At 50.3% G+C, this 52926-nt stretch overlaps 1 pseudogene; it reads left to right on the forward strand.

The window, feature by feature from the left end:
• Positions 1-22655: 22655 nt before the first annotated feature.
• LOC118975286 (spliceosome-associated protein CWC15 homolog) lies at positions 22656-28435 on the forward strand (annotated as a pseudogene).
• Positions 28436-52926: the final 24491 nt, after the last annotated feature.

The raw sequence follows: 52926 nt of genomic DNA on the forward strand, positions 1-52926 counted from the left end.
TTTACCATCCCCCACCCAGCAGCCCCCCTGCCCCACCACCCCAAATCCTTTTCAGCCACAGAGGCTGCTGGTCTGCAGTGGGAAGGAGGAAGGGGTGTTTGTGTGGGGAGCCCTCTTTCTGTCCCTCTTCAGGAGGTCCGGAGACCTCCTCTTCCTCAGAGAGCGTGTGGGTGATTTACTGCTCCAGACACTGGGACAAGGGGTGGGGGCGCCCGGAGACGGGTCGGGGCTGGCAGCCCGCCTGACCAAACACAGCAGCCACCTGGGCCCTCAAGGAGCCACAGGCTTCAAAGATGCATGAACTCTATGCAGAGAGAGATGGGCTGTGTTGTGCTTTTTTGACAAGTGAGGCTTGTTCCAGGCACTGGAAGCATATGTCGCCCAGCTTGTTCTGACCCGGCTGCACCTGCTGGTTCTGTTCTCAACACCGAACACCCCCCCGGTCTGTCCCCACCCCTGTGTTGCCTGCCCTTGCCTCTACCCTCCTTTCTTCACAGCACCATCCGCTTCTGGAGTTTCAGGAAAGCAAGCCTGGGCTGGAGCCAGGCCTGCAGGTGGGTGGATGACCACGCAGAAGAGCAGGGCTGGGCCAGAGGTTGAGAGACAGAGGTCCAGAGCAGCCCCGCGTCCACTGGGGTCCTGGCCGTGGGGTGAGGCCAGCAGGGAACTCTCCCCTCATGAGGGCCACTCAAAACTGGGTGCTGTGGCGAAGGGGCAAAGCGCAGCCAGGTGGGAAGGGAGAGCTGGCAGGTGAGAAGGGGGCCTTAAAATTTTTAAACTGTTAATTATATTTGACATTCAGTATTATATTATAGTTGACATTCAATATTATATTAATTTTAGGTGTGCAGCATAGTGTTTAGACATTTATATAACTTACAGGGTGATGCCCCAGTAAATCTAGTACCCAGCTGGCACCTACATAGTTATTACAGTATCATTGACTGTATTCTCTATGCTGTGCTTTACATCCCTGTGACTATTTTGTAATGCCAATTTGTACTTTTAATCAAAGGGGCATTTTTGATATATTTTATTGATTATGCTATTACAGTTGTCCCATTCCCCCCCTTTAATCCACTCCACTCTGCACACACCCCCACCCACATTCCCCCCACTTTAGTTTATGTCCATGGGCCAAACATATAAGTTCTTTGGCTTCTACATTTCTTATACTAAATATTCTTAACCTCCCCCTGTCTATTTTCCACCTACCATTTATGCTACTTATTCTCTGTACCTTCTCTCCCCTTCTCCTCCTCCCACTCCCCTGTTGCTAACTCTCCATGTGATCTCCATTTCTATGGTTCTGCTCCTGATCTAGCTGTCCTCTTAGATTGCTTATTTTTTAGGTGTGGTTGTTAATAACTGTGAGTTTGCTGTTCTTTCACTGTTCATATTTTTTATCTTCTTTTTCTTAGATAAATCCCTTTAACATTTCATATAATAAGGGCTGGGTGATGATGAACTCCTTGAACTTGACCTTATCTGAGAAGCACTTTATCTGCCCTTCCATTCTAAATGAAAGCTTTGCTGGATGGAGCCATCTTGGATGTTGGTCCTTGCCTTTCGTGACTTGGAGTACTTCTTTGTATTAGAGACGTCTTCTCAACTCTGTCACTCCTGAAAGAGAAGGACTACCTCTCGCTTTCTCTGAAGCATCTTGCGGGGACTGGGAACAGCATCAGGAATAGAGAAAAGAACAGCAGCTGAATAGAGGAAAGGATGGGTAGAGAGTAAACGATGAGGACTTCTGATTCCAACATTACGGCAAACTAGAAATTTGAAAAGGTCTTCGTGTTAAAGAACTAGATAGCGTAAATGGCAATACAATTTTAAATACATTTCTGTGCTTGCAGAATGTCAGGAAAATGTTCAAGGGAGGAAAACAGTTCACAGGGAGCTAAAACCCAAAGGGGATATTGACTTGAGGGTAAATGCATTTCTTGGCAACACCACAGAGAGCCACCGAAAGCTGGAGGAGCTGAGACTAAGCCTGGGGCCCTTGAATGGGCTCACAGGAGCTCCAGGCCAGGAGCACCTCTCTGCTCCCAGCCAAACACAGACTCCACCTGGGGGATGGTGTTCCCAGCTGTGGCCTTCAAGATGCCGCACGATTAACAACTGTGAGCTCACAATCAAAAAGTACCAAACAAGGATACATGTCACCACAGATTTAAATTCCTGAGGACTACAAGTGTTGTAATCAGCAAATAGAGATTATTAAACAATTACTTTCAGACATTGGACAATAGGCCACTCAGGGCTGAGAGAAGCGAAACAAATAAGATCAAACCTTACCCCGATTTTCTGTATAGAAAGAATTTCTGGAATGCAAAGCTGGGTGGAGAATACAACAGAGTTCCGAAGTCTCACCTCTACCCCAGGAGAAGTAGATGTTAGAGTTTGGGGAGACCAAGGCACCTAGAATTTGCAGGACAGAATATAGGGTAGAAGGGAGTTATGCAGAAAAAGGGCTTCTAAAATCTGCGTAGAATCCCCTTACATCTTTGGCTGAATCTCAGCCTGGGCAGCATAAAGTAAATACCCAAGGCTGAGCAAAGAGCAACATCCGGGAGAAGAGCAATTATCAGGGGGCTGTAAGCTGAAAAAACCCAGGGCCCGCACAGGGCTGGGAGTCACTAGGGCGGTTTGTTTTTCATACCACTGTCCAGCTGTTGCAGTTGGGTTTTCATACCACTGCTGCAGCATCTTTTATGGAAAAAGAGGTCTCCTGTCATTGTGTCTATTCAAGATTTTCCTGGGGGTCCTCGCCACAGCTATACGTTAAGAAGACACAAACTTATCCAATTGGAAAAGGAGTACAGCTGTCTTTATTTCTAGGCAATACAATCATATACACAAAAAATCTTCAAAAATCTGTAAAGAAGTTTGTAGAATGGTAAGTGAACAGTGTTGCAGGATATAAGGTCAATATATAAAATTCAATTATGTTTCTATATGCTAATATGAACAAGTAGACATTGAAGTGGAAAAATACCATTTACAATAGTGTCCCCAAATACTCAGAAATAAATTTAATAAAATGTGTGCAAGACATGTGCACTGAAAACTACCAAACAAATGAAGAATATGTCATGCTCATAGGTTAGAAGACTCAATATTGTAATTATGTTGATTATCTCACATTAATCTACAGATTTAATACAAATCTAATAAAAATCCCCAAAGCCTTTTTTTTCTGGTGGAGGGAGGGGTTAGGAACTAACAAGCCAATTCTAAAATTTATGTGGAACTGCAAAGAACTAGAGTAGCCAAAACAGTTTTGAAAAGAAGGTCAGAATTAGAAACTTATACTACCTGATCTCCAAGACATTATTAAGTTATAGTCATCAAACCATGTCGTTACTGGCATAAGGAGAGACATATTTATAGATCACTGGAACAGAATAGGAAGTCCAGAAGTCAATCCATGCGTATACGGTAGGAAATTGATTTGACAAAGATACTAAAGTACTTTAGTGTTGAAAGACTAATCTTTTCAACAAATCATTCTGAAACCATTGGAGAGCCATACGAAAAAAAAACCAAAAACCTCTTCCTAATACTATGTACAAAAGGACTTCAAATGTTCAGAGACCTAAACATAAAAACTAAAACTTCAAGAAGAATATATAGGAAACAGGTGACCTGAGATAGGAAACAAAGAGCATGAACAATTTAAAAATTTCATAAATTGGGCTTAATTAAAATTGAAATTTTCTACTCTTGAGAAAATACCACTAAGAATATGAAAAGGCAAACCACAGGCTGGGAGAAAATATTCATAGTACATACGACTGACAAAGGGTTTGTGTCCTGGATGTATAAAGAACGACCTAAACTCACGAAAAGGCAAGTAATCCAATAAAATAGGCATTTTTAAAAAGCCAAGTAAATGTTTCATCAAAGAAACTGTGCAATGGTCAACTAGCACACAAAAAGACGTTTAACTTTATTAGTCACTAGAAAAACGCAAACTAAAACCACAAGTTACCTCTCCAGACTTAGTCAGGTGGTTAGAATTCAAAGTGTGATGATACGGAGCACCGAGGAGGGTGTGACGCACCTGGAGCCCCCGGGGTCCGCACAGGAATGTCGGAAACAGCTTCGCTCCTGTCAGCCCCAAACTGAAAATGATTCACGTCTGCAGCACGAGAAAGGACAGACAGATGCTGTCATAGGATATGCTGCACTATCCATACTCGAACACTTCATTAAGAAGCACAATACTTACACACGTGCCAGCACGAATGAATTTTATGTTGTTGTGGCTGAATGTGTTGGGTTGAATTGATCCTCCGAAAAGATCCATGAAAGTCCTAAGCACTGGTACCTCTGAGTGTGACCTTACTTAGAAATAGGGTCTTTGTAGATGTCATCAAGGAAGTATGAGGTCCCTACTGGATTGTGTGACCTAATCCGACATGACCGTTGTCTTGATGAGCAGAGAGGAGACACAGAAAGACAGAGACATGAGGGAGGCAGAGCTCAGAGTTACTCTGCAGCAAACCTAGGAACTCCGAGGACTGCCGCGGGCCACCAGGAACCAGGAGAGGCAGGGCTCAGCTCCTCGCCCAGAGCCTGCGGAGGGAGCCGGCCTTGCGAACACCTTAATTTCACACTTCTGTCCTCCTGAACTGGGAGCAAGTACCTTTCTGTTGTTTGAAGGCACCCGGTTGGTAGTGCTTTGTTACGGCAGTTCTAGGAAGCGAATTCAACAAGCCAAAGAAGCCGGGTACACAGGGATGTATACTCTGCAATCCCCATTTTCATGGAACCCTGAGGAAGACCAATCTAATCTTTAGCGACAGAAAGCAGAGCAGTGCTTGTCTGCAGCTGGGGTCGGGGTTTATTGGAAAAAGCCATAAAGGAACCTTCAGGGTGACGGGAATGTTCTCTGTCTTGATTGTTGTGGTGGTTACACGAGTGTGTACACATTCGTTAAAACTCAACAAATGGTACGCTTGAACCAGGTAATGGCTTTACAAATGAACCAGGTTGAAAGTGTAGAAACAAAAAAACTATATATAATTGTGCAAATTCAAAACTCAACATGTGGACTGTGATGTGCTGGGTTGGAGTATGAGATATTGGTATAAATATTTACCTTTAGATAAATAGGTAGACAGACAGATACACAGACTGATGCGTGTAAGCATGGGTTAATATACAAACGTACATTTCCCAGCTCTGTCCATCGAGAGGATCTAGAAGCAGTGATGCCCAGGAGCAATGAGACACTTTGTGTCCAGATCTTGGTTTCTAAATACCAGTGTCTAACCAGACTCCTTGACTAAATGCCTGATTCTGTGTTGGAGGCAGGGAAAATACAAGATGAGCCTAAAGCATCTCCTATGTTGGAAAGGAAGGAAGTGCTTTTTTAAAAAGTTGAAAGGCAGAAGAGCCCAGCTGAAAGGACTTCCAGTGGCCAAACTTGCAGCAATTTAAGCAGTAAAACAAATCCTCTTGAAGCCACAATGATACAAATAAATGATTTAATAACAAATAAGTGGTGGGAAAGAGAGAACTCTTCCCTACAGGAGAATTCTAGTTAATAAATGAGGGAGGACTGAGGAAAATTGAAAACCACTGTCAGGACATCACAGTAATAATTGCTGCAGGCACGACCCACTGATGGATCTAAGATCAGTGGGCAAGACTCTGGGCAGAAACAGGATATTGGCACAGCCTCAAAGCACCTCCCCCCAAATGCTTAACAATTACTACGGGGTTTTTAATACATGCCCACGGATTCTTTGATATTATTCTCTCCAGGAGGTTAGCTGAATCCCCCTCTCTATGAAAGTGGGCTAGGTTTATGTCTCACTTATCATAAATAATGAGAGAAAGGGGAAAATGGTAGCATTTATAATGGAGATACCACCTTCACCAAGTTCATCAAAGTTAACATGATGAGTAATAAAAAATACTGATATCAGTGCATTCTGACATGATGCTATATGAAGGGCACATTACCTCTGTGATATTCTTCTCCTAATTCCACAAGCCGAGTCTAATCATGAGAAAACAGGCAAATCCAAATGAAGGGACATTTTACAAAATACCTGACTGGTGCTCTTCAAAAGTATCAAGATCATGAAAGACATAGAAAGACTGATAAACAGCCATAGACTGGGGACCTAAGGAGACGTGGTAACTAAATACCATGTGATGCTCAGTTGGTCAAAGCATCACCCCATACACCAGAAGTTTGGATGGTCTGGTCCCCAGTCAGGGCACAAACAAGAGGCAACTGATCAATGTTTCTCTCTCTCATTCTCTCTCTCTCTCTCAGTCAATCAATAAACATATCCTCAGGTGAAGATTAAAAAAATCAAAGCCACATGGTGTCATGGACTGAATCCCCAAACAGAAAAAAGACATTAGTGGGAAAGCTGAGAAGGTACAAATAAAATCTACGGTTTAGTGAGTAGCGTTGCACTGAGGCTGGGTTCTTGGTCTGGGGAAGTGTGCTGTGGCTTTGTGTGGTGTCAACATCAGTGGAAGCTGGAGAAAGGGTACAGGAAACTCTGTACTGTCTCTGCAACTCTTCTGTGAGTCTAAAAATATTTCAAAATAATTTTTTTTTATAAATTAGGTATAATTCTGTCCTGGCTGGTGTAGCTCAGTGGGTTGAGCACGGGCTGCAAACCAAAGGGTTGCCAGTTTGATTCCCAGTTAGGGCACATGCCTGGGTTGTGGGCCAGGTCCCCAGTAGGGAGCGTGTGAGAGGCAACCACACAATGGTGTTGTTCCCTCTCTTTCCCCTGCTCTTCCCCTAGCTCTAAAAATAAATGAATAAAATCTCAAAAAAAAAAAAAGAAATTAGGTATAGTTCTTTAAATACACATGTAAATGAGACATCAGCATAAGATCATGCACCAGGTAGTCATACCCAGGAAAAGGTGGATGATCACATACATTCCTAGTGTTCTGTGTCAGCTCTCGGTGTAAGGGGAGAGAGGATACATGGAGAGAAAGGCAGTAGCTTACACCTCAGTGATGTTAAGGAAGCTGCTACTACTTCACCCTAAGCTAGAGGGCTGGCTCTGTGGCATTCATTCCACACATATCTCCAAATGTCCTTTCATCTTTCACTTTTCAAAGCTTCAGATTTTTATATTGTTTTCCCAAATCAATTTTAAACTCCTTGATACCTGGAGATTTTTCTAACTTTGGTCCCCCTAGGGGATTCATAATTTTTCATGTTCCATGTACTGAAAATCTTATTTTAATTTGCATTGTTTTATGCAAATTGTACCATCCCCAAATCTGATGTTGAATCCCTAATCCCTAATGTGACTGTGTTTAAAGACAGAGCTTTTAGAGGGTAATTACGATTAAATGAGGTTATAAGAATGTGACCCTAATCCCACAGGACTCATGCCTTGTAGTAAGAGTGAGAGTGAGAGTGAGAGAGAGAGAGAGAGAGATGGGAGGATGCAGGGGACCTGTCCCAGCCTGGAAGGAAGTAGACGCAAGAAGGTGACCTGGTGCTGAGATTGCAACCTTTCTTTGCATCTCCTTCACTCTGCCTCCACCTTGGCCTCCACCTCGGCCTCCAGCATCAGCTGTCCAGTGCATAAACTGGAGTACCTCTGAGCATTCCCAGAGGCCCTCTGAGCTGCCATTTCTTCATGAGTAAAACAGGTTAGCACAAGACGCTACCCTGGGAGGCCCAGCAAAGGACAGCGTGGCTCAGTTGCCCAGTTTTCTCAGAGAGGCAGGCGTGCACACACATGACCACACACAGAAACACAGCCCCGTCTTTCTTTCTGTACATTTACTGGGGCAGCTGGAGTGGCAGGCGACTCAATCCATGTGGCTGCAAGGACAGGTATGGCATCAACAGGAGGGGCATGATGTTTGAGAGTCACCACAATCACTGTCAAGCAGGAGACTTAAAACCAGCTGCTGGTCTCCTGCTGCCTGCCTGGTTGCTTAGCACCGAGGAAGTCTTTCTGAGTGTTATTTTCTGGGGGATTCCTGGAGCCTGTCTCTCCCATCTCTGCCAACAAGGGAGCCAGCCAGTGGAGTGGAGAATGGTCTTCCTCCAGGGAAAGGGGGGATGTGAGAGTGGTGGGGAATCTCTGGTGCAGGGGTGTTTCCCAGGGAAGCTGGCTGAGGTGGGGGTGGGGGAGTGTGAGTGGTTGGGAGCCTTGCCGCTGTAATATCTGCAGCTTCCCAGCTTACAAACTCTTCCCTTCCATCACTTCATTCAACTTCCCTGAGGGTCTTGGGATTTTTAAAAATATAAATCTTTTTTTTTCCACTCTGACTTCTTCTTTTTTTTTTTTAGGGATTTTTCTGGTGGTGAAATGCACATGACATGGCTGTTGCCATTAGTAACATTTAGTACATTCATGATGTTGGGCAACCACACCTCTGTCTGGTTCTGGTCTCTTTCAAGTGTTATATGTTCATTATTAAGGAGATTTAGAAAGAGTGTGAAGAAAGAAGTAAAAATTATCACAAATTCCACTCCCTGGCGATAACCATGATTCATACTTAGGCGGTAGCTCCCGAGCAGAGCACCGGGGGCATAGGGCATGAGGGCTTGTCCACAGAGACGGGGCGCGATGTGGTGCCAGTTTTGAGGGGAGCACAGTGACATCTGTCGGGTGCTCTGCAAACTGCTAGCTAAGTCCACAGTTTCAACATTGGATCATGTGACATTACTTTCAAGGATGTCCTAGCTCAGAGAAGCTCTTTTTCGGGTGTTGCTGTGATAAAAAGCAAACGCCATGTGAAGATCACAGTGGCACAGGAAATGGGCGCCCGGCATGCAGCTGGGGTCTCACAAGTCACACAATGCCCAGCCACATGTGCCAGGAGTAAACAACTGGTTATTCAAGAATGAAATATGAATGGTTTCTTTCTTCCACTTTTTGTGTATTTTCTAGATGGTTAAAAAGTAAGCTTTGTGTTATTTAGATCTAACTACTTAATCGAAGGACCCCTTTGGCATTTCTTTGGGCTCAGGGGCACCGTCAAAGTCCCTGACCCTGAGGAGGCAGCGAACAGAAAAGGCTTGGGAACCTCTGTTCCAGGGCATGTGCTTCTAGCTTCTTGGTGCATAAAACAAAGATGATTGTCTTCTCCATAGCTGAGCTTACATGTATTGCAGCTTTGCGATGGCTACTGTGATTCATCCTTTCATAGTTGAAGAAGTTCAACTCCAAACGGTAGTCACACCGATAATCAGACCCTCTGGCCCATGCCCTGCAGCGTCCCTCTCAGACCCCAGGATGTCGGACCTCTGTGCTTCTGACAAGTACCAGGCCCTCCAGCCCACATCTGTGGGGTCTTAAGATGACTCTGCCTTACTCGAGGTTGCCAGCACAGTGTGGTTCCTGATTCGCTGATAAGTCAGAAATGCCTCGAGTGGATAATCTTCCTTCATTACCCTCTTTGCTGATGTTTAAGAATTCATCTGTCTTTCAACACATGACTCATAAATAGCAGATGACTCTCGAAAAGGAACCCCACTGAGCTATGATCAAACATTGGTAACTCCATGCGAAGGAGCTTGGCGGAGCCTTTCCTGAGAGCAGTTTTGGGGTCCCTGAGAGAAGCGGGTGAAGTGGGTGTCTCAGATGGGGCTGGATGGAAACCCACTGATTCACAGAGCCGTGTGCAGAAGCGTGTACAGGCGTGCCTGCAGGAGGTACAGCAGGCCCCCTTATCCTCCAGGATTATGTTCCAAGACCCCCAGTGGATGCCTGAAATCACGGGTGGCCCCAAATGCTATGTGCACTGTGTTTCTTATACACACATACCCACGATAAAGTCTACCTCATAAATTAGACATGGTAAGAGATCAACAGCAATAATTGATAATAAAATAGAATAATGATAACCATGCACTGCAATAAAAGTTATGTGAATATAGTCTCTCTCTCTCTGTGATAACCAACTTGATAATGCAGATAGCTACAAGGTGACTGACGGGCAAGCAGCGCACCCAGTGTGGATACGATGCCTGAAGGAGTACTTCATGTCCCGAGTGGGATGGAGCAGGACTGAACAGGATTTCATCACGCTACTCAGAACGGTGTGCAGTTTAAAACCTGTAAATCGTGTATTTGTGGAATTTTCTGTTTAACATTTTCAGACTGTGGTTGATCGCAGGTAACTGAGACCATGGGTAGCAGAAGAGTGGATGAGAGGGACAAGTAACTGAGGAAGGCAAGACTGGGCAAGGAAGGAGCTGGCCTGCAGTGTGGTCGTAACTTAGTCCTCACTTATCCTACAGGATGCTCTAGAGCTGAGATAGCCCCTTAGAGTTGTCTCAGATTGAGGCGAGGGGCCAGGTCTTTGCACCCCGGCACTAGCCAGTCACTGTCTGTGGGTGACTGGCTAGTGCCGGGGTCACCCGATATGCAACCTCGTGGAGTGGAACACCATGACATGCAACATGCAACATTGCTAGACTCCCCACCACTCACATCCCTTCTTTCCCTGGAGGAAGACCATCGTATCCACGAGGTTGCATGTCCCTCACCCATGGAAGGAGATGGAACCTGGAGTAAAGCAGCTCCCTGCAGACCAGGCAGGTTACAGGGAGGGATGCAGCTATCAGTCATCAGCAGCTAAGAGTCCCAGCAGATGCACTCTGGAGAAAAAGTTAGTTTCAACTGTGCTGAGAGCCCTGAAAAGGAAACCTGAAGAGATTGCGTGCATGTATTAAGGGGTAGAGCAAATATCCTAACCTAATCTGGCAAGGTGCTGGGGGTAGGAGGCAGGGTGCACAACTTGGAGGAAGACTCCCTGGAAGAGTGAGATTCAGACTGAGGCTTTTACCTTGAGGAGGGCTTGCACAGGTAAAGAGATGAGGAAAACAAGAGTGGTTAGCATGTGCAAAGGTACTGAGGCAGAAGGATCTGCCTTTAGCTGAGCCTGGGGGATGGGGGATCATCACAAATTGAGGTTGGCATGCAGCCTGGGTCAGCCAAGACAGGGGTGCAGGGAGGGCTTGAGGACCTTATCCTCAATGGAAGCCACTGAGCAGGGAGGTTAAGTAACACGATCAGATCTCTCACTTCCTGTCTGGGGTCCTTTCCCTCCCCTCAGGCTGCTTCTGATGGTGACCCTAACCAATTTCTCCTGGATGTAAATGTGATTTGCACTAAATTTTCACTGTGCCTCTGCAGAGAGGGCCTGACTCCAAACAACCCAGGGTCTCCACAGCAACCAGCAACCTCTCTCCTGGAACCACCCGAGGCTCTGGGTAACCCCCCACACATCTGAGGGCTCTCAGGAAAAGAAAAGCAGAGCCTGGAAAGAAATGGTTATTCTTGTCCTCCTCCCAACGCCCCTTCCTGCCCAGAGCATAGCTGCCCCCTCTATAAAGGTCCTAGTGAGGGAATCGGGGAGGGAAGTAAATAATCTCTTTGTTGAGCTCCCCCAGAGGAAACAGGGTGGAATGAATTAGCAGAGCTCAAAGGTCCCATCTGGGAAACCACTCAAGATTTCCAGGATCTGACCCGATGGCAACTCTGAGGGCACCTGAGCAATCAGGGAAACACTGGCGGCAAGTCCTCCATCTGATGTCTGTCTGCTTTCATGGGGACTTCTCCCGGAAGCCTGGGGCGGAGGGGCGGGGAAGGGGGGCAGAGGTGGGGGCAGGGGCAGGGAGGCTGAAGCAGACCTGCTCACCTCCCCACTCCTACCCTCCCTGGCCAGGCTACCAGTGTCCCCAGAGGTGGCTGGTCACCGTGCAAAACAACAGCATCCTCCATAATCTGTTGGGTATTTTTAAAAACACCCCAAACAGTTCAATGAAATCTACCAATGACTTTGACTGCTTTTCTTTCTGACTTATTAGGATGATGTCATTTAATCATTCCTTTAACCAAGGCAACCATTTAGATCAGCTAAGCATGGTGCAGGCCTCAGAAAATGATCAGGTGAGACAGGGTGGCCCAGAGAATGACATTTATTTATTTAGCACTTCCATGTGCCAGGCGTTGTTCTCTGTGCTTAGCAGACATTTACCCATTTCTGGAGGCATTGCTCCCATTGTTCAGGTGAGAAAACTGAGGCACAAAGCAGCTAAGTAACGTTGTGGGACCACAGTTGGTAGGTGGCAGGCCTGGGGTTTCTATGAGAATGTGGTTCATGGTTTTTAACTTGGACCCAGAGGCACCCTCAGGCTCTGTGGAACTCCCTCAGGGCAGCAAGGTGGCCACCTACCTGCTCAAATCAGAGGGTCTGTTTCATTGGTTTTTGTCTCCAGAATACAGATTTTTAGAACAAAAGGTTAAGTCTTCAAATGAATTTGCAAATTACTGGCAAGAGAGCTTTGTCAGAAGAGGCAGGACTCCTGCCCTCCCTCCTCCAAAATTCCGATTCAAAGTTCTAAATTAGAGCCCAGGAATCAGTAAACACGGCAGGTGATTCTCATCTTCAGGCAAATTCGGAGAAAAAGGAGGGACCCGCCTTTGGGTCCCAGCTCCTCCCCATCTTCTATGTAGCCGGGGTCAAGCCCGGAGCCTCAGGTCTTCACTGGTAAAATGATCATACTTCCCTCCCACCTGCCTCCTAGAGCCACAGCGAGCCGCAGCAAGGGTAGCACTGAGCTGCAGCAGGTTAAGGGGCTGTCATGACACCTACCAGAAGGCGTTCCTTCCCAGCCCCAGCTGTGGGTGGGCGTGCTCCTGAGCTCGTGATAAAGGCAAACCACAAAGGTAGATGCGGAGGGACCCCTGGGCTTGGGTCTCCGGAGCATCCACGCTTTGGCATAGAGAAAACAGAGGCCGGAGCAGAATTTTTTGACAAAAGCACAGGTAGATCCCTGGCTAAATATCAATACCATGGCTAAGAGGATTAAACACACCTCTTGTCCCCTGAGGTGGGGCTGTCCGAGGAGGGGAAGTGAGACACACTTGGCAGAAGCCCTGCCACCAACCAACTCTGAGACCTTGGGCACGTCACCCTCACCTGTAAAGTAGGAGGAATCACGTGCCCGAGGACCTGTGAGGATCGAAGACCCTGCCCGGACCTGTGCAGGCACCACCAGGCTGCAGCTCCGCCGTTCAGGGCAGAGCAACCCGTCTTTCCAGAGCAGTTTATTCTTGGGCTTGGACTCTCTACTCTGCTGTGCAGATAGACGCAATTTCAGTGAGTTTGAGGCAACCCTCCATTCGCCCCCAGGAAGAGTTTGAGTTATGGGAGCTTATGCAACTCCAGGGACTGGGGGGTTCCTGTGTCCCTGAAGCTTTTGCCTCCCAGGGGTTCTTGGGGACAGCTCACGGAGGGGCCCTCACAGTACAGGCAGTCCATTAAGCTCCTCACCAAGATGACCCTCCCTCCTGCCTTTTCTGCTTCTTGCCTACTAGGCGCCAGAGCCCAGGGCCCATTTCTCAGGTCGGGGCTTCCCCCGGCCACGGAGGCCAGGCAGTTCCAGCCCATGACTAGCCCTTCCCTCCTGGGGTCTTTCACTGCCTCCCAAAGCTCTTCCCAGGGAAGCCTCCTCCCCAGTGACCAAAGCCTGCTCTCCCTCCAGACCTTGCTCCCCCATTTCTGCCAGGCCCCTGCCTCCTCTCACCCCTTCTAAGGTCCCGAGCTTGTGGGTGTCCAAAGCCCAGCAGGCCCCTTTCTTTCCGCTCACCTCTACCCCATCCCTCTTCCTAATCACACAGGCTGGGTGTGTTTTGAACGGAGAGTGCAGAGTGAACTCCCAGAAGAAAAATAACATCTCAGACGAGAGCATCCCACCAACATCCACCGGAACTACGAGGGTAAGGCTCTAGCAGAGGAATGCAAGGCAGTGGGAAAATGGCGTGTAGGTCAGTGAGGCCAGAGGGATGACCAAAACCCCCAGCAGAGTGTGAGCAGGACTGGAAGGAGGGGATGTCCCTGGGAAGGCATCTCAGAAGAAGAAATAGCTGAGCAGGGCCCAAGTGCAGGAAGACGGAATGAGAGCTGAGGGGACTCCGAGTTGCCCACTGCGATTACCTGACACATCTGGGTGCAGACTTGTGGAAAGGGCTTCCAGAGGCTTTGTCAGGGAGGCTGGGCTGGACAGGGCAGACAGCGGGAAGTCAGAGCAGGTGCACAGCCCCCCTTACACACACACACTCACTCCCTCCCTCAAAGGGTTCAGGCCTCGGCTGGCTGGTCCTTCCTCAGCCCCAGACTTCCAAAACAGCACCCCAAAAGAAGAAACAAAATAAGCTTGCATTCTCTCCCTGTACATAGACAGCTTTAATGGCTACAGAGAGGGTGGGAGGAAGGGAATAAAAGGACAAAAAAGTGGGGTTGATTGTGGGTCTGCCCGGACAGCACGATGTCCCGGTGGCCTGCAATAGACTAAGAAAAATGACAGAAGGTGTGGGTGAGAACAGGACCACAAGGCCATTAGCCATCTGTCTCCACGGAGGACTTTCTGACCTAGCTTGTCCTGGAGAAGGGAAGCCTGGTGTGACTGGGTTTCCTCTGCCACTCTCTCCCTTTGCCCATGAGGATGCTGCTGGGGGAATTCCAGGGGCTGTGAAGCCCTGAGTTCTAGTCCCAGCTCAGCCACCAACTCATGTCCCTTTTCTCTGAGTCTCCATGTGAAAAATGAGACTGCCAGGATGGAGTGCTGAGGCCCTTCCAGGGCTGAGGTTCTAAATCACCACCTGCTACAGCCAGATGTCATCACTGCAAGCAGACAGGGAGACTGCTTTGATCTTTCCAGGGGGCAGGATGGGCTCCCAGAACTAGGCCAAGGGTGTGGCTGGCTGGGGCAGGAGGACAGACTGGTGAAAAGACCTTTCAAATGGGCACTTTCCAAATGCTCTGTGCCCCAGACATTCAGGCCAGGCCCGGGGCCTGGGCCTGACAGGATGGAGCGGAGCTAAGTGTTCAGAGCCCCAGGACATGCTTCAGCCAGGGGCTCAGACGTGGATCAGCGATGCCTCTGTGCCTGGATGAGCCTCTGGCCTGGACCTGGTGGGGCTGGACAAGGTGCAAGAGCAGGCCGAGGGCCAGGGTGGGCATGTGCCCGTGGATGTCCCGGGTACCTACAAGCACTGGGTGTCCAGAAGGCCCACACAGACACACATACCTCTACGTGTGTGCGTATCTTCAGGTTTCACAGTCAACAGAAGCCTTTCCAGGGATGAAGGCAGAGCCAGGGTGGAGATGGGCTCCGACCCAAGGTGAAGGTTGAGCTGGGACCACTGGGATTACACAGCAGGCTGTTAAATTATTAAAATACTTCACTCCCCGGGTAAACAGCTTCAGTCCAAAGCTCCTGGAGCAGCCCCCACTCCCACCCCAGGGCTCCAGGCCCAGGGCCCACGTCTTCCCCACAGGCCTCCAACCAAAGGCTGAGCCCCAGGCTCAGCAGGGATGGACGCTGGGACCACTCCAGTGCCGTGTCCCACATCTCCACTGACTGATGCAGCCCACAGATCACTGGTAGTTACATGCGGGGATTGGCCTCCCCGGCCCCACCGATGCTCCCTCCCACCTTAGCGGTCCCTTTCTTGTCTTTCATCACATTCCTCTTCACCGCAGCAGGAACTGTGGGTGCAGAAGAGAATCCGAGTGACCCAGATCAATGCACCTTCCCATTTTGAGACTTGGGGTCCCAGTGCCAAGGCCAGATACTTGGGAACTGCTCCAGAGGTGGCAGCTGGGTGGAGGGGGCAGACAGAGTTCTCTCTCATGCTCTCGTCAAGTGCCCCCCCACCCCCTCACCCAGCAGTGCAGGAGCTGTGTCCCCACCCCCCCAGCCAGCCTTCTGATGAGTATTCCACACCGGCTCTGTCCCCAAAACCAGCGAGGCAGCCCCTCCCTGTGGCTGTTTGCTGACAACCAGGAAAGGCTTTTAATCTCAGAAACAGTCAAGGTGGGGAAGGGGAACGAGGGGCAGCCGGGAGGGCCATATGGAACCTGTTTGAGGAGCTGGGTCAGAGCCCAGCTACACCTCCATGGGCTGGGGCGCCTGGCCAGTCCTTGGCTCTGCTGGCTCAGCTCCGGCCAGGGAGGGGAAAAAGCGTGGGAGAACAGACCGGCGGGCTGCGTGTGGACAGGGCGTGCAGTGTGGGCTCACGGGGCTGCTGTCCTTTAGGTGAGAACTCCCTGGCTGGCTGCCCTGTGGCTGGATGGCAGGCCGGCCCGATGGCTGGGTGATAGATATGCCAGATTCACAGAGGTCAACAGAATGGCATTTCTAGTCTCCTCCAGGCAGTCCCAGGGGCTTGCCCAGGAATGCCACTCCTGCTCAGCCCTGCCACTTCCTTGGCCTGGCTCCTGACGGAGATGGTTCTGGAAACCCCTGGACAGTGCCATTTCATCTCCACTTTGGCTCTCCACTTTGGCTCCCCACTAGCACACACGGCCAATCTTCTCCGTCTTTGTCTACTGGTCACAAACCTGGTCCCACACCCAGAAGTCGGGCCTACACGACGCCAGTGGGTCGGGGTTGGGAGGGGGTGCAGGGGTTGACATTGTGTTAATTTGACTACCCTGTGCGGGCGTTGGCCTCATCGCACTGAACTTGAGACTGATGTGGATTTTGGATTGACCTTGCTGGATTTTGGACCCACCTCACCAAATTCCAGCTCACCGCCCCAGTCCCCATGAAGCCTGCCTGAACTTCTGTCTAGACTCCCAGGACTCAGATGAACTGACCAAGTTCCTGATTGATTCTGCAGAAGTTTTGACAAAACTTGACTGAAAGTAGCATGGTCTGAGTTTCCCAAATTTTTAACCAACCTGACTAGATCTCTATTGGTTTTACCAATTTTACTGGTTATTATTTTAAAATCTAAACTTCTGGAATATTTGAGCTCTCCAGATTCTCTCACTAAATAACAGGAAATTGTTCCTGGAGCCTTGACTGGCTGGCCCCGACCTAGGGCTGAGCCAGCAGCAGCGCCCGCTCCCCCACCACCTCCCACTCAAGTCTTGCCCACAGCCAGCCGGTTTCACCTGAAGAGGGGGTGAGGCAAGAGCTGCCCATCAGTCCCTTATCCCCCTTCTGGAATCTTCTAACATTCCAGTGCCCGATTCTTCATGGACACTTCCATCAACCACTCTCTTCCTACTTTCTGCTTGTTTCTGGCCTCGTCCCAGCTCTTGGACTTCTGAGTCCATTTGATTGGAGCCCCATTTCCTGCTGGAAGTCATATAAAACAGAGCTCAAAAGCCAGGGCTCCTGGGTCAGCCTGCCTGGGCTCCAGGCTCTCAGCTCTGCTGGTTCCAGCTGTGTGATCTTGGCCCACGATAATGAACTTTTCTGAACTCTGGTTTATTCATTTCCAAAATGAGGGTGATTCTCCTGCTTATCTCCTGGATTTGTTTTGAGATTTTTAGCAAGAATACTAGCGATAGTGAAATCTTGTTGCGCAGTTACTCTGAGCCAGGCTCTGTTCCAGGGCTGTGTGCGGCCTTAGGGTCCTCACCTAATCCTCACCAAAGCTCCGGAGTCAAGCACGTTGGCAGAGCCAGAGTCCAAGCTAGCAGAGCGCGCCCTCAGCACTCTGAACCCCTGCCTCTTGGGCTTGCCTTACACTGATAGAGGCCAGTGAGCAAGGGCTAGTGCAATCTTTCTCATCGCCCTAAGTACTGTTATCAGTGACCCGTTTCTTCCAGGGGAGGAGTAGGCTGCTGTTTGTGTCCCGGTGAGGGTGAGGCATTTGCAATTTGACGGTGTGACTTTGTATTCTTTGGGGAACGTGGAAGAGCAAGAGTCCTCCCAGCGACCCCTACCCACACCCACACCCAGGGAGGGAGCCCTGGGGATGTTCAAACCTTCAGGCACGTCAGAGCCATCAGGCTTGCTCCATTGTTTGAGACCTTTGTCAATCTATTCACACCTGGCCTGGCTTTACCATGCGAATCTCCTCAATTTCTTGACTGGCACCTTAATGGGAACCACCTTGGCAAAGTGTTCCCCAGTCCACGGTGTGTGCCGGTGTGTGCCAGGCTCTGGGCTGCAAGCTGCAGGCAGTGACAGTGGAGAAACGGGGCACGGTGCCTGACCTTGAGCAATTGCTCCGCAGACACTGGTCGTCTTATCTCCTCCGGGGCGGGAGACCGGACAGGCATTTGGGAGGATGTGCGAACAATAGCTATTCATCACTCAGTCTAAGGATAGTTCTTTGATAGCGAGAGTGCGTGACAGGTACTGTTTTCAGTAGTGTCTGTCCTGTCCCTGTGTGTCTCTATGTGGGTTCTGTCCAGACAAATGCCTCAACTCCGCTTCGTTTCCACTCTTCCTTGCCTTTGTACCTGCTGGTCTCTGCCCCGTATGTCTTCTCCTCCTTTATGTACTACTTACTCAGCTTTTATTGAAAATATTCTATGTGTTAGACATGATACAGGAACAAAGACACAACCCCGGCCTTTGGTGGCTCACGGTGGCAGAAACATGCAAAGTACCCAGGGATCATAGACCTGGGACACTTGGGCCAACCAGGGCAGGGGTGGCGGCAAGGGCGGGGGAAAGAATCAGTGCGTGAGGAAGCATCTAACTAGACTTCTGTGTTGCCCACCTGGAAAACTCTTACTCATCCTCCAACACCCTCCACTTCAAGTACCAGCTCTTATGTGAAGCACTCCCAGGTCCTACACGCTGAATAAACGTCTCTCTCTCCAGAACTCCCGTGGCTTTGTGCACAGAAGAGAGAGCACTGACCACCACATTGTTTAAGTTAATTCTCCCCAATTTGCCCTGAACTGTGAACTCCCTGAGGACAGAACTGGATTCAATTTTCCCTTCCCAGGCCCCTGTAGAAGTTTAATAAATATTTGTTCAAAGTAAGTCCGTGGATCTGTGTGTATCCTATCCATAAACATATGCGTGTATGTATATGGCCTGGAGAAAGGTAGTCATTGAGAACGGTTAGTTCTTGGGACTCATTATTCAACATATTTGCCTCTTTAAGTTCTCTCAGCTCCTCCCCCTGACTCCGTCCTCTCCCTATAGACAAGCCTGGTATTTGGAAGTTGAAGAGCTTGGTCTTGGGGCAGTGGAAAGGGGAACAGGACTGGGAGGCACTGCGGTACAAGCTCCATCTGTGCCTCCCTCACAGCCAGCTCAGCCTGGCAGCCAGGGCTTGGGGAACACACCAAGAGACAGCCAGCCCACCTTAGCCAAAGGGACCCTCCTCCTGATTCCTGAACTTCTGTTCCCAGAGAAATCATTCCACTCTTGAAGAAGCCCTCCACTCTCCCGGCTGGATGGCTCGGTTGGTTGGAGTGTTATCTCATGCACTGAAAGGTTGCAGGTTCAATTCCTGGTAGAGGTGTCAATGGGAGGCAGCCAACTGATGTTTTCCCCTCACATCGATGTTTCTCTTTCTCTCTCTCTCCCTTCCTCTCTCTCTAAAATCAATTAAAAAACATACCCTCAGGTAAGGAAGAGAGAAAGAAAGAGAGAGACAGAAAAGAGAAGAGAGGAGAAGAAAAAAGAAAAGGGAAAAAAAGAGCCTTCTGCTGCTCCAACCCACAGCTAGTTTTGTGGAAGGGCATCAAGAAGCCGTAGTGTCCTGACCATGGAACACTCTGGACAGAAACCTAAGGATGGATCACAGTTACTTTCTGCCTAGAAACTCATATCCCAGCTGGGCCCTTCCCACTCTTGGGGGAAGTCAATTGCATGGATCGTCTAGTCCAAGCTGAGCCCCAATCTGAGATGCTAAAAAGGCAAAGAGAAGGTCTCCCAGGTGCAGAAACCCTTCATGCTCCCCAAAGGGCCCCACTGCCTGGTCTAGGATGGTAATTGTCCGGCCTCTATGTGGGCCTGTGTAATTCCCAAGGAACCTTTCATACATTGTCCATTCAACTACCCTCTGATGAGCTCTTGCTTTGTGCCTGGCATTGTGTCTTGCTGGTGTTGACACGAACAGGTGCTGTGCTGTCCTTCACATGCGTCACTGTTTGGTCCACACAGTGACCCTTTTGTAAAGATGAAGACAATGAAACTGAGGTTTTCAATTTCTCAAGGGCACACAGTGCTCAGTGGTAGAAACAGGACTTGAATTCACCTCTCTCGGGTGACTCAGACCACCACCCTTTCCATGGCCCTATCTCCGGTCTTTTCGCCTTCCCCCAATAACTCTGAGGAGGTTGGAGCAAGGATTAATGTCCTCTCTTAAAGATGAGGAAAAGTGACCCTTGGCAGTTTAGGAGACTTTCCAGAGATCTCAGAGGCCAGGCGAGAGGTCCAACATCCATGCTGCCCCCAGATCCAAGGCCACCTCCATGTTCTCTCTGCCTGGACTCGACCCACATCACCAGTCTCCCTCCCAGACCCTGCCACACGGGTGCCGCGACAGGGGGAGTCAAGCTCCGAGAAATGAGAGTGTCGTGCACCACAACTGGTTTGTGAGTCATCGGTGCTAGTGGCCAAAGGGGCTTCATAACAGGCCGCACCCACGTGCTGGCCCCATGGGGCTCCCCCAAGAGTCCCGCCACAAGGACAGGAATGACCCCCACGGTCCTGGTGGCTGAGGCACAAGAGCACTCTTTCTGAAATGTTCTTGCTTAATCTTGCCCCCCCCAGCTCAGGGCTCTGGGCTCCACGATAAGGTCAATAGTTGCCCAAATGACATCAGATCAGATCTGTTTTCAGTTTTCCGACTGGTCTGTTTCATCGACTGTTTCTTTCATCAACTCTACGTCAGCCTGTCCCTAAAATGCCAGCGTTTGGGGATTTACTCAGAGGGTAAGCCGTTCTCCAGAGCAAGATGTGAAGTTCCAGGAGACAAATGTGAGGCAGGGTTTGTAGACCCTTGAATCCCACCCCAAATCATAAGAAGGTCCGGTGAGTCCCAGGGAACCCCAGGGCGTGGGTCCTTGCCCCTCCTCCACTGGGGGATCCTATTTGCCACGCTGTTCCCTTGGGAGTCGCCTTCCTTGGGGCTTAGAAGTTCTAAAACTGTAACTATTCAGAAACTTGACAGTCATAGAAGGAGAACAGTTGGAATAAGAAAGCTTCATTCAAGCCCATCTCTGGTCACTCACTATGTGGCCTTGGGCAAGTCACCCAGCGGCTCCGGGCATTAGTTTGCCCATCGTTTTAATGACAGGGCTGGACATGAATCTAGCTTTGGAAACGGTTACATTCTCTTGCATGGCCAATGTAAACCAAATCATTCTAATGAGGAAGTTTTTAAGGCTTGATTCTATCATTGCATCTGTTCTCATAGTGTCTCTGGCAGCACATGGAATTAATTATCCATGTGCTACTTACAGTGACAATAAGATGAGGAAGAGAAGAGATCTGACATTTATGAAGCACTTGCTATGTGCCAGACCCCCTTCTAAGTGTGTTCTCTATGTACTAATTCATGTAATCCTCCAAAAAGCCTATAAGACAGGTGTTACGGTTCCCACCCCCTCCATTTTATGATGAGCGATGTGAGACTCGGAGAAGTAACATAATGTACCAACTTCCTGTGGCTAAAAAGCAGCAGAGCCGGGCTTTGAAGCTGCGCGGCTGTCTCCAGAACACACACGTTTCCTAATCAGGCCGCAGAGTCAAAGCAAGATGGACGAGACCCAGCCCAGAAGGGAAGATGAGGCTCTGCATAAACTATTCTAATACAAGTTGGGGAAGTGATAAGTGACCAAGAGAGAAACAGATAACATCGCTGGGGATTTGAGATGAGGTGAAGACTGCTTCCAGCGGGAATGAGAGGGGTTTTGGGGAGGTGACATTTTAGCTGAGCCTTCAAGGACAGGTAGGATGTGGAGCCATGGAGATCTGGCAATGTGGAGTGGCTGGCTCTGTCAGGGATGGTAGGCAACAGAGCAAAGAGGCAGATCATAGGAGAGAACATTGGCCAAGTGGTGGAGGATTGGAAACCCCTTTACACTGAATGAAGATGACGGAGAGGCAAGCATAATCGGGATGGGAGAGACACAGACATCAGCTTCGGGAACCCAGAATCATGTGCAGTCAACAGAAGCGGGTAAGGGGAGAGTCTGGAAGCAGGAACAGCATGTGCGCTGAGGATTCTGGCAGGAGACCGTGCAACTCTGGGAGCTCAGTTGATGAGTGAATGAACAAGCCCATTGCCTGGGGAGGGGAGGGTGGGACCAGTGGGAGATGAAGAGACCCCAGGCATAGCCAGCAGTGGGAAGCTGTCATCATCATTGGCCTGCAGGGCCAGGGCAGGCAATTACGTCATTAGACCCCGTGAGAGCAGGAAGTGCAGGCCTTTGGAGATCACCGACAGGACATGACCCAGAGCAGGAATGGAGCAAGAAGAACCCCTGTCACATTTCCTGGGGCTTTCCAAGGGCAGTGGGCGGAGCTTCTGGCAAGAAAGTCCCCATGGAAGAGACAGCAGAGGTCAGTTTCAGGGGACATGGAGCAGGACAGGGAAAGATGGAGAGAGGATGTGGGATGGGGATGCAAAGATGAAGACAGAAGACTCACCCACCCATGCCAGAGTTGGAAGCTGTTGTAATGGTTTCGGGAAGAAACACGGAGAGACTGAACCAGGGCAGTTGCAGAGGAAAAGGAAGCGCTGGGGAGAGATGTGCGGGAACTTCAGGAAGGAAAGATGGCAGATTTGGCAAGGGCAAAGAAGAGTTTGCACACCTGCTGAGTGCCAGGCGTGTGTGTGCACTACAACCCCAGAGTTGCAATGGTGTCCTTGTGATCGCCGGAGGTTGCTGCATCGGACCTCGGCCAACCGTACAAGATGACCACAGCAGCTTGGTCAGCTTTGAAACCTGCAAAAAGGTGGAGAAGAAAAGGAGCAGGAAATTTGGGCCAATTCTCAAAGCAACACACAGGTAGAGACTGCTCTCTCAAACAAAGATAATACAAGACAGACCACACAGGGTGCCCTGAAGAGGTTCAGACACACGGCTTCCGGAAGAGAGTGGAAGAGAGAGCTGTTGCAGGAGGGAAAAAATAGAGACCATGCAGTCCCAGAACACACCACCTCCTCTTCATGTCAGAGAAACCTTGGTCAGACCAGGTTCCCGCTGCCAACCTTCATGCAGGTGATCCTCTCGAACAGGTGAGGAAGACGAAGATTTTGAAGAGGACAGCGACAACGGTGATGCTGCGACTCCTGCAGAATTGGAAAAAATTAAAAAAGAAAGAGCTGAAGAGCAGGCCAGGAAGGGACGAGGACATAAAGCTGAAGTAGGAAGGATTCATGTGGAAAACATTCTGAGTGGAAACCCTCTCCTTAATCCTGCTGGCCCATCCCAGCCCCGGGCCAACTTCGAAGTTCAACAGTGGGACGGGGATGTTGTCTTGAAGAATTGTACAAAAGGTGCAGATGATCAGAAAGAAGGCAAAAGATTTGTCAGTGATACGCTGTGATCTGAATGCCACAAAAGTTCATGGGAAAATAAATTAAATAGTACTGTTTTATGTGCTTAATAAGAGATTGTAAAATGTAAATGATCATTCTGACTTTATTTCAGTCGATGTGGGTTTCTTTCTCTTTCCCCACCATTGAAATTGTGTATAGCCTTCCCTAATTTTGAGTTCCAAAATATCTTTTCCTTGAATGGTACCTTATTTTGATAAGGACTTAAGAATTGGCTTAATCCAGTTTCCAGTCTCTAAATATTTCCAGCCACATGTTTTCCTTTTAATATGAGAAAAGCAATCTGCTTGTAATAAATATTTTTAGTAATCTAAGTGACCAAATCTGTGCCCCTCCAACTTTGTTGCTGAAATGCATGCAGCTTATAAAACCTTGTACATTTTTTAAAAACACAAGGATCTATTCCGGCATGCTTTTCATGAAAAACCTGAAACCAACCTGTGGTGATAAATGACATGCTAGATGGGTCATCATGAAAGGGCCAGGAGGGCAAGATCTTTCCCACACTGTCATCACCAGTCACCTGGCACGTGTCGCTCTGCATAGGTGTCTTGGATGAATCGCATTCCCCATCCTGCGGAGGAGGGAACCGAGGCCCGGAAATTCCAGTGGTTTAGGGAAGGTCGCAAAGCAAAATGCCAGCAGAGCCAAAACTAGAAGCTGCCACCGTCCAGCTGGTGGGCCCAGCTGGTGTGTTACAGAAGGTGACAGTGCAGCCCAGCCCAGCTGGGGAATTAGGGGACTCACTCCCGTCACCCTCTGCCTCGGATGGGCCTCATCCCCTCCACACCCACTCCTCTGTCCAGTTCCTTCGCTGCCAGGACCTCAAGATGCATATATCCGTGCCTTGGAAAGGACACAGGAATTACTCAAGGATGGTGCCCAGCCAGGCGTGCCCCCAAGTGAACCCCAGCTCTGAGTCTCCACAGCAAGCTCTCCATTCAGCAGGTTACCAGAGCAGGCGATCACAGTGACGGGTTGTGAAAGAAATGATACCACTCAAGGCCTTGTAAAGCAGTTTCATTATCCTGCCACAGATTTTTGGCAATTCCTCAAGTCTGGCTTGTTTTATGTCTAATTACATATCGTCGTACCTCCCCCCGTATGCTATGTTTCACATAATAAATACATGGAAAATCTGTCTCTTTTTCCATTAGCCCTGCCCAGAAATGAGCAGATTTCTGGTGTGTGCTTACGCAATAAAGAAGCAGTTGTCTCAGACACCATGACACTTCATAACTGAACTTTATGGGCCCCCACTTCTCTGGTTCGGAGGGCTCGGGAGAGGGACCTGGGTTTTCTGCATGTTATTTCTGCTCTGGAGGCAAAGGGTGCCTGTCAGGAGCAGTGTTCTGGGGGGGCTGGAAACCCAGCCAGCTCCACAGTCTGGGAGACAGAGGAGCTGTCGGGCTCTTGGAGGGTGACATGCTGGCTCCTGTGGGTGAGGTCTGGCTGCAAAAGCCTTCCTGTGCTGTGGTGCTAATAGAAACCCCAGAGTCTCGTGAGCATTGATCGTTCACACGTACCTCGTCTAACAACCAACCTATATACATTTATTAAGCACCTTCTAGGTGCCCAGATCTGCTCTAGATGCTCAGTGGGGAAGGAAAGATGTAGATAGTAGGAAGGGAAAAGCCAAAAGGTAGAGACACAGAGATAGCTCATAATGGGGTTATGAGAGCAGGCGGGAACCAGACGGCCTGGGTTCGAGGCCAGGCTCCACTGCTTACCAGCTGTGGGGGTTTGACCAGTCACTGACAGGCTCTCTGAACCTGTTTACATGTCCATTAAATGAGAATGCCATGCTACGGCCTCATGGGGTTGTTGGGAAAATTTAATGGTAATCCAAGTCAAGGGACTCTGCGTGTCCCTGGTCAGAGTGTGTGCTCAGAGACTGCCTGTTAATGCTGTTGTCACTATTTTCACGTCACCTAATACAGGGCTGGGCAGTGGCTGGTTGGGAACACGGAGGAGATATAAGATAGGGCCCTGAAACTCACTCCTGGATTTGAAGTCCAGCTCACAGCTGACCGAGGAGGTGGCCCCTGTGGTACACACAAAGGACAACTGTGAGGCCATCATCAGGACAGAAGGCCGGGGCTGCTGTGCACTGGAGACCATGAGGGTGTCCCGGGGGACGTGGGACTTGGGCCAAAGGCACAGCAAGTTTTGGGGGGAAAGGTAAATAGGAAGCACAAACAAAGTAGAAAGAAAGAGCATATGTTTCATGAGAGCTAAAACCACTGATCATTCACGCCTGAAACGCCGATCAAGAACCTGTTGCTGCAAGGGCTCTCTGAGCGCAAGGCAGCCTTCCAGTTGTGGGGCCCCAGAGCTCCTTGCTCCTGCACTAGGGGTCAGGGCCCAGACCCAGGAGACGACAGTCATGCAGCACATAAGGACACCTCATCGGCGACGGCCTGTACATGTGACAGTAGTCCCATAAGACTATAATGGAGCTGAGAAGTGCCTATCGCCTAGTGACACCATCAACCTCGTAAGTTCATGCAACACATTACTCATAGCTGCTGATATGGAATAAGAGTATAAAAAATATTTTTGTACAGCTGTACACTGTGTTTATATTTTAAGCTAAATGTTATCACAAAAGGGTCAAAAAGTTAAAAACCACTTAAAAGTTTATAAAGTAAAAAGGTTACAATAAACTAAGGCCAATTTATTATTGAAGAAAAAAATTTAAATAAATTTGGTGCAGCGTAAGTATACAGTGCTCATGAAGCCAACAGCAGCGTACCACACGGCAGTGCCCTGGGTCTTCACAGTCCCTCGCCTTCGCTCACTGACTCGCCCAGCATGCCTTCTGGCCCTGCAAGCTCCATTCATGATTCGTGCCTGGTACAGGCATGCTGTTCTGTATCATTTATGCCATATTTTTACTGTGCCTTTTCTATGTTTGGATATACAGATACCCTCGTGTTACAGTTGTCTACAGTATTCAGTACAGAAACGAGCTGTACAGGCCTAAAAGCCATCCATAGACTGTACCTCAGATAGAGCCCGGGTGTGCAGTGGGCTTTACCCACTCTCTCACGATGGCACGATGATGCAGTCACCTAACGACCCATTTCTCAGAATGCAGGCCTGTCTTTACGGGTGGCGTGAGTTTCTCAAATAAAGCCCTGCGGTGCAGGGGAGTGGGTGTTCCCTGGTCAGAAGTAGGAAAAGGGGCACAGGTGTGGCAACCTTGGCCCCGGCCCACTTGACCACGTGATGAGATGCACACTGAGGGCGGAGGGAGGTCAGGCTGAGCAGCTACTCCGAACCCAACGGCCCTCCCAAGGTTGGGCCCAGTAGCCCTGATGTCACACCCAACCCCTTAGCCTACTGAATGTTCCATGAGGACATGACCTTGTCTGCCGTGTTCAGACACAGCTGGCACATCACAGATGTTCAGAAACGTGCATTGAATGGAGGAATTGGCCGTAATTGAATCACGTATTGGCTGGTGTCTCCTGTTTGCCCTGCCAGGTCCATTCTTCTCCTGACTTCGTTTTACTTTGTGCCCAGGAGACCACTCAGCACAAACCACCTTGGTGTGCTCCCAGGTTGTGCTCGGGAGACACACACACACACACACACACACACACACACAAAACGTCCACTTTAAAATGGAGTCAGAGCTGCCATCCCAGAGGAACTGCCTAGCACATCGTATGCTCTAACCTTTGGAATGTTAAAACAGGGCAAAATAACCTTTGGACTAGTCCTAAAGCAACACTGTGTCCCAAAGAACTATTTGCAAGGATAACAAAAAAGTGGATATTGTGATTGTGGGACTGATTACCAGACTGAAATTTTAAAAAGCATTCTTATTGAGAAGTACAGATTGGCAGTTATAAAATAGTCGTAGGGATGTAAAGTCCAGCACAGGAAACACAATCAGTGATACTGTAATAACTCCGTGTGGTGCCAGGTGGGTACTGGACGTATCAGGGCAACCCTTTGCAAAGCCTGCGATTGTCTAACCACTGTGCTGCACACCCAAAACTAATACAAAATGATATTGAATATAAACTGTAGTTGAAAAACCGTCCTAAACCTTCTTCGGGATCAGCATCACTGCGCTGGGTTTCCACAGCGACGGGAACGCCTTCCTCCTGCAGCTGCTGTGACTGCTCCCTCCCCTCTTCTCGCCGCGACCCGCTGCCTCTGCGTCCTAACTGGAACATCGTTTGGGTTTCTACTGGAATCAGCACTTCCTGGATAGCTTGTACTTTTTAATTTCAGACAAATGCTTGCTGCCTCTCCCTTTGAAAGGCCTTTCGTGTTTAGGTTAACAGCTTGGACAATGGGGAGTGCGTGTAGGAGGCTGGAGAGATGGGGGAGAGTGAGGTCGGAGGACCTGGCCCCTCCCCTACAGAGTCTCCTCTGCCAGCTGCGATGCTCCCCAGCAGCCCCTCTCACGCCGGCTCCCCGCACATGCAGAGTCCCTCCTGGGCGCTGGCCACCTCTCCCTCCCGCAAGCAGGCCGGGGATGGTGACCCATGTTACCAGCCCAGGTTTCTTCACCATCCATTATGTACCCCCTCCACCCCGGCCACACCTCCACAAACATCCCTTTGTAAATTAAACCTCTAATTATCCCAATGTGAGTGTGCCATTTGTTCCTTTTTGAGACCCGTGGCAAAGTTCTTACACAGTGCTGTTCCTTCCATCTCAATTCTGGGAGTCTGGTAGAAGAGGTGGCTGTCTGATGGACTCTGACCAATCATGCGCCCCCAATTCAACCTTTTTTCCTACTCCACAAATACAGTAGAACAGGAGAGGCTCTCACAAGGCAAATGTAAAACTTACAAAGAGAATTATAGTGAGTGAAGGCACTCGACAACGCTAGCTCTTAATCTCTTCCTTTCTCCTGTTCCACGGGTAGCCTCGGTGCACAACCATTGCCCACACAAACGGCAGCAGAAATCAAAGAGCACAGAAGAGCAGATCTGAAAGGAACCCGAGACCATCTACAGAAATCCCTCCCTCACCACCACTCCTCCTGACACCTCCCCCTACCACCTCCGCCCTCACCCCCACGATCACTGTCACCAGGCCCAACACCACCTCCACCACCACCACACCACGATGCCCAAACTAACAGCGGCACCACCACCATCATCACCTAACACAAGTGCCCCCCCACCTCCACACTCAGCCCCACCGCACCACCCCCAGAACACCAAACCCCATTGTGTGTAGAAAGAAAGAAAGAGGGCTTAAATGAGCTGGAACTCAATTCACTTCACTTTCAGTCAGAGAGAACAAGTCTCAAGTAACAGTGACTTCAACCACAGTTTGTAAAATGTAAAAGAGGAGGTCTTCAGAAGGGCAGCAGGATATTGAAAGGCAATGTTTGTCTCGTGTTGATTTTTTTACACTGTTGGCTTTACTTTTTAGAGCAGTTTCAGGTTCATAGCAAAACTGAGTAGACGGCGCGGACAAAACTGAGTAGACCCCGTGCCCCCGGCGGCCCCCACGTGTGCACAGCCCCCCCCACCCGTCCGCATTGCACCGCAGTGGTGTGTCTGTTGTAATCGACAACCCCCCCGCCCTGACATGTCATTAGTGTCCAGCGGTCACAGTTTACATTAGGGCTCACTCTTGGCGTTGTGCACTCTGTGGGTTTTGACAAATGCTTAATGACGTGTATCACCATTAAGTATAGAGAATAGTTTCACTGCCCTAAAAATCTGTGTTCCCACCATTCATTCTTCCCTCCCCGCAACCCCTGGCAACTACTGACCTTCTTACTGTCCCCACAGTTTTGCTAATCTCAGACAACCCAACTTTCACACCCTCTCCCCAGGGGGTGTCTGAACTCTCACGAGTGGGAGGAGGAGGGCTGCCAGGAGAGACAGGGTTTCAGTGAGAGTCCCACGTCATGAGTCTACTCGGCCACGGTGGAGGAAGCCTGTGGTCCTGTCTTCGTGGTCCCACCAGGCTGGGAGGGCTGGGGAGCCTCTCCAGGTGTCTGGGCTACTCTCATACCAGGGACCCATCTGCTGCTTCCACAGCCCAGTGGGGCAGAACTCACAATGGGGCCACTGAAGAATGTGACCTTGTCACCCTGCAAACACTTTTCTTCTGTGACCTTTTCTGCAAACACGCAGCAAGGCCCTCCCCAAGGTTCTCCCCAGAAGGAGAGGTTCCCGCTGCTCCCAGACTCCAGATCTCAAGTGGAACGTGGCCTTTCCCCGGGACCCAGCCGTGACACTGTGCCTCTGCCGTTCTCTCCAGGGGCGTTTTTCTGTCTGGGGCGTGGGGTTCTTACCCAGGATGCTTACCCTCAGCCCCGGTGCCTTTGCAGTGTCCCTTGTGGTCGAGGCTTTCATACATAAATCTCGGGGACAGTCTCCTTCTATGTCCCTTTGCCCCTTTCTGTCACATCCTTTCCCTGAGGCAGCGAGCACAGCAGGGCCTGGGGCATGGACAGAGAAGAATGGAAAAGGAAGGAAATACAGTGGGGAAAAACACCAGCTGCTCTTTTAAAACGTTGTCTGGCAGATGGCATCTCATTGACCCACACACCGCAGTGCGGGGACTTACGCACTGCCATTGTGCTCACTGGAGATGAGAAAGGTGCGGTTTAGAAGAGTGAGCAATGGGATTTCCGGCCAAGATAGAGGTGTAGGTGGAAACACTGTGCCCCTCCCACAACTAAATTTAAAGACAGCTAAGTTTTAGAAACTAAAACGCAGCCAAAACAGGGAAAATTGAACTGTATGGAAGTCCGACAACGAACCACTCAGTCAGACCTGTAAGAGGGGCTGAGTCAGAGGCTGAGTGGGGTCGGCCTGGAAAGACCGTTCGGTCCGACCGACCCAGGAGCAGAGGCGGTTGGTGGATCCCAGGTGTGGGGTGGTGACAGGCAGACCCAGTGAGGGCGTAGGGTGGCTGGCTGACTGCGGTCACACATTCACATGCAGATAAACCAAGCGAAGGAGCGAACAGTGAGACAGACCGCTCAGGCTAGGGCCTTAGCGATGGGGATTAGAGCCTAAAAGCACCAATTGAAAAGACTTTCTCGGGGTTGAGGGGCTGCGAGCAGCTCGAGCAGCTCCCAGGCTCACAGAGAGTTCATTGGAGAGACCCACAGGGTCCTGGGGAGTACATGGGCCCCCACACCCAGGAACCAGCACCAGAAGGGCCCAATTTGCTTGTGGGAAGCCACAGAGGGGACAGAAATCTGAGAGAGCACGGAGCAGAGCAAAGCGCCATTTTTTCCCCCTCTCTGACCCCGCCCCCGCATACAGTGTCACAACCCAGCCACTGGGTCGCCCCACCCTGGTGAACACCTAAGGCTCCATCCCTCATACATAACAGGCACGAACAGACCAAACATTATGACTCAAGAACAGCTCAAAGCCCCAGAGCCTATAATTCTAAGTGACCAAGAAACAGCCAGCCTTTCAGATGCACAGTTCAAAATACTGGTGATCAGGATGCTCACAGAATTCGTTGATTTTAGCCACAAATTAGAGGAACATATGAAGGCTAAACTGATTGAAATGAAGGGAGATGCACAGGAAACCAACAGTGATGGAAAGGAAACTGGGACTCAAATCAAGGGAGTGGACCACAAGGAAGAAAGAAATGACCAAACAGAAAAGAAGGAAGAATCAAGAATTCAAAAAAATGAGGAGAGGCTTAGGAACCTCCAGGACATCTTTAAATGTTCCAACATCCAAATTATAGGGGTACCAGAAGGGGAAAAGAAATAGCCATGAGTGGAAAACTTATTTGAACAAATAATAAAGGAGAACTTCTCCAATCTGGCAAAGGAAATAGACTTCCAGGAAATCCAGGAAGCTCAGAGAGTTCCAAAGAAGTTGGACCCAAGAAGGAACACACCAAGGCACATCATAATTACATTAGCCAAGACTAAAATGAAGGAGAGAATCCTAGAAGCAGCAAGGGATAAGGGGACAGTCACCTACAAAGGAGTACCCATCAGACTGTCAGCGGATTTCTCAAAAGAGACCTTACAGGCAAGAAGGGGCTGGAAAGAAGTATTCCAAGTCATGAAATCCAAAGACCTACAGCCAAGATTGCTNGAACCATAGAAATGGAGATCACATGGAGGGTTAGCAACAGGGGAGTGGGAGGATGAGAAGGGGAGAGAAGGTACAGAGAATAAGTAGCATAGACGGTAGGTAGAAAATAGACAGTGGGGAGGGCAGGAATACTATGGGAAATACAGAATCTACAGAACTTGTGACACATGGACATGAACAAAAGGGGAGGAATGGTGGGGGAGGGGTGTGTATGGTGGAGGGGAATGAAGGGGGGAATGGGACAACTGTAATGGCATAATCAATAAAATACATTTAAAAAAAAAAGAAGAGTGAGCAATGTGTGTAAAGTCTGAGAAGAGGTGGGGTTGTCCTTTGAACCCTGATGCTTGACCTAGCCAGTGCCCCTAAACCCGATGCTGTACTTCCTGCCTGTGCCCCCCTTGCCTGCCTCTGCCAGGTTTCCTGGGCGCCTGGGTGGGCAGCAAAGGCAGGGTCTGCAGGATATCTCCTGACTCCTTTTTCTTCAGGAGCAGGTGCTTGATCAGACTAAGTGGGACTTCCCACCCCGTTCAAGGCTGGAAATCAATAAGACAAATATTAGCTATTATTATTTGTAATCTCCTCTGAGCTTCACAACACCCTAGTGGGAAAGCGCTTTTGGGGTTCTCTTTGGCAAAAGGTAAATTACTGGCCAGAAGTCACGGGCAGGAGGGCTGCACTGAAAACACTCTGGCTCTCTGGCAGAAGCTCTGTCCATCCACAGTCAGGGTTCTAGGACGGTCTGTCTTCCCACAGTGAGAGCAGGACCATCAGGATATCAATCCCTGGCCTGGTCACATACCAGAGAGGCCTCCGAGTACGCCGGGGAATGAGATAAGGAGCCACAGAGCACAAGTGGGCTTAGGATCCAGCCCAGCCCCCGTGACACAGAATTCTGTCCATCCAGGGTAGGCTTGGTGACCTGTCCTGCCCCAGCCCCCACCTCACTGTCATCATCCTAGCCTGTACCCCAGCTGGACAGGCAGGTGAGGCGGTCAGAAGAGTCAAGCCCCATCACTGGCCCAGCTCACCTGAGGCCCATGTGGAAGGACTGGGGCCCTGCTATGAGGGAAGGACGGCTGTCCGTGCTCAGGCAGCCCGGCAGCTGGAGGATGGCACACGAACACACACAGGGCTGCAGCTCCTCACGTCTACTGGACAGCCACAGGCTGGGAGCCAAGTGAGCTCTTTTGGCCAGAGCCAGCCTGCAGCTTCCCTCTGATAAGCAAAGGCTTGCTGCTGAGATTCCAGACCCTTACAAACAGGCTCCAAGGAGGACGCTTCCAGATACAGAAGAGAACAAACAGGTTTTAAGCATGCTGACCCCCCAGAAAAAGCTCAGTTTGTTTCTGCTGATATTATAAAGACGCCAATGACAACCATTCTCTGTTCCTTGTGGCCGGTCCTTCAAAGACTCTCTGATGTCTGCCTTGAATACATCATTCAATACACTTTCTTTCTTCACAACATTCAACTAGAGTAGGCGTCTTGTGAGTTAATCAACAAATATTTATGGAACCCCTCCGAATGGCCAAGCAGGGGACTCCGCTGCCAAGCGGACCCACCCACCCCTCGTGCCCCAGGGCCTGCTTCTCAGAGGCTCCCATTAGTCATCTGCTGGGAAGACACATGTGCTCCTGGAGCCACAAGCCTCCACCTTCTGCAGGCCCTGCTGAGCTCCAGAATCCCAACCTCCAGCCAAGGGCAGCAGCCGGGAGAGCTGGCCAAGAGGTTCTCAAGAGCCTGATGTGTGTGGTGGGGCCAAACATGACCCCCGACAAGGCCCAGGGTTGCCACCTCCACCCACGCCTTCTCCCTTGACCAGCCCTTGGCTGGTCTGGCCGCACGCCCGCCCCCTGCCTTGGCCCCTCTCACATTCTTACGCCCCTGGAGCTTTCTTACCATTTGGGCCTGAGACCCACCAAAGAGCCCTCCGTCCCTCACAGTGCCAAGCTCTGACACACATTTGGCAAAGCCAGAAGTGATCTGGAGTTTGTCTTCTCTCAAAGGCCTCTTTCCACTCCCCAAGGCTTTCTCATGGGCCTCGAGGCCCGACTTCAGGCCTCTGGAAGAGCTGCCCCCAGGGTGATCAGTGGGGCCGCCATCCATTTGAGAAATCACAGGGACCCATAAGAACAAACCCAGGGTCTTGGTAGGAAAGGGGCCTTACGCTATCCAAACCCCTAAGGCCAAGCAGATAGAATGCAGCTGAAAGCAGATAGAATAGCAGCTGCGAAGATGCTCACTGGACCTAAAGCATCTCGGGACCTCTCTGAGACTCAGCTGCCTCATCTGTAAATGGGCTAGAATCTGGAACAATGGGGCAGACCTAAGCGGTGGACCTGGACGGGCCTGGGTTCAAACCCCAGCTCTGAGCTGCCATCTTGGGAAAGTTCCTTCACCCACCAGATCTGCAGCTGTATCATCTGTAGAGAGGAGATGTCTCTCACCCTCTGGGGCTGTTGACAGGGCCGCAGGAAATGCACATGGAGTACCTGGCGTGGAGCAGCACTCAGCAAGCAGGATTCCTCCTTCTTACTCCATAGGCCTGTTCTGAGGCCTTAGTCCAATGAGATAATGCGAGTGTGTGTGCAGTGGCTTGGTGAAATACCGTGTACAAATGGTAGCAATTACCACTTATTGGTGGGCTCCCCTCTCCCTGCGCCTCCTCCCCCTCCTTCTCTCTGTCTACTTTATTTTTTCTTCTCTGCCTCAACCTCCCCTTGGCCTCTCTTCCTCTAGTCTGTCCCATCTCCTCCCCTCCCCACAGCGCTTAGAGCCAACATCCAACAGCCCTTTCCTCTCTCCTCACTCCAGAACCCACAGGGGCTCCCCACTGTGCCTCATGTCCAAACGCAGCAACAGCACCGCCTCTAGTTACCTGTTCTACCTCACACCCCGCTTCAGAGCAGAGCCTTCGGCTGGTGAGCTGCTCTCCTCTCTACCGCCCCCACCCCCATCCCAGCCTGGAGAGATCTCGGTGGCTAGTGGTTCATCTCGACAGATACAATCCCACCCACACTTCAAGACCCAATTAAATTCAGTTTCTGAGACAACACATACGTTGCCCCATAGCTACTCGGTGGCAGGGGGTTTTGAAAGGGTTCTCTCCTTGGGAGCCATAATTTTCTAGCTGTAGTCACAATATTCTAGCTGTGTGACCTTAGGAAACTTACCTACCCTCTCTGAGCCTATCTCATAAGGTGGTTGTGAGGACTGAATTAAAATAATGGTTTGTAGGTTTTCTGGTGCCTAACAAATGATTAATAAATAGTAGCTACTTTTGTTAGCCTGGTTCTTGGGCATAAAAAATGAAGCTGCGAGGACCAGCTGGGAGAGTTAGGTTTCCACTGTGTATTCAGGGATCCTTTGGTTAAAATCAATACCCTCTCACTTATCAGCTGCCTGGCCAGGCTTCCAAAGCCCCGTGTCACAGTGTCCCCCAAGGTCTGGTCGTTTAACACTCATTTATAATCATCCCACCTGGCAGGAACTTGTACTAGGCATAGGACAAAGGTGACAGGTGAGGCTGACACAGCCAAAACAGGTTCACTGCAAAAGTGAGAAGCAGATAATAAGGACCTAGGTCCCCGTGCCGGCCTGGTGGACCAGAATACCACCTCAGCTTTATTTACATTGCCTGTCCTATCCACCTCTGGGACCTGTCCCTTCTCCAGCTCATGCTCCACCCCCTGGCTTTCCCCGCCCCCTGCCACCCTGGCTTCCCTTCTGTCTGGTTAACAGGGACAGCCCTGTCCTGGCCCATGTGCCCCTTTGCACATGCTCTTGTGCACATCCTTCTGTCCGGACACACTCGCCAGCCCACACACCTCCAACGACGCAAAAGCTTCTCCCAGAGCCCACCTCTGTCCGTCCTGTTCGATGCTCTGTTCTTTTTTTAGGATGTCATGAAACAAGCTCAGGCTGGATTTGACCCCTGCTCTCACTGCTCAGTTCATCTTCAGCAAGTGGCAGCCCCTCTGGGACCCCATGCTCTGGCCCGCACCAAGGAGCACAATGACAGCACATGTGAGGGGACCCAGCACGTGCCAGTGGCCTGAAAACAAGGGCTGGCATTGGAGACAGAGGCTGGGGAGGTAGAGGCAAGTCAAAGGGCTTTAGGCACCTGGCACTGGCATTCCGGCATCTCTGAGTGTCCTACCTAGCATCCCTCCCAGTAAAAGAGATGATCCCTGTGCACTGCAACCCACCCTTCGGCTCCCCTCCATTAGATTATGCCGGTAAAGCCCCTTGGAGCTGAGTGCTCTATAAGGACAAGGCGTTTCTATTAGATCCAGGCTGGGGAAGCTGCGAGAAGCTGGACAGGGGAAGAGGGTTCCAGGGGGTCTGCGCCAGCTGAACTGAGCAAGGCTTCACGCGGCCCAGGTGCTATTAGTCAAACCTGACGGCTGCGGCCAGCTCCTCGGAGTTACGAGTAACCAGGGAGGGCAGAGCTGGCGGAGTTTCCAGCGTGTCAAGGGCTGTGGACTATTTGTCTGGTACTTTGGTTGGAATGAGCCCAGGGCACGTTCAGTGGGGCCACTTTTAAAATGTATTTTTCTCCCTGTGTGTATTTAAGGGTTGGGGAGCCCTCCCGGTTCTCACTTATTTGCACTTGTTAGCAGTCTATTCTCAAAAACCCTTTCTGTGGACCTTGAGAAAGGGCTGAGTTGTGGTGGACCAGCTGCAAGGCTCCACGGGCTGGGCACATTGGGGTCTCCAGCTGAGTGCTCTCGGGAGCGCGCCTCTGCCCTCCTCCCTCCTGGGCTGGCCTCTCCCTGGGACAGTGGGAGCCACAGCCTCATCATTCTCTCCCTCTGAACACCGGTGCAGCCGGTGCAGCCATTTCACGCTTGCTGGTCTGGCCCCCCAGGAAGCCGCACTTAGCACCTGGGAGAAGGGCGTGAGCTCAGTCTTTAATCCACCTTGCGTTCAGGTAAACACCCACACCACCGACTGGTCACGATCCACTGGGAGGTCCTAGTCGGACTTGGTAGATCTCTCCATTTCACCTCTGGCCAGTCACCACCAAGGCAGCCGCACCCCTGTCTATACCCCTGTCATTGCTACCAACCTCTCCCCACCCCACATTCCCCCCATCACTCCCTCCACCTTCAACCCTCTCCCCCCAGGAACACTCAAGATGCTGTTGCAGTCGGAAGGAGCCCTTTGGCAGGAAAACTCCAAGGAAGAGCATTCAAAACCGGGGATTACAGCCTCCAAGCAGAGGATCCCTGAGAAATTGGGTTTGAATAGGGTGTGCACAGGGTGCCAGGGTGTAACGAGCCTCGTCTGTGAATGCGATGCATTCCAAGTCTCACACTTCCCATTCCCCAGCCCAAAGGCTGGCCAAGGTGGGCCTGGTTGATCTATGAACACCCACTCTAAATGTGTCTGGATTTCAAGTAGCCCTTTGTCATCCAAGAGGGAGAGCCATGAAATTAGTCATGGGGCCCAGAAGGATTTCCCTGTCCACAAGAAGTCCATAGCATCTTAGAAGAGACAGAGTGAACAATAGCCACAGGGATAAACATAAAGTTGAATGAGAGAAAAGTCAGGGAGCTGTGGGAGGCGGGAGGAGGGCGGTCTGACCTTGTGGGGAGACTGGGAAGGCCTTTCTGAGGGAGTGATGAGCTTCCTGTGTGAGGCCCCCCCTGTCCTGTCTCCACCGCCCTGGCCCTCATCTGAATGCACTGCACAACCTTCCCTTGGGCACCGCCTGCCAAGAACATGCCCTCGGCTGAAGAGGGCCTCCTCCCAGCCACTGGACGTCACTCTCATGGGACCTCTTGTGACTCGACGACTTAACTTCTCTAACCCTCAATTTGTTCATCTGCAGAATGGGCCTGCCTCAAATGATCATTATGAAGTTGAAGCAAGACCAGGACAGTGGAGGTCCCTTGTGAGCAGGAAGCACGAAGGGTGAAGAGGTTCTCGGGTCTGAAGGCAATTAAGGCCTGGATGGCTTTCTTTCAGAAAACCCCACCCCCAAGTATGCCCATCTCACTCGGTGACGTCTCTGACTCAGGAGTGACCTAAGTTAAGGGGTGAGGGGCGGCTTGAAGGATCTGGGGGTAGGGGGAAGGGAAGGATGGGTGTGTCCCTGTCCTGGGAGGGACTCGCCCAGTTTTCCTCTGGGGTGCGGATGGCTAGGAGACCGAGGGAAGCAGACAGACAGAGGGACAGGAAGGTGTGCACTGAGACAGGAGGGAGAGGAACCAGCCAGGTGGTGCAGCGCGGGCTCCCGCGCCCGGCCCAAGTTAAATATAACCCCAGTCCATTGTTGCCTCGGTAATTGTATTTTTGCAGCGTTCCCTCTTGAGAGGCAGCCTAAATGAGGAACTGGCCAACTCAGGGGCCGCCTGGAAGTTCTAAGAGCACAATTGTTTTCATGATGAAAATTAAAATTGTATATTTTTTAAGTTTAAAAAAGCAAACACTCCAAGGTCATACATTGGCCCCATGCCTGCTGGAATCCGGGCTTGTTTGCTATTCTTCCTCAAGGTGCCTGAGTCTGGGGGCCCAGAAGCCAGGGTCAGCTGGGGGCCACTGGCTGAGAAACACACCCAGGGGGATAGTCAAGTCCTTGAGAAACAGCTTGCCCTGACCTTCCACACCCCTGCCAGCGTGCAGCCCCGAGGGGACTCAGAGGATGACCTCGAGGGATGTGTCCAGCTCAGTGCTCTGGTGCGGGGAGGCCCTCTCACCGCCTCGCTTTGAAGGAAGGCTCCTGACCTAGAAACCGGCTTGCTGGCCCCCGGTGCCCTGGCCTGGGGGGAAGGGGAGGGGCCCCCACCCAGGGAGCAGGGCCCAGAGCTCCCCTTTCCCGAAACAAGAGCACTGTTAGGAGAGGTAAAGCACCTCTCAGTGTGCACACGGGCTCCCCTGGCTTCTGCACTTCTCCGTCTGCTCCCCGACTCTTCTTCTCTGTTTGTTTCTTACTCCCTGTGTCTGTCTCTGCCATTCTCTGTCTCTGTCCATCTCTGTCTGTCTCTCTCCCTGTCTCTGTCTGTCTCTCTGTCTCTCTGTGTGTGTCTCTCTCTGTTTCTCTCTCACACACACACTTGCTCTCTCGGAATACTTCTGCTTCTCAGAAAATCTCTGTTGAACTAAAGAGTCTTAATCCCATTTAACAGATGGGTATTGCTGAGAGCTTGGTTGGGGTCAGCCAGTGGCAAAGCCAGGCCAAGAATCAAGAACTAAGCCCTGGCTGGTGTAGCTCAGTGGATTGAGCGCAGGCCTGCCAACCAAAGCGTTGCTGGTTCGATTCCCAGTCAGGCACATGCCTGGGTTGCAGGCCAGTCTCCAGAACTGAGTACAACTACACATTGATGTTTCTCTCCTTTTCTCCTTCCCTTCTCTTCTCTCTAAAAATAAATAAATAAAATCTTTTAAAAAAAAGAATCCAGAACTAGGGCATCCCAAGTGAGCTGAGTGCCCCACCTCCCCTCCAAGGGTTGGCCTGGAGAAGGCTGAGGAGACCCCGTAGTGGGTCCCATACCCACCTCCTGCCCAGATCTCCATGACGCGGCCCCTCCCACCCCACTGTCCTGGTGGTGGAGGAAAGGACCTGCTTCCCTCCACTCCCACCACCCGCCTTCCCTTCTCAGCTGGGCTGGTGCAGCCGACACACTTACCCTCCGACCTCTCTCTGGCAGGCCTGGCAGCCTTCCCCACCTCAGCTCTCCGGAGAGAACAGCTTAGTGGTCAGAGCTGCAGGTTTACAGGCGACATTCCCAGCAACCGCAGCTGAGTGCTCCTGGCAGGAGTGGCCCCACAGCCCCTGCGCACCTGGCCCACTTTTATGGGGAGAGAAGCTGAGTGGGACGGTCTGGGCACCCATCCCGCCTTGTAGACATGGCAGTCCTCTTGAGTCAGCTGAGCAGCCAGAACTGGGAAGGGGCAGCTGGGGAGGCCCTGATGTGGACCAAGAAGGTATAGACAAGTGTTCACCATAAAGAATACACGTGTAAACAACAGCAAACCCTCCTAAGCAATTTACACATGGACTCATTTAATCCTCACAATGGCCCTATTGTTACCCCCATTTTACGGATGAGGGAACCAAAGTCCAGAAAGGAGAGATGACTCTGAGATCCTGGGATGGGACGCCGGCTGTGCTCTTGGGCGCTTCCCTGAGCCACCTCGTGAACAGTCTGAAAACGGCATGAAGCTCTTTCCGACACTGGGGTGGTGCAGGCAGGGCGACTCCACGGATGTGCAGCCACTGTCTCGCGGGGCCGCACCGGCCCTAAAGCTCTGGACTGGCGATCTCGAAACTCCGCATAATGGCTTTTAAAGGGCCCAGCCTTTTCCTTTTCCCCTGGGCTCCACAAGTCCTGTAGCCGGTCCTGGGAACGGAAGCCATGCCAGTCAAGGTCCTTCTCTGAGGGAAAGCTGGCTGCTTAGCTCTGGCTGCCCCTCCCCTTCTTCCTGCCCACCTTGCTTGCTCTCCCCAGCTCCCTCTGGGTGCCTACCGGGGGCTGCTCGCACACTCCGTGTCTGTGTCTTTCTCGGAACAACGTCAACATAAGAAACCCCAAACTCTCCATCCCCCTGCCCAGCCCAGAAGCCAGTCCTTGACTGAATCCCGGTGGGAGAGGGGAGAAAGGCCCTGACTGACCGCGCCTGGTCCCACCTGAATGGCCAGGAGAGAGAGCTGGCAGTGGGAGGGAGCGGCTCTCAGGAAAGCCAGGGGAGCGGAGTGAAAGCTGGTCAGGCAGCCAGAACCACCAGCGTCCGCTCCATGCAGCCTCGTTGACCTTCACAAGGGGCCGCCCCCCACCTCTGTGCACGGAGCCCTCCACGCACCCCTCCACTGCAGCAGGCAGTGCGCCCGTCTGGATGTCCAACAGGTGTGAGCTCTGTCAGGGGACCGTGTCCTGTTCACCTGGGCGTCCCAGCTGCTGCCGAGGGCCTGGAACACCGTCACCGCTCTGCGCGTGTTCGCTGGATAGAGGCTTAAATCAGAAAAGAAGGCTTTGGGTCGCTCTGGAGCACGCGCTTCTAGATCCATCTCACGTGTCCGCGGCTTCTGGGAGCAGGAGCCTACATCATTTTGGACCTTCTGTTGGAAGTGAAGGGACAACAACAAAAGCTGCCTCAAATGGGGTCAATGAAAAAGGAATGCACCGTTCACACAAGGTGGTAAGTCCAGAAGTAGGGTGTATCTCACAGCTGGTTTGACCCAGCGGCTCAAAATTGTCACTAAGGACCTGGTTTCTTTCTCTCTGCTCTGCCTTTCACGTTATCTTTATCCTAAAGCCAGCTTCCTTGTGGTCTCAAGGTGGCTCCCAGAATCTGCCCCGACTACATATTTATCTCTTATATCCAGAAAAGGAGCAGGTGAGTGTCCCTGTCTCCAAGCAAAATCCCAACACTCACTCAGATGGACCACATACCCAGCCACTGACAAATGGCTGTGGCCAGGGGACAATCGGTTTAGGCACAACAGGGTCCATTTCTACCTGAAGCTAGAGCTGAACCCATGGTGTCCAAGGTGTAGGGTCCTGTGTGCAGATCTCAGAGGATGTCTGACTGAGGGCAGGCAGAGATGACCATCAAAAGCCCACTACACCTGGCCAGACTCGGGTCACCGAGATTCTGAGTCCCAGGAACCTGCTTCCCCCTCTATCTGTGTAGTAGTGCCCCCTCTTCTGTAGCAGATACATCCCCAGCACCCCCAGTGGATTCCTGGAGTTGCGAATAGTACCAACCCTACCCATACCCTGGTTTTTCCTGCGCGGACGTCCCTTCGTGTTTCATGGATGGACGCACTGTACAGCTTCTCTCTGGCATGTCTGAATGGTCACCAATGCCACTCTCACGCCTTGAGGCCGTTATTCAGCACAATAAGGGTTACTGGAAACAAGCTCTGTGACACAGGGACAGTCGGTCTGAGACCGAGACAGCTGCTAAGCAATCCCCAGCCACAGTGAGCACAGCGTGGATGCGCTGGACAAAGGGACAATGTAGGTCCCGAGCGGGAAGAACGGATGGCGTGAACAGCCTGAGATTTTTATCACATTACTCAGAACAACACACTATTGAAAACAAATCATTTGTTTCTGGAATTTTCCGCCTGGTATTTTTGGGCCACGGTTCACCACAGTAACTGAAACCTGAAAAAGCGAAGCCACGGGTGAAGGGGGATGACTGTCACAGCAGATGGGCCTGCAGCGCTTCCTTGCGAGTCTGCCACACTAGCCTGGGGGCTGGGTGGGAGCAGGGACCCCGTCTCATCACAGGGACCCGGGTCGCAGGCCCTCGCCGAGGGCGGGGCACTCAGTGTACACAGTTTATGGGAATCCAGAGCAAGATTCTCATGAAATAGACGTGTCTTTGCCCAAAGAGGCCATTGCAACTTCCTGTTTGTTTTAAAATAGTGTGTGTAGTCTTTTCCTTGCACGATTTCTTAACTTGATCTTTCCCACCCGGAAAGACGGCACCCACAGCTCCAGGAAGCAGGGGTGTGCACTGTGCTGCCCGAACTTCCTGCCCTGGCGGAGATGGGTGGGGGCACACAGGTCCTACTCCCCTCGGGGTGCCTTCTTCCCCCTCAGGGTCAGGGTGGACATGACATGGTAGCCGCTCCCTGGCCCAGTCACGACATCCTTGCTCCAGAGGCACTGTACTGTCTCAGGAAACCCCAGGGCTCAGAGTTCTGCACATCACAAGCCAGGACTGGGAGTCAGGCAAACCAGTCACTTCGGATCAAAGCATTCTTCTCACTTTGGAGGAAATCACCCCGCCCCCAAGGACAGGAGCTCATCACATGCTGCTCCCAGGAGGGTCCCACAGCTCCAGATGGGAGACAGGCTGGTTGGCCAAGCCACCCTGTCTCCTTCGTTGTGTTCTTTGTCTAATCCTGGGGTTCTGATCCTGCCTGACTGGAGAGCTGCAGCTTCAAGGCCCCCACCCCCCACACTGGCCTTACCAGGCCTGTCCCAGGGCCCAGGGGGTGGAAAGGACCAGTGTCCAAACCCCAGCCTCTGCCAGCCTCAAAGCCTCAAATACAAGTGAGGACACTCAGTCATATGTTCAAGGGGACCCAGAGCTTGTGCCAGGACGCTTCCCAGACCTCACTTCCTCTGTAAACCAGCTGTATAAACCTGCCCCTACTGGGGCCGGTCGTGGTGAAAACTAGGTCAGAACACAAGCCACCGTTAGAAACGGCAGCCTGCAGCCCCAAGAAGCACTGCTCCTCTTCCCAAAGGAGACAGAAGGCTCCACCTAATGTTCAATAAACCTGTTTCGCTGCTTGGAAAGTATGGACCGGGAGGGACACACGGTGTGAGCCGTTAGGTGAGAAGCAGGCAGGTGCTGGGTCTGCAGAAGCCCCACGGCTGGCATTTGAGGATCCTGGCAGGTGACCCAGCCCTTCCTCGCCTTCTAGGCCTTTCTCAGGGCAGGGAGAGTAGGTGCTGGAAGCAAGGGAGGGAAGCTTTCTGGGGTTCAGGGCAAAGTTGCAGGGAAGAGGACGAAGGTCTGTATTCTAGTCTCTGAGTAGAGATAGAGTCAGAGGGGGGAGACTCCAGACCCCCTCGCAGCCCAAAGACCTGGAGAAGCCACAGCAGCTGCACACGGGGCCTCCAAACACGAAGGGGGAGCACAGAGGTCTGCTGAGAGTCGATGGCATTTGCAAACTCTGAATGAGCGTCCCTGGGGACCCCTCTGGCTCTAAAGCCCCAGGAATCTAACCGCGCAGAGCAAGCTCCAGGTTTGCTGGGTAGAGGGTGCAGCTATCTACAACCTCCAGAACTGCAGAGGGACGGCCCCACCCCCAAACACAGCCGGGGGAGACCTTGGTGCGGGTAACAGCAGAGGGTGGCGAAGGATTTGGGCGAGATTCCACGTGGCTGAGAGGAGCAGTGTACGGCCGCTGTGTATGACTCCACGCTTCAGGTTGTTTGGTTTTTTTATTTTAGATGTAATATTATACTCGTTTCAGGTATATAACATCATGATTCAGTATTTGGAGAGAGTACAAAATGATCACCACAACTCTAGTTAACATCTGTCACCATATATCACCGCACAGAAAAATTTTTTTCTTGGGATGAAAACTATTAAGATCTACTCTCCTAGCAATTTCAGATAGTCAACACAGTGTTATTAACTATAGTCAAACCCCGCTTTTCAAAGCCAGCTTTTATTCTAGGCTGTGTGCTTGGGGGCCAGATTCTGTCGGGGCTTGGCCTGAGGAAGGAGAGCCGGGGAGAGCCGGTGGGGCCAGGTGTCCAGCTCAGGACCACGCCGAGCAGGCTGCTTCCCCACGGGGCCCACCTGTAGAAACACCCACAGCCAGGGCTTGTCAAAGCCCACGTGTTTTGTTGGAAAATTCTTCAGGTTACTTTGCATCTATCCCCACAGGCTGCTCCCCACTCGCCATACACACACAGACACACTCTCATAAAACACAACCACAAAACACACACACATAAGCCCTTTTTATACCTCTGTGGGTGCCTGTCATGCATCTTACTGTACCCACATTCCTCTCTAGACTGTTTTATGTGTTATGCATAAAAATTATGGATGTATTTTGATGTATTACTCCCTGCCCACCCAATATATTGCGTGCAGGTTTCTGTGTATAAACATTGTTTGATGGCACCGACTGTTTTAAAAGAGGACAAGTGGTGTGGGTGATGCCTTGCTTCCAAATGATGCTTGGATGGTATAATTCCAGGCACTGTGGCCTGAGGGTAGGCGGTGGAGGAGAGAGAGAAGCCTGAAGGGCCAACTCTGCAAAGCCGCAGGCACAGCACACGGGGTGCACCCAGGGATCATGGGGCAGCAGCTAGCCCTGGTCTCACACCAGGGGCCCACTCTGTCTGCCTCCCTGTCCCACCTCCCCTCCGGTGGAGGAAGCACCCAGGGATAAGTCTGGGAAGTTTCTGGAGCAGGGCTTCTCTGCTCTGACCCCAGAGACACCCCTGGGCACCAATCTGGCTTCGGCCGTGGAGGAGGTGACACCCACGCTCCTCAGATGGGGGCAGGTCTCAGATGTACAGCTGGAGAGCAGGGGGTCCTCAAAAAAAGGCAGATATCCAAAACCAAAATTAGATACAAAAGTGAAAACTTGTTTAGAATGAGAGAAACCAAAGTAAAGTGTAAGTTTGAAAAAGCTGACAAATTCCACAAATATCACAAAATCCAAAACAAGATTCCTGACTAGCTTCTTTTGAATACACTTTTTGATCGTTTATTACAGTTGTCCCAGTTTCTTTTTCCCCTTTGCCCACAGTCAATCCCCTCTCGTTGTCCATGTCCCTGAGTCATTCATACATGTCTTTGACTCGTCCCTTCCCCTTCTTTCCACCAGTTCCCCTCTCACCCCCCCCCCCACAGCTGTAAGTCTGTTCCATATTTCCATGTCTGTGGTTCTATTTTTTTTGTTAGTTTATTTTGTTCATTAGATTCCAGTTATAAGTGAGATCACATGGTATGTGTCTTTCACCAACTGGCTTATTTCACTCAGCATAATGCTCTCCGGTTCCATTCATGCTGTTGTAGAAAGTAGGAGCGCCTTCTTTCTTTCTGCTGCATAGGATTCCATTGTGTAAACGTGCCATAGTTTTTTGATCCATTCATCTACTGATGGGCACTTAGGCTGCTTCCAGCACTTGGGTATTGTAAATAGCACTGCTGTAAACACAGGGGTGCATACGTTCATTTTTACTGGTGTTTCAGGATTCTTAGGATATATTCCCAGCAGTGGAATCACTGGGTCATAAGACAGTTCTATTTTTAATTTTTTGAGGAAATTCCATACTGTTTTCCATAGTGGCTGCACCAGTCTGAATTCCCACCAAAAAATGCACTAGGGTTCCCTTTTCTCCACACCCTCACCAGCACTTGTTGTTTGTTAACTTATTAATAATAGCCATTCTGAGAGGTATGAGGTGATATCTCATTGTGATTTTAATTTGCATCTCTCTGATGGCTAGAGATGTTGAGCATTTTTTCCTATGTCTATGGGCCCTTTGTATGTCCTCCTTGGAGAAGTGTCTGTTCAGGTCCTTTGGCCACTTTAAATTGGCAAATTAAATTAAATTAGTTAGTTGCTTGTCTTCCTGGTGTTGAGTCATATGAGTTCTTTATATATTTTGGAGACCAAACTCTTGTCGGATGAATCATTGGCCATATGTTCTCCTATACAGTTGTTTCTCTTTTCATTTTGAAGAGAAATGAAACCATTTTGGTTTCTCTAGCCATGCAGAAACTTTTAAATTTGATATAGTCCCATTGGTTTATTTTTCCTTTATTTCCCTTGCCCTAAGACATATATTCACAAAAATATTGCTACATGGGATGTCTAATTTTTTTCTGCCTATATTCTCCACTGGGACTGTTATGGTATCATGACTCATATTTAAGTCCTTTATCCATTTTGAGTTTATTCTGGTGTTATGATATAGATTGGTGGTCTAGTTTCATTTTTTGCATGTAACAGTCCAGTTCTCCCAACACCATTTATTGAAGAGGCTATTTTTACTACATTGTATTCTTCTCTCTTTGTCAGATATTAATTGACCATAGAGACATGGGTTTATTTCTGGGCTCTTTATTCTGTTCCACTGATCTATGTGTTGGTTCTTATGCCAGTACCAGACTGTTTTGATTACAGTGGCCTTGTAGTAATGTCCTATATCAGGTATTGTGATCCCCCAACTTTGTTCTTCTTTCTCAGGATTGCTGAAGCTATTCAGGGTCTTTCTTGTTCCATATAAATTCTTGGAATATTTGTTCTAAATCTGTGAAATATGCCACTGGTAATTTAATAGGAATTGTGTTGAGCATAGAGATTGCTTTGGGTAGCATACACATTTTAATGATGCTAATTCTTCCAATCCATTAACATGGTATATGCTTTCATTTATCTGTATCTTCCACAATTTCTTTCTTCAGTGTTCTGTAGTTTTCCAAGTACAGACCTTCTACATCCTTGGTTAAATTTAATCCTAGATACTTTTTTTGTTGTTGTTGCCATAGTAAATGGGATATTTTCCCTTAGTTTCTCTTTCTGATACTTTATTGTTGGTATAAAAGAATGCCATCAATTTCTGAATATTGACTTCATATACTGCTACTTTGCCAAATTCACTTACTAGGTTGAGTAGTTTTTTGGTGGAGACTATAAGGTTCTATATATACTATCATGTCATCTGCCAATAATGACAGTTTAACTTCTTCCTTTCCAATTTGGATGCTCTTTATTTCTTTTTCTTGTCTAATTGCTGTGGCTAGAACTTCCAGTACTATGTTGGATAAGAGTGGTAAAAGCAGACATCCTTGCTTCTGATCTTAGTGAGCAAGCTTTTAGTTTTTGCCTGTTGAATATGATGTTGGCTGTAGGTTTCTTGTATATACCCTTTATTATGTTGAGCTATGCTTCCTCCATCCCCACTTTGCTAAGTGTTTTTATCACACATGGGTGCTGGATTCCAGACTAGCTTCTGCCTTTGCACAGTTCAAACCTCATTTCCCATCCACTCCCCACCTGCTATGGGGCTGTTCTGTCCTGTAACATGTTTCCCAAAGGTGCTGCACCTCTTTGCCTAGCACAGAGTTGGGGGGCAATGTGCAAAAGTGCACTTAGGAGCCACCTCTGCCCCAGGTCAGCCACCTGAGCTGTGACCACCTCCTTAAACCCAAGCAGGCTCTCCCCAACTCAGCATCCCCTTAGCCAGATCCTAGCAATGCCCTGACCGCCACTCTGAGCACCAAGCAGAGTAGAAGGAGAAGTCAGTATTTTTAACAGATTGCAGTAAAGTATTTTACATATGCAATTTTTACAAAAACAGTGCCATTGGGACACATTGCTAGGGCCCCACCTGTGCTTTGGAAGGCTCCAGTGCACTGAGGGGCCCTGGGACTGAAGTTTCATCAGCTCCTGCTGGCACCACTTCTGCTGGGGACCTTCACCCTTCATGTTGTCTGGCTGACTTCATCGCAGTGTAAATGTCATCTCCTCCTGATGCCCAGCCTAAAATAGGGCCTAGCTATTTTCTCACACAGAAACCTGCTTTCCCTGTGCTTAGTTTTTTCACAGCTTGTAGTTATATATTTGCATGTTCATTGACTGGTATCTGTCTTCCCTAGAAGATTCATTCCCCAGAGGGCAGGGACCACATTGTCTTGTCTAGTATGTGTCCCCAAGTCCCCAAAGTCTAATACCCACTAGGCTCCTATCCCTAGTGACAGGGTGAGTAGAAGGTATGCATGTGACAGGTTTGTAGATACCAGAATACAAAGCAACAGGTGCTGCATGAGCTTCTCCCTCATCCCTCATGTCTGCTGGGTTATCTCCTCTCAACAGGAAGCGCTAACTGCCTGCTAAGTCCATGTAACACACAAAGACACCCAAACCTTAAATAAAACAACAGAAAGGAGGGAAAAATACCAGGGGAAATAATGTGGAGTCATCTATGGAGTATCACCCTTTCTATAATTTTTATTACAAATACGAAAACTACAGACAAAATATGAAACCACAAAAACAATGCTTTGGAACAAATCAAAGTTCTCAAAGGCTCAAAAGTAAGCAAGGCAGAAACTCAGGATGGAACAGGCTAAATGTATTATGTCGCATATGAAACACATTGCATTATATGAATATTTCTTAGAAATAGAAATAGATTGGCAAAAAAATAAGAGAGGAAGAGGGGAGGAGGGAATGAGAGAAGGCATCCTTAATATGTCAAACTAGTTGGCAAAATGAAAAATGTACCTAAAAGACTGTGACAGTTCTCAGCTAAGCTAACGCTGACCTGTTATACCTGCAGAGCAGTATACCTGGGGAACACGACTTCCAAGCTGGACCACTAGTGCATGGTCATGTGGTGAGCAGCTGGTTTTAGACTGGGGGGCGGAGCCTGCCGCCTGCCCTCACACCAGCCCGCAAAGGGCCTCCTGCCTGTGCTCCCCTGGCTGGGGGCGCTCTGGCCTGAGCACAGTCACAGGCCGATACTCCCTCGAGTCCTCGGGCCTGTTACCATGGTGAAGAAGCCCCTGGGCTATAAACCAGGAGGTTCCTGGAAGCCCAGGGAGCTTTCCTCCTCCCGGGGCCTCACTGCCAGTCCCTCCCAGCCCCTCTGCCCTTTCCAATAATGTCATTTGTCCCCAGCTGTGACTCTAAGTGCCTCTCTGTACCCCCAGTCTCCTTTCTAAACCCCCTTCTCCTGTCTGTGGTATATGTTCCCCACCCACCAAGTGATCTATTTGGGGAGCACAGGGGAAACACCTGTAATTAACCTCCTGCTTTAATTATTGTAATGGCTTTCAACTTAGGGGGAAGGGGTGCACAAGGTGCTTCATATGTTTTCATATCGACAAACACATTCTCTACTTGGCAGAGAAAGAAAAGGCCTGTTTGGGGTCTGGGACTGTGGAGATATTTATAACTCACTCCAGAGAAATTCTGCTGCTACGGATGCATAGGTTGGCTTTCTGGGATTGCTTGGACCGTCACCCTCACCCTCTTCCTCTCCCCTTAAGACCCCCCAGTCTCCTTGTCTCACTTTTCCCAATCCTTTCCCCTCTTTTAACCTGCCTCTTTTGCCTGTGTTCACACTCCTCTCTTTCCCTGCCACACCCCTCTTGCTGCCTCCAAAGCCATGAGGATTCTTAGGGTTGGCATCCATCAGCCACATGAAACAAGGCAAGGGGCCTTGAAGGGCATTGTGGGCAAACAAGGGACCCAGGTCAGCTTTGGTTCTCTGTGGGGGCCCCAGGAGCACCTCACTTGCCTACGGGAGTATGAGAAGGTTACCAGCAGAACCTGCAAGGGGAGATCCTTCAGGGAGGCTTCCAGGCCTGCAGTCAGGGGGGAAAGGCTATTTGGGATGGTAGAGTTTCTGGAAAGAAGGATGGAGATGAAGCCAAGAAGAAAAACAGTCCACAAATCACTCTTCAATAAGGTAAGAGTCTCCATGGCAACCTGCCCAGGGCTGAGAACCACAGAGGCAGGAGATGCACTGTTGCTATGGAAACCATATCCTAAAGCCCCACTGGTATGGGTCCCTGTTTGCCTTTGCAGATGAGGTGCTGAGGGTGGGGGCTAGATCTTCAGGGTCCCTCAGGAGAACTGGGGTGGAGAAGAGAGTAGGAGAAGAGGGGAAGGAGAGAGGGGAGGGGAGATAGAAAGGAAGAGAGGGGGGCGCTAGAAGGCAGGAGGAGTCTCCAGGAACAAGGCTCCAGGAACCAGGCAGCCTCTCAGGGGACCCCGAAGTTCTCTGGACTCTGCCCCGCAGAAAATGAAGTGCCCCGTGCACTAAGTGTGAGCATATGCAGTGAGCTGAGCGAGGACCGGAGGCCTGAGCTGGAGCCCAGGCCGAGTCTCACACCAGGAGAAACTGAGGCACCCACCGGTCCTCGGTGCTTTTATTCCATCATTATTCTAGATGAGCACACCCTGGGGTGCCATTCACTGACCACAGAACAACCCCGTCAAGGGTTTGGGACCAGGAGCACACAATTCAGAGCCTCCAGTCCCTCCTCGCCCCAGGAGGCCCAAGCACAAGGCTTCCAGAGCGAGGGTGTTTGGAAGTGGGCCTCACAGCTGGCCTCTTGCCCTGATTACTCCCAGACACAGGTTTTCACTTCACCTTTTCTGGGAACCAAGTGGCCACTGGGTGCTTAGTGCCACCTGCTGGTGACCACTGGAAGGAAGGCAGCTGTGACCAGATCGGCTGGTCCGAGAGCAGCCTCCACCTCTGAGACTCACAGTTCTCTTCAAGCCAGGCGTCCAGCTGGTGACCTCCAACCCACCCTCGAGTGGCCTGTGGCCCAGATGGACTCTTCAGTCAAATGAGCCACAGGACTTATTCAGCATGTTGTCTTGGCAAGTCAATTCCCCCTCTGGGCTTCCATGTCCCACCCGATCAAGTGAAGGTTTAGACTAAATTACTTCTTAGGGCTCTTTGAAGCATGGGCAGTCTATGGTTCCTGGACTCAAGCCAGAATTTAGTTCCTACCTGGAGTTCTTTGTTGAGTGTGAAGAGAGAGACCAGACCCTTCCTCTAATGTGGCTCAGCTCCTGGGCTTGGGGCTCTGTAAGCCACATGTGGTTCAAGGGCAGCCTGGCCTGGAGGGTACCACAGTTTCCCCAGGTGGGCCCACTGATAGGGAGACAGAAGCTTAAGCACCAGCACACTCAGCACCCTCTGCAAGATATGCCCCAGGCACCTGCAGCCCCACCTGGCCCTCCTCTGTGGTCTGGAAAAGCTCCTGGGTCCACAAAGGCTCTTAGAAATCTGTCAGAGGAGGAAGTCTGGGGAACCAGCACTGTCCCAATTGATGGTGGTGCCCACTGCCTCTGAATACAGGGGGTTCCTCAATTTTCTACAGGGAGATGCCACCTTGGGACATGGTGCCAAATGCATATGCCTTCATGAGTCCCCATAAACGCATCTATGACTGCCGAGCTAACTGTTCACAATTGAGAGCATCAGGGCTGTGGGCATCCTCCTGGCCTCCAAAGGCAGGAAGTAAGTGAAGAGGCTTTGAGTCGGGGGAGCCAAGTTCAAATCACAGCTTTCCCACCAAATAGGTCCATCGCTTTGTGCTGTGTTCTCATTTGCCATTTAGAGATAATAGCAGTATTTGCTCTGGGGGCTGTAATGGGGATTAAATGAGATCAGTTATAGAAAGCCCTTAGCACAGGGAGTGGCCCATAGCAACACGCACCACCACAGACTCAATGCAGGGGCCTCAGGATTTGGGCCAGGCCAACTCTGACTCATCATAATGTCAAGAACATATATAGAGTGTTCCTCCTATCAGTAACTATTCACAGAACGCCACTTGTGTGCCAGACATTGCACTGGACAGCAGGACTAGAGAAACAAAGACAGATATGACGCTGGACTTTATGAAGCTTCTAATCTGGTAAAGGGCAAAGGAGAATGTTGGATGGACATCAAACAATGACACAAAGAATTAATTACTCTGCATTTTGAATGGAAAGAAAAGATGCCTCTTCCTCCTTAATGCTAACTGGGGTGAGGATATGATGGCTGGAGCTTAGCAGCTACCTTGGACCATGAGGCAGAGCTACTGGATAAAGGGGGGTTGCATGCCTGATAACTTTGTGGAGGTGCCCAACCTGCATTGTGTCATCCACTTCTGGCTTTCTTTTTTCATTTTCCTGAGAAAATATGACCTTCTTCTTCTTTAAAAACAGTATTGTTTTGGTTTTTCTACTTTTGAACTCCAAAGCTCTGAACCACTGGACTAGAGTTAGTAATAAACATTACTAACTCCTCAATAAACTATTAGAACCCTGGGGAGAGAGAGAGTGCAATGTCCAGCCCAGCACTTTCCTCAAAGGAGGGAGTCTCCGTAGCCGTTTGCAGAATTAGTTAAGTCGAGTAGGAAGCGGTTGATGAGAAACATACAAATTATGGAGCCGATAAAGCGGGGTTGATATAAATCTGGGTGAGAAGACAGACCATTTCAAAAGATGTCTGAGGACAGAGCTAGAGGGTGGGGCAGAGAGACTCGGCAGCCAGGGACAGGACACGGCAGAACAAGAGCCGAAGGACTTGGATGCAGGGAAAGAAATGACCTCCAAAACAAAGTACTTTGGGGGTGTTAGAGAGCTCCTCTGGGATAGCTTCAACTTGACCCTGACCTTAAGTGTAGTGTCAAGGGAAGATCTGAGTCTTAAGCAGCAGAGTGACCTGGATTTAAACCCTGCTGTGCCACTTACTAGCAAGTGAGTTTAGGTAAATCTTCTGAGTTTCAGTTTACCCGTAAAACAATTCACATAGATGAAATCCTCCCCACACTCACTGCCTGGCACAGGGTGGGCAGCCAATTGATTGTAATAATTGCCAATGATCCACCGGGTGCTGTGGTAGATGGACTTTGGGTGGCCCTGGGATCCCAGCCTCCTGGTACCCAGGCTCACCTCCCCTGCTCTGAGTGTGGGTGGGATCAGAGACTTGCTTCTAACGAACAGAATGTGGCAAAGACGACAAGCTGTCCCCCCCACCCCAAGATTACCTTACATTACATCAGACTCTTTCTTGTCAGTGGACTTGCACTGGAGTCTCTCTCCACTGCTGGCTTCGAAGAAAGAGCTGCCGTGGGTCCTGTAGCTACAAGAGAGTGAATCCTGCCCGTAAACAGCCCCGGGAGCTTGGCAGTGGAGTCTGTAGGTGAGAACCCAGACCTGGGGCTCCTGTTCGTAGCCTTGCAAGGGACCAAGCTAAGTTTCTGGACAAGCTAAGCCGTGTCCAGAAACTGTGAGACAGTAAACATGTGTTGTTTCAAATGATAAGTTTTGGGTAATTTGTCACACAGCATAGAAAATGAATGTAAGTGCTATATGAAGGATATTTTGCTCAGCATTTAAGAAATATGTCACTTTACTTTTGTCTGTACATCACCCCTAAGAGGGGGTATTATTCCCCTCCCCCATTTACAGAGAGGAAACTGAGGCTTGGGGCAGGGGCTCGACAATGGGAAGGAGGAACTGGGACAGACTCCGGAGCCCGCATGATGAAGAGCCCTGAGACTGGCCTGTTGGTAATGGCATTAGCCTTAGCCTGCGT

This window comes from Sturnira hondurensis, unplaced genomic scaffold (genome assembly GCF_014824575.4).
Source record: "Sturnira hondurensis isolate 20B ecotype Veracruz unplaced genomic scaffold, ASM1482457v3 Scaffold0020237, whole genome shotgun sequence".
NCBI classification, from domain to species: domain Eukaryota; kingdom Metazoa; phylum Chordata; class Mammalia; order Chiroptera; family Phyllostomidae; genus Sturnira; species Sturnira hondurensis.